Genomic DNA, 72089 nt, shown 5'->3' on the forward strand with positions numbered 1-72089 from the left:
AGTTTTAAAATTGACAAACCGGTCATTAAACGGTAAAAACCCCCTTTTATATATTATTAATATAATATATTTTGTACAAATATAATTGTTTAAAAATATAGTGTGCAATAAGCCCGCTCCCTGTGGAACGAACCAGACTTACTAAAAACTACACTACTGTACGATTAGGTACACTGCCTATAGTGTTGTAGCAAGGTTTAGGTATATCCCATTTGTAAATAAATAATTAAAACTTGTGTAATTTGTAACGTATTTCGTAGTAAAATATAGTACTATTTTGTACACCCCGCTGCATACATCATATATTTACAACATTTCTAATACATTTTGATGTTTTAAGTTTATTAAGTCAGCTGTCCTCGTTAGTAACCTACAACTAGTTGTTCATAGTTAGATGTACAGAAATAAATTGATATATATTATCTTGAATCAATCCACGACCCAGTTTATACACGTCTCAGGCTAGATCATAACTCAAAGTATATATATTTTTGGAATCAACCTCAACCCTGTATAGCTAACTCAAACATTACTGCATATAGAGTGTCTATGGTTGTTCCAAATAATATATATACATGGGTAGATATGATATGTCAAAACATTTGCATACGTGTCTATGGTATCCTAAGATTACATAATATATTAGAATACATGTATAATACAATATAAGTTAGCTAGGATATGATTTGTATAAAATTGTTACAATATTTCCCGTAGCTACAACAATCAAAAAATATCCAATCTTGTTTTACCGATAACTTCTTCGTTTTAAATCCGTTTTGAGTGAATCAAATTGCTATGGTTTTATATTGAACTCTATTTTATGAATCTAAATAGAAAAAGTATAGGTTTATAGTCGGAAATATAAGTTACAAGTCTTTTTTGTAAGAGGTAGTCATTTCAGTCGAAAAAATGACGTCTTGATGACCATTTTGAAAAACATACTTCCACTTTGAGTTTAACCATGTTTTTTGGATATAGTTTCATGTTCATAAGAAAAATCATTTTCCCAGAAGAACAACTTTTAAATCAAAGTTTATCATAGTTTTTAATTATCAAACCCAAAACAGCCCGTGGTGTTACTACGACGACATATGTCCGGTTTTACGGTGTTTTTCGTGTTTCCAGGTTTTAAATCATTAAGTTAGCATATCATATAGATATAGAACATGTGTTTAGTTGATTTTAAAAGTCAATTTAGAAGGATTAACTTTTGTTTTCAAACAAATTTAGAATTAACTAAACTATGTTCTAGTGATTTCAAGTTTAAACCTTCGAATAAGGTAGTTTTATATATATGAATTGAATGATGTTATGAACATCATTACTACCTCAAGTTTTGTGGATAAACCTACTGGAATTGAGAAAAATAGATCTAGCTTCAAAGGATCCTTGAATGGTTTGAAAGTTTTTGAAGCAGAATCATGACACGAAAACAAGTTCAAGTAAGATTTCCATTCGAAATTTGATTGTTATAGTTATAGAAATGGAATAAAAGTTTGAATATGAGTATTATCTTATATTAGAAAGATATCTTACTGTAAATAAGAAAGATTTCTTGAGGTTGGATGATCACTTTACAAGATTGGAAGTAAGCTAGCAAACTTGGAAGTATTCTTGATTTTATGAAACTAGAATTTATAGAATTTATGAAGAACACTTAGAACTTGAAGATAGAACTTGAGAGAGATCAATTAGATGAAGAAAATTGAAGAATGAAAGTGTTTTTAGGTGTTTTTGGTCGTTGGTATATGGATTAGATATAAAGGATGTGTAATTTTGTTTACATGTAAATAAGTCATGAATGATTACTAATATTTTTGTAATTTTATGAGATATTTCATGCTAGTTGCCAAATGATGGTTCCCACATGTGTTAGGTGACTCACATGGGCTGCTAAGAGCTGATCATTAGAGTGTATATACCAATAGTACATACATCTAAAAGCTGTGTATTGTACGAGTACGAATACGGGTGCATACGAGTAGAATTGTTGATGAAACTGAACGAGGATGTAATTGTAAGCATTTTTGTTAAGTAGAAGTATTTTGATAAGTGTCTTGAAGTATTTTAAAAGTGTATGAATACATATTAAAACACTACATGTATATACATTTTAACTGAGTCGTTAAGTCATCGTTAGTCGTTACATGTAAATGTTGTTTTGAAACCTTTAGGTTAACGATCTTGTTAAATGTTGTTAACCCATTGTTTATTATATCTAAAGAGATGTTAAATTATTACATTATCATGATATTATGATATATTAATATATCTTAGTATGATATATATACAGTTAAATGTTGTTACAACGATAATTGTTACATATATGTCTCGTTTCAAAATCATTAAGTTAGTAGTCTTGTTTTTACATATGTAGTTCATTGTTAATACACTTAATAACATGTTTACTTATCATTTATCATTATTAAACATAGTGTATCAATATCTTAATATGATTCATATGTATTTAGTAAGACGTTGTTATAACGATAATCGTTATATATATCGTTTCGAGTTTCTTAATTCAATAAACTCAATTTTATGTATATAACTCATTGTTAAAATACCTAATGAGATACTTACTTATCATAATATCATGTTAACTATATATATAATCATATATATGTCATCATATAGTTTTTACAAGTTTTAACGTTCGTGAATCACCGGTCAACTTGGGTGGTTAATTGTCTATATGAAACCTTTTTAAATTAATCAAGTCTTAACAAGTTTGATTGCTTAGAATGTTGGAAACACTTAATCATGTAAATAACAATTTCATTTAATATATATAAACATGGAAAAGTTCGGGTCACTACAGTACCTACCCGTTAAATAAATTTCGTCCCGAAATTTTAAGCAGTTGGAGGTGTTGACGTATCTTCTGGAAATAAGTGCGGGTATTTCTTCTTCATATGATCTTCTTGTTCTCAGGTGAACTCGGGTCCTCTACGAGTATTCCATCGAACTTTAACAATTGGTATCTTGTTTTCTTAAGTCTTTTAACCTCACGATCCATTATTTCGACGGGTTCTTCGACGAATTGAAGTTTTTCGTTGATTTGGATTTCGTCTAACGGAATAGTGAGATCTTCTTTAGCAAAACATTTCTTCAAATTTGAGACGTGGAAAGTGTTATGTACAGCCGCGAGTTGTTGTGGTAATTCAAGTCGGTAAGCTACTGGTCCGACACGATCAATAATCTTAAATGGTCCTATATACCTTGGATTTAATTTCCCTCTTTTACCAAATCGAACAACGCCTTTCCAAGGTGCAACCTTAAGCATGACCATCTCTCCAATTTCAAATTCTATATATTTTCTTTTAATGTCGGCGTAGCTCTTTTGTTGACTTTGGGCGGTTTTCAACCGTTGTTGAATTTGGATGATCTTCTCGGTAGTTTCTTGTATTATCTCCGGACCCGTAATCTGTCTATCCCCCACTTCACTCCAACAAATCGGAGACCTGCACTTTCTATCATAAAGTGCTTCAAACGGCGCCATCTCAATGCTTGAATGGTAGCTGTTGTTGTAGGAAAATTCTGCTAACGGTAGATGTCGATCCCAACTGTTTCCGAAATCAATAACACATGCTCGTAGCATGTCTTCAAGCGTTTGTATCGTCCTTTCACTCTGCCCATCAGTTTGTGGATGATAGGTAGTACTCATGTCTAGACGAGTTACTAATGCTTGCTGTAATGTCTGCCAGAATCTTGAAATAAATCTGCCATCCCTATCAGAGATAATAGAGATTGGCATTCCATGTCTGGAGACGACTTCCTTCAAATACATTCATGCTAACTTCTCCATCTTGTCATCTTCTCTTCTTGGCAGGAAGTGTGCTGATTTGGTGAGACGATCAACTATTACCCAAATAGTATCAAAACCACTTGCAGTCCTTGGCAATTTAGTGATGAAATCCATGGTAATGTTTTCTCATTTCCATTTCGGGATTTCAAGTTGTTGAAGTAGACCTGATGGTTTCTGATGCTCAGCTTTGACCTTAGAACACGTCAAACATTCTCCTACGTATTTAGCAACATCGGCTTTCATACCCGGCCACCAAAAATGTTTCTTGAGATCCTTGTACATCTTCCCCGTTTCAGGATGTATTGAGTACCTGGTTTTATGAGCTTCTCTAAGTACCATTTCTCTCATATCTTCAAATTTTGGTACCCAAATCCTTTCAGCCCTATACCGGGTTCCGTCTTCCCGAATATTAAGATGCTTCTCCGATCCTTTGGGTATTTCATCCTTTAAATTTCCCTCTTTTAAAACTCCTGGTTGCGCCTCCTTTATTTGAGTAGTAAGGTTAGTGTGAATCATTATATTCATAGCTTTTACTCGAATGGGTTCTCTGTCCTTTCTGCTCAAGGCTTCGGCTACCACATTTGCCTTCCTTAGGTGACAACGAATCTCAAAGTCATAATCATTCAACAATTCAATCCATCTGCGCTGCCTCATGTTCAGTTGTTTCTGATAAAATATGTGTTGAAGACTTTTATGGTCGGTATATATAATACTTTTGACCCCATATAAGTAGTGCCTCCAAGTCTTTAATTCAAAAACAACCGCGCCTAATTCCAAATCATGCATCGTATAATTCTGCTCATGAATCTTCCATTGTCTAGACGCATAAGCAATTACTTTCGTTCGTTGCATTAATACACAATCGAGACCTTGCTTTGAGGCGTCACAATATATCACAAAATCATCATTCCCTTCAGGTAATGACAATATAGGTGCCGTAGTTAACTTTTTCTTCAACAATTGAAACGCTTTTTCTTGTTCATCCTTCCATTCAAATTTCCTTCCTTTATGCCGTAATGCAGTCAAGGGTTTTGCTATTCTGGAAAAGTCTTGGATGAACCTTCTGTAGTAACCAGCTAGTCCTAAAAACTGGCGTATGTGTTTCGGAGTTTTTGGGGTTTCCCACTTTTTAACGGTTTCAATCTTTGCTGGATCCACCTAAATACCTTCTTTGTTCACTATGTAACCGAGGAATTGAACTTCTTCCAACCAAAATGCACATTTTGAAAACTTAGCGTACATTTTTTATTTTCTCAGCAACTCTAGCACTTTTCTCAAATGTTCTTCATGCTATTGATCATTCTTCGAGTAAATAAGTATGTCATCGATGAAAACAATGACAAACTTGTCAAGATATGGCCCACACACTCGGTTCATGAGGTCCATGAACATAGCTGGTGCGTTAGTCAATCTAAACGGCATAACCATAAACTCGTAATGACTGTAACGCGTCCTAAAAGCAGTCTTCGGAATGTCATCCTCTTTCACCAGCATTTGGTGATATCCAGAATGTAAATCGATCTTCGAATAAACTGACGAGCCTTGTAGTTGATCAAATAAGTCGTCGATTCTAGGTAATGGGTAACGGTTCTTGATGGTAAGTTTGTTCAACTCTCGGTAGTCGATACACAACCTGAATGTACCATCTTTCTTCTTGACAAACAGAACAGGAGCTCCTCATGGTGATGTACTTGGTCGAATGAAACCACGCTTTAAAAGTTCCTATAACTGACTTTGTAATTCTTTCATTTCGCTGGGTACGAGTCTGTATGGAGCATGAGCTATTGGTGCAGCTCCTGGTACAAGGTCTATTTGAAATTCAACGGATCGATGTGGGGGTAATCCCAGTAATTCTTTCAAAAATACATCGGAAAATTCTTCTGCGACGGGAACATCACTGACGTTCTTTTCTTCAGGTTTAACTTCCTCGATGTGTGCTAGAATGATGTAACAACCTTTTCTTATTAGTTTTTGCGCCTTCAAACTACTAATAAGATTTAACTTCGCGTTGTTCTTTTCTCCGTACACCATTAAAGGTTTTCCTTTTTCACGCATAATGCGAATCGCATTTTTGAAACAAACGACCTCTGCTCTTACCTTCTTCAACCAGTCCATGCCAATTATTACATCAAAACTCCCTAACTCGACTGGTATTAAATCAATCTTAAACGTTTCATCACCCAGTTTAATTTCTCTATCCCGACTTATATTATCTGCTGAAATTAATTTACCATTTGCTAATTCGAGTAAAAATTTATTATCCAAAGGCGTCAATGGGCAACTTAATTTAGCACAAAATTCTCAACTCATATAGCTTCTATCCGCACCCGAATCAAATAAAACATAAGCAGATTTATCGTCAATAAGAAACGTACCCGTAATAAGCTCCGGGTCTTCCTGTGCTTCTGCTGCATTAATATTGAAAACTTTTCCACGGCCCTGCCCATTAGTATTCCCCTGATTCGGGCAATTTCTAATAATGTGGCCTGGTTTTCCACATTTATAACAAACAGCGTTGGTATTACTTGCTCTGACACTATTCGTTCCGGCATTACTTGTTCCGACACTATTTGTTCCTTTAGTTCTGTTAAACTTTGGTCCGTAGACCTCACACTTTGTCACGCTATGACCATTTCTTTTACACCTATTGCAAAATGTCGTGCAAAACCCCTGATGATTTTCTTCACACCTATGACATGGCTGTTTTTGGTTTTTGTTGCCGTTGTTGTTATTGAGGTTGTTGTTGGGATTGTTATTGTTGTTGAAACAGTTGTTGTAGTTGTTGTTGTTGGGATGTTTGTTGTAGTTATTGTTAGGATTGCGGTTATTGTTGCGATTGTTGTTGCGGTTGTTGGGATAGTTGTTGCAATTGTGGTTGTAATTGTTATTATTGTTGTACTGGTGACTCTTGTCACCGTTTTCCTCACACTTCCTCTTGAGTTGTTTCGTGTTGGCTTCTTCGGCCGCCTGCTCTTTAATTCTTCCCTCAATCTGATTTATGAGTTTATGAGCCATTCGACTTGCCTTTTGTATGGAAGCGGGCTCGTGTGAACTCACATCTTCTTGAATCCTTACTGGTAACCCTTTTACAAACGCGTCGATCTTCTTTTCTTCATCTTCGAACGCTCCCGGACACAATAGGCACAACTCTGTGAATCGTCGTTCATACGTGGTAATGTCGAACCCTTGTGTTCGTAACTCTCTAAGCTCTACCTTGAGCTTATTGACTTCGTTTTTAGGACGGTACTGCTCGTTCATCAATTGCTTGAATGCCGACCACGGTAGTGCGTAAGCAGCATTTTGTCCTACCTGTTCAAGATAGGTGTTCCACCACGTTAACGCAGTACCTGTGAAGGTATGCGTAGCGTACTTAACTTTGTCCTCTTCAGTACACTTACTTATGGCAAACACCGATTCTACTTTCTCGGTCCACCGTTTCAATCCAATTGGTCCTTCGGTTCCATCAAATTCCAAAGGTTTGCAAGCAGTGAATTCTTTGTAGGAGCATCCTACACGATTTCTTGCACCGTTAGCTGCATTGCTAGATTCAGAGTTATTGTTGGTATGTAGTGCAGCCTGTACTGCAGATATGTTTGCAGCAAGAAAGGTACGAAATTCCTCTTCGCTCATATTCATGGTGTGTCGAGTAGTCGGTGCCATTTCCTTCAAAATAGCCAACTGAATCGAGTTAATCATACAGAATATTAAGAGTAGTCAATAGTATTTCGTAGCATAATATGAACTCATTTATAAAAGCTTTTTCTTCATATTAGCGTTTTATAAGTTTAAATTCAGGTACTACCTACCCGTTAAGTTCATACTTAGTAGCTAATATACAATTCAACTACTACAATTCCATATGAAAAACTGATTATAATAATATATCACATATAAATATTCTTCAAACTTACAACATCGTTATATTACATATAACATGAAATATAGTACACTTTGATACATGACAGTTTTGAAGATAAATCTAGTTAATACGCAAGTTGTTCAGCAAAGGAAATAAAGACACGTAATTCATAAGTCCAGAAACAAGTCATGCATTCTGGTTTTACTAAGACGACTTCCCATCCTTGGTCTTGTGGAAAATAACCTTTATGACCATTAGCTAGGCAGCATGTTGTAATGTTGTCAAAAGGACGAGGGTTTCGTAATGTCCAACAGTACCGTAATAATCTAAAAACCTTGTTTCTCACCCCAACTACTGAATTCGTCACTTATGGGAAGGTTTTATTTAAAAGCTGCAATCCGATGTTCTTTTTCTCACTTTGGTAAGAAGCGAACATCACTAACCCGTAAGCATGCTTCTTTATGTTGCATGTTAGAAGCTTTTTCTAATTCACGAAATCCTATGTTGGGATATGTTGAGTCAAAATAGGTTCTTAACCCGTAGCGTAAAATTGCATTTGGGTTCCCTGCATTTAACGCTTTAAAAAAAATACGCCGTAACTTACGGTCTCCCCAATGTGATATACCTCACCTATCAAAGGAAAGCCTTTTATAAACTAAGACATTTCTGGAAAGTCTTTCAAATATTTGAAAAGTTAATTTTGCCATAATTAATTGTGCTGATGAATTTTGACCGACTCTAGACAAGATTTCCTCAATCATATCCTCTGGTAGATCTTCTAAAATATTCGGTTGTCTACCCTTAACGTCCATTTTGTTTTTATACTGTAAAATAGAGAAGGATTAGATTCGTAAAAGATAATTAACAAACAATACAAGCAATTTTTACATAGAACATAAAAGTACACACACACTACAATACATATAATACACAACATGATTACAACACTCTAATCTGAATCACTGGTTTCTTCTTCTTCGGACTTGGTTCGTTTTCCTAATTTTCTAGGAATATATGGTGTTCCTCTAATACGAGCTGTCATTTTCCACAATGGTTTAGAAAAACCTGGTGGTTTAGAGGTTCCCGGGTCATTGTTACATTTTAAGAAATACGGATGTTGCAAATACATATAAAGTTCATCGGGGTTGGAATCGGGTTTCTCTATTTTTATACCTTTTCCCTTATTATTTTCTTTCGCTTTATTAAATTGAGTCGAGGTAATTTCAATAACATCATCCGAATCCTCATCGGGATCCGATTCATCGGAAAATTGATAATCTTCCCAATATTTTGCTTCCTTGGCGGAAACACCATTGACCATTATTAACTTTGGTCCGTTGGTTGAGGATTTTCTTTTATTTAATCGATTTACTATAGGTATCAATATTTCTTCCTCCGGAACCTCTTCTTCTTCTGGTTTCTCCTCTTCCGGTTCCTCCTCTTCCGGTTCCTCTTCTTCCGGCTCCTCTTCGGGAATTTGTGAATCTTCTCAAAATATATTCGACTCTTCATTATTATTAGGTGAATCGATGGGATTTGTACTAGTGGTAGACATCTATCACACAATATCAAACACATTAAGAGGTTAATATATCACATAATATTTACATGTTAATAATATATAGTTTCCAACAAAAGTGTTAAGCAATCGTTTTTAAAGAAAACACGGTCGAAGTCCAGACTCACTAATGTATCCTAACAAACTCGATAAGACACACTAATGCAAATTTATGGTTCTCTAAGACCGACGCTCGGATACCAACTGAAATGTTCCGTTCATATTGATTATAAACGTTCCATATTAATTGATTTCGTTGCGAGGTTTTGACCTATATATGAGACATTTTTCAAAGACTGCATTCGTTTTTAAAACAACCATAACCTTTATTTTATCTATAAAGGTTTAAAAAGCATTACGTAGATTATCAAATAATGATAATCTAAAATATACCGTTTACACACGACCATTACATAATGGTTTACAATAAGAATGTATTACATCAAAAATAAGTTTCTTGAATGCAGTTTTTACATAATATCATACAAGCATGGGCTCCAAATCTTGTCCTTATTTTAGTATGCAACAGCGGAAGCTCTTAATAATCACCTGAGAATAAACATGCTTGAAACGTCAACAAAAATGTTGGTGAGTTATAGGTTTAACCTATATATTATCAAATCATAATAATAGACCACAAGATTTCATATTTCAATATACATCCCATACATAGAGATAAAAATAATTCATATGGTGAACACCTGGTAACTGACATTAACAAGATGCATATAAGAATATCCCCTATCATTCCGGGAAATCCTTCGGACATGATAAAACAACATCGAAGTACTAAAGCATCCGGTACTTTGGATGGGATTCGTTAGGCCTAATAGATCTATCTTTAGGATTCGCGTCAATTAGTAGATCGGTTTACTAATTCTTAAGCTACCAAGCAAAAGGGGCATATTCGGCTTCGATCATTCACCCATATAATGTAGTTTCATTTACTTGTGTCTATTTCGTAAAACATTTATAAAACTGCATGTATTCTCATCCCAAAATATTAGATTTTAAAAGTGGGACTATAACTCACTTTCACAGATTTTTACTTCGTCGGGAGTAATACTTGGCCACTGGTCAATTCACGAACCTATAACAAATATATACATATATATATATATCAAAGTATGTTCAAAATATATTTACAACATTTTTAATACATTTTGATGTTTTAAGTTTATTAAGTCAGCTGTCCTCGTTAGTAACCTACAACTAATTGTCCATAGTTAGATGTACAGAAATAAATTGATATATATTATCTTGAATCAATCCACGACCCAGTGTATACACGTCTCAGGATAGATCACAACTCAAAGTATATATATTTTTGGAATCAACCTCAACCCTGTATAGCTAACTCAAACATTACTGCATATAGAGTGTCTATGGTTGTTCCAAATAATATATATACATGGGTCGATATGATATGTCAAAACATTTGCATACGTGTCTATGGTATCCCAAGATTACATAATATATTAGAATACATGTATAATACAATATAAGTTAGCTAGGATATGATTTGTATAGAATTGTTACAATATTTCCCGTAGCTACAACAATCAAAAAATATCCAATATTGTTTTACCCATAACTTCTTCGTTTTAAATCTGTTTAGAATAAATCAAATTGCTATGGTTTCATATTGAACTATATTTTATGAATCTAAACAGAAAAATTATATGTTTATAGTCAGAAATATAAGTTACAAGTCATTTTTATATGAGGTAGTCATTTCAGTCGAAAGAACGACGTCTTGATGACCATTTTGAAAAACATACTTCCACTTTGAGTTTAACCATGATTTTTGGATATAGTTTCATGTTCATAAGAAAAATAATTTTCCCAGAAGAACAACTTTTAAATCAAAGTTTATCATAGTTTTTAATTATCAAACCCAAAACAGCCCGCGGTGTTACTACGACGGCGTATGTCCGGTTTTAGGGTGTTTTTCGTGTTTTCAGGTTTTAAATCATTAAGTTAGCATATCATATAGATATAGAACATGTGTTTAGTTGATTTTAAAAGTCAATTTAGAAGGATTAACTTTTGTTTGCAAACAAGTTTAGAATTAACTAAACTATGTTCTAGTGATTTCAAGTTTAAACCTTCGAATAAGGTAGTTTTATATATATGAATCGAATGATGTTATGAACATCATTACTACCTCAGGTTTTGTGGATAAACCTACTGGAATTGATAAAAATAGATCTAGCTTCAAAGGATCCTTGGATGGCTTGAAAGTTCTTGAAGCAGAATCATGACACGAAAACAAGTTCAAGTAAGATTTCCACTCGAAATAAGATTGTTATAGTTATAGAAATTGAATCAAAGTTTGAATATGAGTATTACCTTGTATTAGAAAGATATATTACTGTAAACAAGAAAGATTTCTTGAGGTTGAATGATCACTTTACAAGATTGAAAGTAAGCTAGCAAACTTGGAAGTATTCTTGATTTTATGAAACTAGAACTTATAGAATTTATGAAGAACACATAGAACTGGAAGATAGAACTTGAGAGAGATCAATTAGATGAAGAAAATTGAAGAATTAAAGTGTTTGTAGGTGTTTTTGGTTGTTGGTATACGGATTAGATATAAAGGATGTGTAATTTTGTTTACATGTAAATAAGTCATGAATGATTACTAATATTTTTGTAATTTTATGAGATATTTCATGCTAGTTGCCAAATGTTGGTTCCCGCATGTGTTAGGTGACTCACATAAGCTGCTAAGAGCTGATCATTGGAGTGTATATACCAATAGTACATACATCTAAAAGCTGTGTATTGTACGAGTACGAATACAGGTGCATACGAGTAGAATTGTTGATGAAACTGAACGAGGATGTAATTGTAAGCATTTTTGTTAAGTAGAAGTATTTTTATAAGTGTCTTAAAGTCTTTCATAAGTGTATGAATACATATTAAAACACTACATATACATACATTTTAACTGAGTCGTTAAGTCATCGTTAGTCGTTACATGTAAATGTTGTTTTGAAACCTTTAGGTTAACGATCTTGTTAAATGTTGTTAACCCATTGTTTATTATATCTAAAGAGATGTTAAATTATTACATTATCATGATATTATGATATATTAATATATCTTAGTATGATATATATACAGTTAAATGTTGTTACAACGATAATCGTTACATATATGTCTCGTTTCGAAATCATTAAGTTAGTAGTCTTGTTTTTACATATGTAGTTCATTGTTAATATACTTAATGACATGTTTACTTATCATTTATCATGATTAAACATAGTGTATCAATATCTTAATATGCTTCATATGTATTTAGTAAGACGTTGTTATAACGATAATCGTTATATATATCGTTTCGAGTTTCTTAATTCAATAAACTCAATTTTATGTATATAACTCATTGTTAAAATACCTAATGAGATACTTACTTATCATAATATCATGTTAACTATATATATAATCATATATATGTCATCATATAGTTTTTACAAGTTTTAACGTTCGTGAATCACCAGTCAACTTGGGTGGTCAATTGTCTATATGAAACCTATTTAAATTAATCAAGTCTTAACAAGTTTGATTGCTTAACATGTTAGAAACACTTAATCATGTAAATAACAATTTCATTTAATATATATATAAACATGGAAAAGTTCGGGTCACTACAGGTGCACCCCACGGTGAAGAACTCGGACGAATGAACCTGCGGTCCAACAGTTCTTGAATTTGGGACATCATTTCTCTAATTTCTGAAGGAGCTAATCTATACGGAGCTTTGGCAACTGGAATAGCCCCTGGCACTAACTCGATCTTATATTCAACTTCCCTGATCAGCGGTAAGCCTGGTAATTCATCTGGGAACACTTCTCGATATTCAGACACCACAGGAATATTGGACACTACTTTCTTTTCCTTTTTTACATCGATCACATAAGCTAAGAAAAAATCACATCCTTTGGACAAAGATTTCCGAGCTTTCATCATCGACAATAATGGACAACGAAACCCACCACGATCACCACGAGCCACTACCCGTTTTCCACCATCTACCGGAAAAGAAATAACTTTCCTATCGCACTTAATACTGGCCTTATGGTCACTAAGCCAATTCATGCCTGAAACTACATCAAAGCTTGGTATAGGCATCACTAAACAAGTCACAGGGAAAAGACTACCCTCTATGTCAATAGTAATTCCAGACACAAACTTTGTAACTGGAACTATCCTACCGTCACCCACTTCGACACTTAAGGGTTCATTTATTAAACTAACAGGCACATTTAACTTAGCACAAAATGTAGTTGACACAAACGAGCAATTTGATCCACAGTCAAATAGTACACGAGCCGGCAAAGAATTTACTAAGAACATACCGGTGATTGCATCGTCAGTAGCAGTGGCAGCGTCTACTGACATCTGAAAGGCTCTAGCTTCAGGTTGTGGAGGATTCTTGCGCTTCTGCCCCACAAAGGAAGCAGATGATCCCCCAGCTGACACAGCACGTACCCCTGACCTGGACCCCTCCCCGGAATAACTCTTTCTCGCAGCTGGACACTCTGCAGATCTGTGACCCTCTTTATTAAAGTTCCAACACACATTATTATTAAACGAACAATCTTGAGGCTCATATCCCACTATACCACAACGCAAACACCGTTTCGTTAATGTTGAACACTGCCCGCTATGTGAATGCTTACACATTCTACACCATGTCTTCTGACCACTTGACACTGATCCACCCTGGATAGATTGCCCTTTTGGCTTAAATCGAATTGATTTTTTTGACTGCTAGCTAGACTGACTTGCCGCTAGTTTCACTTACGACACACTTTCAGTTTTCACACTTCTGGCCACCTTAATGTCACTTTCAATTATCTTTGCCAACATATGCGCCTGTGACAAAGTCGTAGCAAGTCTTGCAATCGTACGATACTCACTTCTACAAACCGGTGCACTCTGGATTGTTCGTCAGGTGTCCACTGATGCACAAACCTTAACTTGTCCATAAATTGCTCAAACGCTTCATGGATTATCATTTCTTCAGTCATCGTCATTTGCATGAACTCTTGCTTCAATCGATTGATATCAAATGCAATGCAGTACTGTTCTTGGACCTTTGCAGCAAATTGTTTCCATGTGACCTGATTGAGTTGCTCTTCAGACAACGGAGCAGTAATTGTATCCCACCAAACCATAGCTCGATTCTTTAACAGTCGGCTAGCATAACAACAACAACAACAACAATACCCAATCCCACCAATGTGGGGTATGGGGGAGGTTGATCGTAGACAATCCTTCCTCTATCCTAGAATAAAGAGCGATCATTTCTCCACCCCGAGTGTAACACTCCCAAGAGTAGAGAAATTCCTTTCTCTCTATATTCGTCAGATAGAGAGATTGCTTCCAGGGACCTCCGGCCAGAAAGTAAAAAAAAAAAAAAAAAAAAAAAAAAAAAAAAAAAAAAAAACGATACAAACGAGACGCCATGAAAATGGTGAGATCAAATCTTCATGGGTTTTACATCATGCCTGGGGTTTAATTTAGGCTCTAAGTGGCGGTAAAGTCGCCAATAAATCGATGCTTGCCGTTGACTCACTTAGTAGAGCCATAAAATATAAATATATATATATATATATATATATATATATATATATATATATATATATATATATATATATATATATATATATATATATATATATATGGGAACGTACCTTAGACTGCCGTGCGAAGCTCAAGGGATGACGGGAAATGCTACACTACATACCAACATACCTGCATACGCATACATACATACGAGAACATACGAGCATACAACCATAGACATGACGGCCAACAAAAAAGCACGCATACCAACAAACATAAACATGCATACCCAAAAACATACCTACATCACATGCTAGCAACCATAACCCAAACCCTAAACATAAACATGCAAACAAACCAACACAAGCAAACATACATACCCTACAACCAAACAAACTCATACGAACCAGCACATACATACATACACAAAACCAAGAAGAGGTCCAGGTAAACACACAAACACACAGACCCACAAACGCAAAACAAACAACAACCTACTCGTCTATTCTAATTCTAGTCCTCCACGTAAGCCTATCAGAAGTCATGTCCTCGGTCAATAAAAGTTCCTTCAAGTCGAGCTTAATTCTATCATCCCACCTACGAGTAGGTCTACCCCCTCTCCTTACTCCGTCAACCGTCAGTGCCTCGATTCTCCTAACAGGTGCAGTAGGGGGTCGCCTCTTCACATGTCCAAACCATCGAAGTCGTTCTTCTCTTAGCTTGTCGATGATGCTTCTGACTTTCAGGTTCTCCCTAAAAACGCTATTTGGGATCATATCTAGCATTGTTTTACCGCATATCCACCTCAGCATCCTCATCTCTGCCACCTCCATCCTTCTCTCTTGTGCCTTCGTCATTGGCCAACATTCTGATCCATATAGCATAGCAGGTCTAATTGCCACCTTGTAAAATTTCCCTTTCAGCTTTAGAGGGATCTTCTTGTCGCATAAGACCCCAGTCGCTGCCCTCCATTTCATCCACCCTACTTTAATACGGTGTGTCACGTCTTCATCGATCCTCCCCGATTTGTGGAGCATCGAGCCTAGGTATCTAAACGAGGTTTGCGGATGCAAGATCTGGTCTCCAATGCAGATGTTCACTCCATCCTCTTGTTCAATGATCCTATCAAAATCACATCTAAGATATTCCGTCTTTTGTCTACTAATTAGTAAACCATTACTTTCTAAGGCCACTCTCCATTGCTCCAGTCTTCTATTAAGCTCCTCCTTAGATTCGGCCACAAGCACAATATCATCGGCAAAGATCAAGCACCAAGGGATACACTCTTGTATCCCTCGAGAAAGCTCATCAAGGATCAAAGCAAAAAGAAAAGGGCTGAGGGCCGAACCTTGATGCAAGCCTACTTCTATTGGGAAGACTTCGGTACTTCCAACCAGCGTTCGAACGCAAGACTTCGCCCCATCGTACATATCCCTAATAACACTAATATATGTACTCGGGATACTTCTACCATTAAGGGTCTTCCAAATCAAGTTTCGTGGAACGCAATCATATGCCTTTTCCAAGTCTAAGAAAACCATCTCCAAGTTCTTTTGTTTTTCTCTATACTTCTCCATTAGGTTCCTAATAATATGGATTGCCTCCATCGACGAGCGCCCTGGCATGAAACCAAATTGGTTTTCCGAAACATTTGTTTCGCTTCGCATTCTAGTCTCAATCACTCTCTCCCAAAGCTTCATAGTATGGCTAAGTAGTTTTATGCCTCTATAGTTGCTGCAGCTTTGAGCGTCCCCCTTGTTCTTATAGATGGGGATAGTCTCGCTCACCCTCCACTCCATAGGCATTTTAGAGCTTCGAAGCGTCTTGTTGAAAAGGCAAGTCAACCACCTAACACCATCATCTCCAAGGCACCGCCACGCCTCAATAGGGATCTGGTCTGGCCCCACAGCTTTATTTCTCCCCATCTTTCGTAGTGCCAATCTTACTTCCTCTTCGTTGATCCTCTCACACTCTATGTTGTTCCGGAACTGATCTCTATCAGAGCCTAGCAACTCTTCGTAACGCTGAGATCTTCCCCCAGTGAAAAGAGATGAGAAATACTCTTCCCATCTTTTCCTAATTTCGTCTTCCTTTACTAGGGTTTGACCACCTTCATTTTTGATAAACTTGATGTTATCTAGATCCCTGCGCCTTCGCTCCCTAGCTTTGGCAATTCTATATATATCATTTGCTCCCTCTTTGGAGTTTAGTTTCATGTACAAATCTTGGTATGCCTTTTCTTTTGCACGAGCTACAGCCTTCTTAGCTTCTCTTTTGGCTTCTTTATATCTCTCTAAAACCCTAAGTCTATTAACCGGAGTCCCCTCTTGACAAGAGATGAGCTCCCTAAACCTTAGTTGTTTGATCTCGACTTTGCTTTGAACCTCGTCGTTAAGCCAAGCATAAGTTACCCGTAATTCTGGTTCACATTGACAAGCTTTCAGTGCCCTTTCAACTTCCCTTAACCAATTCATTGTCACAATCAGATCGCGATGACCCAAATACTCCGAGGGCTTACAATCCATAAACTGCTTGAACGTACACTTTTTCTTCTCCTTCACCACTTGCTGAAACATAGGAGTTTGAAATGGATTCGTTGTCGTGTACTGATATTGAAGAGGGTACTGGTATTGTTGGGAAAATTGAGATGGCACTTGAGGTAGAACTTGAGGTTGCGACTGGGGTGGTTGAGAAGCACTACCCGATGGGCCAGATGTATAATGAGTACCAGTAAACCTTGGTGGTATCGGTGGATCATTAGCTTCAGACACCAAGCTGAATGCCTGATGTGGGCCTCCAATTCCTTTACCTTTTCTCGAGTTTCCTGTAATTGACTTTCTAACTGATGAACATATTCATCTGGATCACTTTCGGGACTATGTTCCACTGATGGCGCTCTAAATATACCGGGTCCGGGAGTCACAGGGGCATTATTATTTCTGGTCTGGTCAGCCATACCTGTCTGCAAACACATCATCTCACAAAAGCTTAGTTGATAACCTGTTAACACCTATCACTAAGCACAATCACCTAGGCACATATCTCTACATTCACTTATTCCCCACTCGGATGTTCGACACGACACATTCATAAGTTTGAGAGTAAGTCACGTACACAGTGCACATACTGCCAAACCTATGCTCTGATATCAACTTGTAACACCGTACTTTTTACATACACATTTTTTGTAAACACTCACAACGGAAGACTTTAAAGTTTACACATCATATATTACTACATAGTAATATGATTGCACGAAATCACAGGTGTTACGTTATTAATACAAACCAGTTGACCATATAGATTATTACAAAACATCAGAGTTATACACTGTGTCAAACATCTTCACTTGCCTTGCAAAACCCACCAAAAGTTGCTAACCTATATCTGCAGAGCAAAACACTGTGGGGGAATTAGCATAACGCTAAGTGAATGACAATATCTAGGTGGACATCACTATAAGCATCAAGCACAGCTTAAAGGCACTAGTCACTAATCACTTAAAGTCATACACAAGAGGACCGGCAACCCATAGCTGATCAAGCTGGAATATACCGATAGTCCACACTACTGAATCACTAGTATAGTCTTCCAGACGTGACGCACTCGTCATTCACACTATACCACTAATCAGTAACACTTGGACCCAATACTATCACCCTAAATACACAAGGTAAATATCATTGACCTCTTACGTCACACAAAACACCTCGACGTTCACTGGTGCGCACATAATCACATATAGTCACAATATTGGTCGCAGACTCATTACACAGTCTAATTATAAGCATGGCACTGATCACTTTACTTGTCGCTATATAATCACATCCATAAAGATAATCCCACTCACCTTGAAGCACAAGCACTCAGTTGTCTTATATCACTGAGTCTTCACCTTTTCGTCTATCACCTGAGAATCATCACAAAATATCTCAAGTTAGTATAGCGTTCAAGTGTTGAATCGCGCTTCACATTTAACAGAAAATATTCACAAAACATATATACACATATTCCTTACTCAAAATCACTAAGCTCTAATAATTATACACAAGATTTAGGATCAAAGTACCAAAATCCCCAATTTATACAAACATAAACCCTCAAACTTAAATCACAATTTATACAAATTTAACACAAATAAAGTATACCCGAATTATACTTATATCATAACCAAGCTATAATCATAATCAATTTAAGCATATACATCAAACCACAAAATTTGGTCACTACCCTATTTATAACAAAAGTTATGAAAACTAAATATTAACAAAGTTAAATTAACACAAAGACATATCATACATCTTGTTTGGAGTTCGTTAAATCACATCAACAAAACAACATCAATTTCCTTAATTTGAAGTCAAGCATATGATATATGCTTGTTTCACGAACATAGAAAGGCTAATAAAAAAAATCATATAATTTATGCACAATTAAATTTAGTTAACATCATGTTAATACCTTACCTTTCTTTGTCCAGCTCGTCAATCATCACTTTAGATAGGATTAGAGAATTAAATATCAAATTATAATTTATGATAAGGGTTTATAATAAGGGTGTGTTCTTATGTATATGTGTGTGGTTACAAAAGTAGGAATGAGGTAGTTGGGATAAGATAGAAATAAAACGAATAATACAAAAGATCACAGGGACCACCGAATAAATTAATTCATCACATGGTAATCTCCTTATTATTAAATACGTAGTAGTTTTCTTATATGTTCTCTGAAACACAACGCACCTTGATAAGCAGCCCTTTCGAGATCCAATCACACAAACAAATATTTTATAGTGACCATCGTCACGAGCACATTAATTTAGTCACATAATAAATTATCAACTCATAATCTATTATTTCACTTATATTTAAATCATATAAATTACTCATAATTTAAATATGGTATTTAAATTATAATAATAAAAATAACACAATATACCTATTTCATCTAGGCCCATAACTAGGTTGTCACAATTATGGTGAGCACAAAGGCGACGATGACAGAAGAATAAGAAATCATATTACAATACATGCCTTTTGCAACCTGCAGTGACCAACAGAAAAATTTAAGAATTGTTAGTGACAAGGACCTTCGGCATAACCTTTACAACCTGCAGTAACCAACCGCGTCAAAAATTAGTACACAGTCATCCGCATAATTTAGGGTAAACCACATAGATCATTAGCGTTAATTTTTATTATTAATATATATTGTTGAAAAAGCAATTCGAATATCAAAAATCGATTTATTATTATTATTATTATTATTACATAAATTATGATTTTTTTTAGTGTTTGATTTTAACCGTATCCAAACTTAACACTTTGTTCCAGATTTTTACCAAAGAATAGAAATGAAGTGAATAGAAATGAAAGGAAATAAAGTAAGATCCTTCTGATTCGAATGGAACCGCTGGAGAAAAAATTAGAGACAATATTTTTTCCACTTCATTCCCTTTATGAGCTTAAAAACCTCAAGAACAAAACTCTTTCTATATTTTCTTTTTTCTAAATTCATGTCTTTTATTTCTAAACTATAGCTCTGGAACAGAGGCGAACCGTATGCAACTAAAGATGTTTTAATTTTAAACACATAAAAATAAAAGTTAATTGAAAGATACCAATCTTAATAAGAATTTACTTTTATTACTAGTCTTTAATTTTAGAGTATATTTTCATTGAGGTAATTTTAAAGATAATTCACAATATTAAAATCAACCCGATATGTTTTCAATAATGCCGGAATTTTTTATTGTATATATATACAAAATATAGCGAAATAGTTCATATCACATCATTTATTTATCATTTATTTATTTGATAGAAGAAAGAAATATAATCTATTACAAGTCTTATTAGACCATTTATTAGGCAACAACGACGACATTACTGTTTTCTATGTGGCAACCACAACACCCTCGTTTGGGTTTATGTTAGTGTGATGTTGTTAAGTTATTCGGGGCGCTGAAAGGCACACCACGATGAGATACAGGGAAGGAATGTTATTTAATTGGATAATTTTTAATTTGATTTTTTATATATTTATTCATCAAACTATCAATTACATTATATTCTATCCCATCACTCGCAATACCACAAGTCCACAACACAACATTTACCACAAAGATCCATAATTTCATAACATTGTCACGTCAACATAATTTTCCATAAAATTTCACAACACTATAACAGTTCATTTTACCGCAACGACTCTTACGTGATCTCAAGAACTTTAAAAGCGTAAAACAATATAACATAAAAATAAATAAATAAATAAATAAGATAAGGTTAATAACAAATAAAGATAAAATTTAAATTCCACAAAAAATGTACGTAATAATTTTCATGAAATTATTTGGCATATGTGATTAGCTAGCCAAATTCATTTTTAATCTCTCTCAAATTCTCCCTCTTATATCTATAGATACTGGTTCACAACATTTTATAACTTTTTTTTTTTAGCTTTAATATAAAATTTATCAATTCTATATTATATGTTAATGTTAGTATGTTAAATGTAATAAATGTACCGACTACCGAATATCATAGTAATATAATACAATATTTATAAATTGGAAGTAAGTTATGAAATAAAAGCAAACTTAAAGGGTGTTTTGTGCAACAATACGTCGATACCTACCTTAATAGTCATCCAAACAGGAATCGAGTATATCCCACTTCCCGTATTCCTTACGGTTCGGTCGCCGGCAAATTTTTAAACGCTTACGGCTTACTTCAAATCAAAACAATATACAGCAACATTTATATTTTGTTAATAAAAAATATATAAATAAATAAATTAACTAGCATCAGAATGTTGCTAACATTAATAATTAGTAAGTAAACTGTATAATGTGATTAATATTGATTTTTAGTGATGATTATTCAAATATATACAATTATAATCAAAAGAGTATTGATCTCACGGCCGAGGTGCCACTCTAACCTTAATACCCTTAATAATATTTGACATTAAATTACATAAATCATTAAACTTTTAAACAATTATTATATTTGGCGATAATACCACATCAATACCACTAGGCCAATAGCTCGTTTCACAATGTAACGTTCTTTTACGTGGATGAATGAGCTGATGACCATGAAAACGTTGCATGTTTTGTGGGTAAGGCTCATTAATTTATTACTATGATTTTATAATTTTCTTTTGACGGATTGTCTACTAACTTGTGGACATGTAAGCTCCATAAATAGAAAAGTTGTTACGATAAATGAATTGTATATCTTGTAGATTATAGATATACATCATACCCAAGTCAATTTGTTACTGGAGGGAAAAAAGAAAACTTTAGTCTAATACAAAGCAAAAACTACAAAAAAATACATAACTACTTTTAGATACTACAACAACAACAACAACAACAACAATACCCAATCCCGCGTCTGCGAGGTATGGGAAGGTAAGATGTAGACAATCCTTCCTCTACCCTAGAATAGAAGAGAAGACAACAATACATAACTACTTTTAGATAGGATAGTTTACGATATTAAGATTAAGATTATATATCATAATTTAACATAAACTTTATAAATTCTAATTTAATTGAGTAGTTAAATTACATGAAATCCCAAATAAATGTTAGCGTTTAGTTAAACTATTTTATTTAAATAAATGTTAGCGTTTAGTTAAACTATTTTATTTAAATAAATGTTAGCGTTTAGTTAAACTATTTTATTTTGGCTACTTCGGTATTAATTTGTACCAAGGAAGTTTAAGGGTGGAAATTGAATTCGTGTTATCAATCCGCCTTTCATAAAGAACATTGTTGATACAGAAGTTAGTAAGAGTCAAGATTATGTGTTTAGGCGTTCGTTAGATTGTGAATCTTGTGGGTTATTTAAGGAGGCATATATTTTCATCAAATTGTCACAAGCTTCACGTCATCAACTACATGTCAGGGCTTACATCAACTGTCACGAGCTTCACATCATCAAGTACATGTTGGTGGTTCACTTTCTGATGGATCTATCAGTTCAGGCCACATGAAGATGCAAGTTTTGGTTGCTTCAATTGCTTTGGTGTCAACTGCATGGTGTAGTTTTAAGTTTGTGCAGTGTTAGTTATGATCATAATCAAAATATATGTACCTATAGATCGATCGAGGGCGAATATAGGCTGATGGTAGTGGGGTCCAGTGACACTATTAATTTGGAAATATTTTTTTACAAAATATGATTCAAATTGCATATGATACCACTAAATTTAAGTACAAGTCCCTGCATATTTGTGGGATTTCTAGCTTTTTGAGATAAACAATCACTTTATTACCCTTCAAATATAATTTGTTTTGGAAATTTTTTTTGGATCCCATCGAACTTTGATCCTAGATTTGCCACTGAGATCGATGGATCTAGTATCAATTTGTAATGCAATCAGATCATTAAATGATCTGTTTTTTCAATAAAAAGAAGTAATTTTGATGGATGAACTGAATATGGTCATAATCAATATGGCAAGAAGCCATACTTCAACGAAACAAAATATGCTTTACTGAATCCACGCCGTTACGCCAAACCGTACACGAGATAAACCAACACTAAATAGATTCAGGAAACAAATTGTCATTCAATTTATTAATGGATCAATACATTTGGCCTAACAGTAATGAGCATGATATATGATGGAAGATATTTCAATACTATGGAAAGGAAACATGATACTCCTAAACACAGAAATAGGTTTCAGTTAGGTTAGATGGAAGATGTGATTGACAGTAACAGATAACTTATACCACAAAATGACTAAAACGACCCTGCGATGTCATTTTGTTTTATGATTTTGTCTCTACAAAAAGACTGGCTTGAGGATGTAGTCCAACTTCTTTAAGTGTAGAAGAGAGTTTGTCTTGACCATAAAGAACACGAGGGAAATTTGTGACAAGAGTGTAACTTTCCAATTCTAAGCAACATCCTGAAGAATCGACAAAGTCATATAAAGATTGAATTGTTGAAGTACAATGGAACCTTCTTCCCTTTCGCTCTCCATTTGGTAGTCTCACCAATACCTACACAATTTAACAAAAAAAAAAGGAATCATGTGTAGGAAATAAAAATCATATTCCACGTTTTTAGCCAAAGAGGAATGTTTCAAACAGGTTGGATGTCACAAATCATTTTTAATGAACATTGGTCAACGATCACAAATCTAATATGTTTTGAGCTATAAACCAACTTGCCCATCTTACCAACTCTACATTTCTGTTATGATGTTAACATGTACATCACTAAATTTATGCATGCACTATTAAAACAATTTTGAACATAAACAAATGTCATTTTATCACTAGAATATATACAAACATTTTTTTTATATAATTAGGGTGAAACTGTGCGACAGTTTTGATTGTGTAAAAGTCATTTGCTGTTTTGTTCTTAAGGAACAGCTTTTCTTGCTTATTTTACCAAATTAAATAAAATACAGAAGTTTTAAGACAATATGGGTCATGGTTTGACTGGTTTATAATAAACTAGACCCATGATATGCAATTATGCATATGTTCATATGTATTTATTTGGTTGCATCCTTACATGAGCGGTGACAAATTAAGCAATTAGTGAGCTATACAAGCTAGACCCAATATTCTAATCCATATTATAAAAAAACTTATGCTAAGCGGTTGTCAGAAATTTTAAAGCAACGTATGATAATTGTAATTAGTGGTTACAAAGTACATGTGAATAACATCTTAGAAGTAAGATATACCTAACTTAGAATAAAAACTAAAAACTACCCTGAATTCTACCTACAACTAAAATTCACTTGCATCATCAATAATAGTGACTACTAGTTAATTTTATGTATCAGCAAAATAAAAGACATGTAAGATCAATTGATCATTAGCATAACATTAATGAATATTCAATTAAAAAAGATATGACTTGTTGGGTATTTACAAACTTCGACATTTTAATTTTTTTTCTTAATGTAGTTTTCCATTGGAGATAAGGGTACTAGTCTTTTCTAATACTCCATATATATATTTCTTAAACAGCTTACATGCATATTTATCAGCATGGGAGAGGGAGAAGGAGAAGGACAAGGAGTTTAAAATACCTGAGTGACATCGGGCCCCTTCTCGGGTTCTGGGCCCAAAGACAAAGACTTTTCCTCTCGCAGTTTGATTGCTCTCTCACGTGCTTCTTCTTCTTCCTTTTGCTTCCTCTCAGCTTCATCAGCTTCTTTTTCTAGTCTTTCTTCTTCTTCCTTTCTCTGGCGCTCCTTAACCTGATTCGGGACAAACAAGTTAGAAAATTAAAAAAAACAGAGCATATAGCATTAACTCACCATAAACAAACGAGCCTTTAAACCCAAGCTAGTTTGAGCAGCTAAGAATTAGAGGTGGTATGAATCATGATGGGTGAGTTGGTTAGCCGATCAAAACAGATTCATGGTCATGGATGGTAATTCTTTGGTAAGGGTCAAAACGATCCGAGTTGGATTGAAAAGAGACACTCATTGTCTGAGTTGGATTGACTTGTTGAAAGTAGTTCATAGCATAAAACAACCCATTCATAATTAAATGAGTCAATACAGTAACCTCTAATCTTCATGGTTATTATTCGGGTCGTAATCAACAACTGACTATTCAAATAACAATGTAAATCAGTACATACTTGATCAGCTTCAAGTGCAGCTTGATATGCTGCATCTTGTTCCTCCCTCAATCGCATACTGTTTCTACGTTCCTCAGCATCAAGTCTGGCTGTCACAAGAACCGGGGCACTTTCTTCAAGAACCCTCTGCAACATTGTTAGCATTTCTTCTGGTGATTTCGGTCCCTCCACCTAAAATAAATCAAATATATATGATATACCTAGTTACACTTGAACTTCATTTATAGTTTACACATAACCAAATGTAACAGCCTAATAGGCCATAAAGTGCATATATATAACAAACACTAGGTTATGATATATGTAGTCAGATGTCTAGAGATAGATTGTTATATACCTGCTGAAGCAAAGCAATTCTCTGATTAGTAGCTGCCATAACAACAGCACAAAATGGAAACCTAGAAGCTTTCAAACTATTACTCATCTTAAACCCTTCACTGGACCTAATACTCGCACCCCAAGCAACAAAATTCTCATTCACAAACTCAGACAAAACCTCAGAACACAAACTCTCTTCACAAAACCGCGGTGTATCTTGATGATCCGGCGAATGCAGGTACACAAACAGCAACTTAAACTCGCGTCTAGACCGCTGTAACGCATCCATAAAACCTTCCAATACAAATCTCGGATGCCTATCTCCATACTCCCTCTCAAATTCCGACACGAAATCCATAGCTTCAGTCATTGCATTCGACACCGAAACTAATGGCGCAGATGATGATCTGTTGGAATTAGTTAAACCGATCATACTAAACGAATACGATAACACACCGCCAACGAGCCATAAACCGAGTCCTGCAGCACCGGCAACTAATCCTAGGCTAGCGGAGGCGATTGAAAATGGTAACGTGATGAGCTTCCATGCTAAACCTGGTGGAACGGCACCGTCGGTAGCTATTAAGCCTGATGGCGTTTCGAATTGTTCGGCGCTTGTGCCGGTGACTGTGTCGGAGTGATCGGAATGTGAAGTTGATGTGATAGTGGATATAGCTTGTTGAAGGTCCCAATTATGAGCAGAGAGGATTTCGGTGCATAAATCGGCGTCTTGAAGGCCTGTAATTGCTTGAAATTGAGCTATTTTATCACTAGTGGTGCTACTCATATCTGTATGTATGTTGGATATTTTAACTCAATTTAGCAAAGACTGATTGATTGATTCATTGATTGATTGAGAAATGGTGGAATTAGGGTTTGAGAAGTGAAGTTAAAGAAAGGGGATTTTACTACAGAAACTTCTGAACCTAAACTACAACCGAATCTATCAATCTTTTAACAAAATTATCAATTTGACACGTGCTACTTTATTAGAGGTCCTCACTCTTTACTACAGAAACTTCTGAACCTAAACTACAACCGAATCTATCAATCTTTTAACAAAATTACCAATTTGACACGTGCTACTTTATTAGAGGTCCTCACTCAAATCTATAGATTATATTTTTTTTTTTTTTTTTTGGGAAAGGCAATGCTTTTATTGAAAATAAAATATCTGTACAAGAAATGCTCAAGAAGGAGCATTCATAACACACTACAAGTAAAACAACAAGCTACTGCTTGACACACCTATGTACATCACTTGAACAGAATGTCACACAAACACATAGCAACAATTCACACTAAATAAAGATTCGAGGGTTATAAATCCAATTGTGCCAATCGATTACTTGAGATTTGCACCTCTTCGCGATCCACTCGAAGCTCTTCACTTGAATTTCGTTAAGAGCTACCGGCACGTTCCAACTCTTATTTGTAAAGACCTTTTGATTTCGATTTTTCCAAATTAAATAGTAACACACCCACACAACCGCTTGCCATATAATTTCCCCCCCATAAGAATTCGCCCGACCCGTATCAAGAAAGAGGTCCCCAACATTAATAAATGGTATACCTCCCCGCCCCCACCAATCAAAAACTTTACTCCCAACCGTAAAAGCATGCTTACACAAAATTAGTAAGTGATTGACCGTTTCAATATCCTCATCGCAAAGCGGACAACGAACCGAGTGTAGATCAATCCCTCTTTTGTCAAGTTCAAACAAAACCGGGAGACGTAATTTCCTAGCTCTCCAAACAAATACATCCACCTTTTTTGGAACTAGTTTGTTACGTAAGGTCTCACAGTTTGAATCACTTGAAGTTAAAAGTCTCGAGTTAATCATATCCGTAAGTGCTTTTATGGTGAACAACCCATTAGTACCCGGTACCCACCTCCATGCGTCTTTCTTTTCCGGATTTAAAACTGCACCCGAGATTAATTCGGTTAGATCTTTTAGTTCATCCTTTGCTCTCCCGAATGGTTCTCTTGCCCAAGACCAATTAACCGCACCTTTTGCACCATCCCAAATGACCCGATCTTTAACTGATGCATTAATGTCATTATCAAATCTCGAAAGCCTTTTGAACTTGTGTTTTAACACTTCATTGCTAATCCAAACATCTTTCCAAAAGGAAGTAGCCTCGCCATCACCTAAATCTTTTACAAAAAAACTCCGAAAGGGAAGATCAAGTGCATTAAAGTTATTACCAGTTTTTAGGATCTCATTCCATACCGATTTGTAGGAATCAATACGAAATGAGTCATCGAACAAAAGACCGCCCGATGATCCGTAAATACTCGAAATGACCTTGACCCACAAAGAAGTGGTTTCGGTTTTAAACCTCCACCACCACTTGCAAATCAAGGCCATGTTTTTTCCATTAAGTGTCCCCAAATTTAACCCGCCCTCCCCATAAGGTAATTGTGTATCAACCCATTTGACCCACGAAATTTTGGATTTTTTACCTCCTGACCTGCCAAAAAAAAAAGAACGTCTTACACTCTCAAGTTTTTTGATCACACATGGCGGTGCACGGAAGAGCGAGAAGTAGTACAACGGAAGACTATTAAACACCGATTTAACAAGAGTCAAACGCCCACCAAATGACACCGTTTTAGCTCTCCAATCCAAAAGACGCTTCTCAAATTTACTAATAACCGGCTTCCAATTAACTTCTTTTTTCATATTACCACCAACGGGGAGACCTAAGTAAATAAATGGAAGTGTACCGACATTGCAACGAAATGCTCTAGCCATGTTTTCTACTTCAATTTTGTCAACACCAACCCCGATTAGACTACTCTTATGGTAGTTAACCTTGAGACCAGAAGTAAGTTCAAAACACTTTAGGAGTTTCATAAGGTTGCGAATATTTCCTTCACTCCACGACCCAAAAAAATGGTGTCATCCGCATATTGAAGGTGAGAAATTGGAACTTTTTCATGGCCAATTTCCACGCCTAAGAAATTTTTGTTTTTCACCGCATTCTTCATAAGAACATTTAAACCTTCCGCCGCCAAAATAAAGAGAAACGGAGATAGTGGGTCACCTTGTCGAATCCCACGTTCCAAGTTAAATTCCTTTGTAGGTGACTGATAATGCTAAAAACGAACATATATTTCATAGCATTATTCCCCAAGAAAGACAAGCTTTTAGTTGCAATTGTTCTATTTACAAGTGATATTCGTTTAAATATTAAAAGGTGAAGACAAAAGACAGATTCGACGATTTGAAGACGCAAACGACCAAAAAGCTCAAAAGTACAAAATACAATCAAAGAGGTTCCAATTATTGATAAGAAACGTCTTGAAATTACAAGAGTACAAGATTCAAAACGCAAAGTACAAGATATTAAATTGTACACAAGGACGTTCGAAAATCCGGAACCGGGACCAGAGTCAACTCTCAACGCTCGACGCAACGGACTAAAAATTACAAGTCAACTATGCACATGAATATAATATAATATATAAATAATTCTTAAAAATTATATATATATTATATTATTATTTAAAATCGTCGGCAAACAAAGAGCCAAGGCTGAATGAGCTGTAAAAACGAACTCCGCGACTCGCGGAGTTTGAAGAAGAAAAGGGCCGCGAGTCGCGGAGCCCCAAATGTTGAAACTGCCTATAAAGCTCGCGCATTCTGATCGTAAAAAAAAATATCAATATATCCATCCATCTATCTATACGTAATATTTATATTTATAATTTATATTTTAATTTTAATTTTAATTTTAATCCTAATAATAAGGGTATGTTAGCGAATGTTGTAAGGGTGTAAGTCGAAATTCTGTCCGTGTAACGCTACGCTATTTTTAATCATTGTAAGTTATGTTCAACCTTTTTAATTTAATGTCTCGTAGCTAAGTTATTATTATGCTTAATTAAAACGAAGTAATCATGATGTTGGGCTAATTACAAAAATTGGGTAATTGGGCTTTGTACCATAATTGAGGTTTGGACAAAAGAACGGCACTTGTGGAAATTAGACTATGGGCTATTAATGGGCTTTATATTTGTTTAACTAAATGATAGTTTGTTAATTTTAATATAAAGATTTACAATTGAACGTCCCTATAAATAACCATATACACTCAATCGGACACGATGGGCGGAATATTTATATGTACGAATAATCGTTCATTTAACCGGACACGGGAATGGATTAATAGTCACTAGAATTATTAAAACAGGGGTGAAATTATGTACAAGGACACTTGGCATAATTGATAACAAAGTATTAAAACCTTGGGTTACACTCAGTCGACATCCTGGTGTAATTATTAAACAAAGTATTAAAATCTTGTTACAGTTTAAGTCCCCAATTAGTTGGAATATTTGACTTCGGGTATAAGGATAATTTGACGAGGATACTCGCACTTTATATTTATGACTGATGGACTGTTATGGACAAAAACCAGACGGACATATTAAATAATCCAGGACAAAGGACAATTAACCCATGGGCATAAAACTAAAATCAACACGTCAAACATCATGATTACGGAAGTTTAAATAAGCATAATTCTTTTATTTCATATTTAATTTCCTTTATTTTATATTTAATTGCACTTCTAATTATCGCATTTTATTTTATTGTTATTATATTTAATTGCACTTTTAATTATCGTACTTTTTATTATCGCAAGTTTATTTTATCGCACTTTCATTTATCGCAATTTCATTATCGTTATTTACTTTACACTTTAAATTAAGTCTTGTATTTATTTATTATTTTACATTTGGTTTTAACTGCGACTAAAGTTTTAAAATCGACAAACCGGTCATTAAACGGTAAAAATTCCCCTTTATAATAATAATATTACTTATATATATATATATTTGTATTTTTAAAAGTAAACTAATATAGCGTTAAGCTTTGTTTAAAGATTTTCCCTGTGGAACGAACCGGACTTACTAAAAACTACACTACTGAACGATTAGGTACACTGCCTATAAGTATTGTAGCAAGGTTTAAGTATATCCATTCTATAAATAAATAAATATCTTGTGTAAAATTGTATCGTATTTAATAGTATTTCCTTGTAAAATATAAAGCTATTTTATATACACCTCACATAACATCAAGTTATTTTTGGAGCCGCTGCCGGGGACAATCAAACTTAAAAGCCGGAAGCGCAACGCTAAATAAAAAAAAAAGATTTTTATTTTTAGTTTACTTTTATTAAAATTCACTTTTGTAAAAATACGTTTTTAATTATTCGAAAACATAAAAAGAAAACAAAAATATAAATATTTTTAAGAATTTGTTAAATATTTAAGTTTTGTAAAGTTTCTTTATTTTTATTTTATAAAAATATAAGTTTTATTTAAATATTTTGTTTTTATTAAAACATAAAAAAAAACGTCGAATTAAATCCTGTACCTGAGTTGAATTTTGGAACCCCGCGACTCGCGGAGTTTGCAGCTTCGAATACCGCAACTCGCGGAGCCTCCCTGACACACGTGACAGGAACCCTAATCAGCATTAATTACGGAGTAATTATTATTTATTTATTATTATTAACCCTAATTACTTATTTATTATTATAATTAGTTTTAAGTTTTTAAATTAAATTGTATTTTAATTAAATTAGTTTAATTAAAATATAAAATTAATAGTTTAATAAAATAAATAATATAAAAATAATATTTTTATAAAAATTGTACTTTTTACAACTTTTTGTATATTTTTATATTTTGTCCCTTTTTAATTATTTTAGCGTAATATTTATATTTTTCGCTCGTATTTAGTTTTAAGATATAGTTTTTGCCATAGTTATTTTTTTTACTTCTAGATTTTTAGGCTTTGCCGTAAAATCCCTTAAGTGCTTTTTCTTTAGACTAAGATTAGGTGCTTTAGAATTTTGCGACGCCTTTTTAAGTTTTAGTTACTTTTTAAGTTATTGCCATTTGTGATATAGTTTTTCTTGCAAGCTTTAATATTTTTAGACGCCTTTTACCTATGTATCAATTATCATTCCAATTAGTAATCTCAATTTGCGATTATAATTTTAAGTTAGTGATAGTAATAAGGTTGGGTTAGTCGAGTATTTTTAAGTTCTATAAGTCACTCTTTTTCTTTCTTATTTTTATTTTTCGACCTTTTTCCGACACGCTCTTTTTCTTTCTTATTTCTCGCTATTCTAGTTTTAGGACATAGATTTTTATTCTACTTCTTATCTAAATTTCTTAAAATTACGAAAATTTATTTTAAGTGGTTAAATTGATAGACATCAAAATTTTCTGGTTCGTAGTAATAGTTGGATTTGTACGTGGACCGGGTTATTGGAGCCAAACAGTCCTCAATTATATTGAGACCAAACGAATCCTGCCCCTCTGCTGCATCTTTTGGCTATTCGAAACGTGGGCAAAATCAGAAAAGTCTATTAATTGGATAACTTATATAATTTTTCTTTCCTTTTTAAAAACTAATAGGATATTCAGTGAATGCACCGAGCAAGACGTTCACCACCTTTTGTACGTTCACCACCTGTAACTAGATCAAGACATTTAGCAAATATTACCGCCGTTGATTTTTCTTTAGAATCTTCATCCAGTCGACCAAGTACTCCAGTTCAAATTTCCGATAATCCATTTTTTGAACCCGACCTCACAATTGAGAATCCGGAGAATATTCAGGGACGATTCATAGATCCTGAACCACTAAACTTTCCTCCGGAACCACCAATCATTCAAACAGAGATTGTTGAGGAACGAACCATTAAATCAGAATCCTCTAGTGATTTCGATTCAACAAATTCAATTATGGAGAATCTGGAACCTTTAAGTATGGAAGACCGAATGAGAGCCAAACGCACTGGCCAAGGTCACGCAATTACTCATCCTGACATTAATGCGCCAGATTATGAAATCAAAGGACAAATTCTACACATGGTGACTAATCAATGCCAATTTAGTGGTGCGCCGAAGGAAGATCCAAATGAACATCTTCGTACCTTTAATAGGATCTGCACACTATTTAAAATAAGAGAAGTGGAGGATGAACAGATATATCTCATGTTATTTCCCTGGACTTTAAAGGGAGAAGCCAAAGATTGGTTGGAATCGTTACCTGAAGGGGCGATTGATACATGGGACGTTTTAGTTGAAAAATTTCTTAAACAATTCTTTCTGGCATCTAAAGCCGTAAGACTTCAAGGAGAAATTGTTACGTTCACACAGAAACCGAATGAAACTCTATATGAGGCGTGGACAAGATTTGAAAAGTTATTAAGAGGATGTCCGCAACATGGTTTAGACACCTGTCAAATAGTACAAATATTCTACCAAGGATGCGACATCACTACAAGGAAAGACATAGATATAGCAGCTGGTGGTTCCATTATGAAGAAAACCGAAACTGATGCTTATAAAATTATTGATAACACTGCTTCCCACTCACATGAGTGGCACCAAGAAAAAGATATCGTTAGATCATCTAAAGTAACTAGAGCCGATTCTAGCCATGACTTAGATTCCATTTCTGCAAAGATAGATACTGTCGAGAGACGAATGGAAAAGATGACTAAGGATATTCACTCAATACGAATTAGTTGTGAGCAGTGTGGAGGACCACATTTGACAAAAGATTGTCTCAGTATTGAATTAACAATGGAACAAAGAGAGAATATTTCATACATAAACCAAAGGCCTGGAAATAATTATCAGAATAATTATCAACCGCCAAGACCGATCTACAATCAAAACTAGAATTATAACTGAAATGTTCCATACAACAACCAACAAGGTCCTAGCAATCAACAAGTGTCCAACAATACTTACAACCAGCAAAGAACTAATTTTCAAAACAAACCACAACAAACCGATGATAAAAAGCCGAATTTAGAAGATATGATGACGAAGCTAGTTGAAACTCAAATGCAGTTTTTCACATCTCAGAAACAAACTAATGAACAAAATGCTCAAGCATTTAGAAATCAACAAGCTTCTATTCAAAATCTGGAACAAGAAGTAAGTAACCTAGCAAGGTTAATAGGTGAAAGAAAACCGGAAAGTTTACCTAGTGATACAAATGCTAACCTCCGGAATGAAACAGCTAAAGCCATTACCACAAGAAGTGGTACAACACTTAAACCACCTGAAATACCTGTAACTTCTGATGAAGCTATTCCTACTCCACAAGAACCACAACCTGAACAAGATAAGGAAAAAGAACCGGTAGTTGAAAAGGTTAATGAAGATAACATAGTTAAGGATAAACCTTATGTTAAACCATACCAACCACCACTTCCTTACCCGAGTAAAATGAAGAAAGAGAAACTTGAAGCCGAGCAATCCAAATTCTTGGATATGTTTAAACAGATAAATGTAAATCTTCCTTTCATTGATGTGATTTCAGGAATGCCTAGATATGCTAAATTCTTGAAAGATCTAATCTCAAATAGAAAGAAAATGGAAGAACTCTCGGCTGTTACTATGAATGCTAATTGTTCAGCAGTGCTGTTGAATAAGATACCAGAAAAAGTATCTGATCCAGGAAGTTTCACAATTCCATGTTTTCTGGGTAGTCTTAGTTCAATAGAAGCATTGGCAGACTTAGGTGCTAGTATAAATTTAATGCCGTATTCACTATACGCTAAACTAGACCTTGGAGAATTGAAACCAACAAGAATAAGCATACAACTAGCCGATCGATCAATAAAATATTCTAGAGGGATAATGGAGAACATGCTAGTTAAAGTTGGTACTTTAGTATTTCTAGTAGATTTTGTTTGTTCTGGACATGGAAGAAGATTCTCAAGTTCCTCTCATATTAGGAAGACCATTCTTAAACACGGCTAAAGCAATGATAGACGTGTTCGGTAAGAAATTGACCCTAAGTATAGAGGACGAGAGTGTTACCTTTTCAGTTGATAGAGCAATGCAACAACCACAATCTGCAGATGATACATGTTATTATATTCAAACTATAGATGCACATGCAGAATTATTAGAAGAATTTCCAGAATTACAAGGAACAGGAGAATGTTCTTTAGAAGAAGGAACTGAACAAATTGATGAAACTGAAATGTTAGCTACACTTATGGCTAATGGATATGAACCAACAACAGAAGAAATTCAAATGCTAAAAGAAGAAGACAGATATCGATATAAATCATCAATAGAAGAACCTCCGAAATTAGAGTTAAAGCCACTTCCAAACCATTTAGAATACGCTTATTTACATGGTGAATCTGAATTACCTGTAATAATATCGTCTTCTCTTACTGAAAATGAGAAATCACAACTCATTTCTGTGTTGAAAGCTCATAAACCAGCCATTGCATGGAAGATTCATGATATTAAAGGAATAAGTCCTTCGTATTGCACACATAAAATCCTTATGGAAGAAGGTCATAAAACGTATGTGCAACGCCAACGAAGACTAAATCCTAATATGCAAGATGTAGTTAAGAAAGAGATTATTAAACTGCTAGATGCAGGTTTGATATATCCAATTTCTGATAGTCCATGGGTAAGCCCAGTTCAATGCGTGCCTAAGAAGGGTGGCATGACTGTCATTACAAATGAGAAAAATGAGCTTATTCCTACTAGGACTGTAACAGGATGGCGTGTGTGTATTGATTATAGAAAATTAAATGACGCCACCAGAAAAGATCACTTTCCCTTACCTTTCATTGATCAAATGTTGGAAAGATTAGCCGGAAATAGTTACTATTGTTTTCTAGATGGATTTTCCGGATATTTTCAAATTCCAATAGCACCCGAGGACCAAGAGAAAACCATGTTCACATGCCCTTATGGTACTTTTGCTTACAAACGCATGCCATTTGGACTTTGCAACGCCCCTGCAACCTTTCAAAGATGTATGATGGTGATTTTTCATGACATGATAGAAGAATGCATGGAAGTTTTCATGGATGACTTTTCAGTCTTCGGTGATACATTTGAATCATGTCTAGTTAATCTGGAACGAATGCTTATTAGATGCGAACAATCAAATCTAGTTCTTAATTGGGAGAAATGCCATTTTATAGTTAATGAAGGCATCGTTCTTGGTCATAAAATTTCAAAAGAAGGAATTGAAGTGGATAGAGCTAAAGTAGATGTAATTGCTAAACTTCCACATCCCACCAATGTTAGAGGAGTTAGGAGTTTTCTAGGGCATGACAGTTTTTACCGACGTTTCATAAAAGATTTTTCTAAAATTGCCACTCCTGTGAATAAACTCCTAGAAAAGGATGCTCCATTCATCTTTTCAGATGAATGTATCAAATCTTTTAATATTCTTAAAGAGAAACTCACTAATGCGCCGATCATGATAACACCAAATTGGAATCTACCATTTGAACTAATGTGCGATGCAAGTGATTTTGCAATGGGAGCCGTTTTAGGACAAAGGATTGAAAAACGATTTCAACCTATATATTATGCTAGTAAGACGTTACAAGGAGCACAAACAAATTATACAACTACTGAAAAAGAACTCCTTGCTATTGTCTTTGCTTTTGACAAATTTCGATCATATCTCGTTCTAGCTAAAACGGTGGTCTATACCGACCATTCTGCTCTTAGATACCTATTTTCGAAACAAGATGCTAAACCAAGATTAATCCATTGGATCTTACTCTTACAAGAGTTTGATATTGAAATCCGAGATAAAAGAGGAGCAGAAAATCTCGCCGCTGATCATCTTTCTCGTCTTGAAAATCCCGAATTAGAAGTTTTAAATGAATCGGCCATACAAGACAACTTTTCTGATGAATATCCATTGAAGATAGATTATAATGAAATCCCATGGTTTGCAGACTATGCAAACTACTTAGTATGTAGATTCCTTGAAAAAGGATTATCGTACCAAAAACGAAAGAAATTCTTCAGTGATATAAAACACTATTTTTGGGAAGATCCACATTTGTTTAAAAGTTGTCCCGATGGAATAATACGCCGATGTGTATTTGGAAATGAAGCTAGTAAAATCTTAAACCATTGTCACACAGGACCAACCAGAGGGCATTATGGGCCTCAATTAACAGCAAGAAAAGTTTATGAAGCTGGATTCTATTGGCCTACAATTTACAAAGACGCACACCTTCTTTGCAAATCCTGTGATGCTTGTCAAAGGGCCGGAAAAATAAGTCAACGTGATGAAATGCCACAAAATGTCATCCAAGTATGTGAAGTATTTGACATTTGGGGTATTGACTTTATGGGTCCATTTTCAAAATCTCATAATAATCTCTACATTCTCGTTGCCATTGATTATGTATCTAAATGGGCGGAAGCACAAGCTCTCCCAACTAATGATGCACGAGTTGTAGTCAACTTTTTAAAACGTCTTTTTGCAAGGTTTGGAACACCAAAAGCTTTAATAAGTGATCGGGGAACTCATTTCTGTAATAATAAACTTGAGAAAGTTCTTAAAAGATATGGAGTAACTCATAAAATCTCCACCGCATATCATTCACAAACAAGTGGACAAGTTGAAAATACCAACCGAGCTTTAAAACTTATTCTAGAGAAAACCGTAGGATCAAATCCGAAGGAATGGTCCATTAAATTGGAGGATGCACTCTGGGCTTTTAGAACAGCCTACAAAACTCCAATTGGAACCACACCTTTTAGACTCGTTTACGGAAAAGCATGTCATCTTCCAGTAGAAATTGAACACAAAGCATTTTGGGCTTTGAAGACATGTAATCTTGATATACATGAAGCTGGACGTCTACGATTAAGTCAACTAAACGAATTAGAAGAATTAAGACATGAAGCATACGAAAATTCGTTAATCTATAAGGAAAGAACGAAGAAATGGCATGATAAAAGAATCAGAAGTTTAAAAGAATTTAAAGAAGGAGACAGAGTTCTTCTTTTCAATTCACGATTCAAGCTATTTCCTGGAAAATTGAAATCAAGATGGTCTGGACCATTCATAGTCAAAAGAGTTTTCCCATACGGAACAATAGAAATAATAAATTCAAATGGGATTGAATTTAAAGTTAATGGTCACAGAGTTAAACACTACATAGATAGTCCGATGGAAGTTGACAACGAAGTTAATCACAATTTCGATACCACAGCTAACTAAGTGTGGGGAGAATCAAATCTTTAAGGATTTTATGTATTTCTGTTAGAGTTAGATTGTCTGTTTTCCTGTAGTTCTCGAAAATGGAACCCGAATGGTCTTTCCCTAGCAGACCCTAAAGAACTAGTCTTCTCCCCCCATTCTGAATTTTTATTTTTTTAGGAAATGAAGACTGCCTGTGAACTAAACCATGGTCTAATGCTACACGCTTTGATCACTAAACGTAATAATGACACACTACCGAGTGAACTAGTATCAGTAATCAGAGAAAGATTGGACGGAGTAAGAAAAGAATCCAGATGCGAAGATAATAAGTTACAATTTGGTAAAGGAAAATCAAAATCCGCAGCGAAAAGAAGAGCACGGCACCTTGAAAGATGTCACAAATGCAGAAAATGGTCACATGGAGGTAAATGTTCAAATAATCAAACCTATTCAAATACCGAATTTGTTACTTTATGCAGAGACGGACCGTTCATATGTTTAGAAGAAAAAACACTGAATGCTCGAGGTTACGCCTATGTAGCCATGGAAAACTAATTAAACCGACTATCTTATGAATGGGATAGATCGTATAACTAAGAATACTATCTCACAGATAAGTCTGTACAGTTTTTTTGTTTTTATTTTTATTTTTAACCTTTTGATAATAAACGCTAATTTGTTCGCTATAAAGTATTAAATTGGTATTGAATAAAATTAGGTTTGGCGACCGAAATTATTGATATCATTCAAAAATTTATTACATCACTGTGAAATTTAACATTTATTCTTAAGGTATAAATATCTTTAATCAATCAACCCAAAATATTTCAAAAATTCGTCATGAGTTAAATTAGGTCTTGGAACCGAAATTACTTTACCGAAAAGAGGGGCGCATATTTTTGATAATATTTGATTGATTAAAGTGGGATAAAAGCCAAAAAGATTTTTAATTTTATTTTTACCATGTTTTTAAAATTAATATATAAATCTTAAATTAATATTGTAAACTTTGTAAAATCAATATATTTAAAATTATAAATAGTTGAAAAATTAATATAAGTTTGGTGTGAATTTACAATATGAATTTTTAAATTAAGTTTGGTGTGAATTTTTAATTTTTAAAATATGAATTTTATTTTTATGCATTTTAAATTGTAAGTTTGGTGTGAATTTTTAATATTAATTTTGAATTTTATATTTAAGTTGTGTGAATTTAAAAACAAAAATTTACTTTATTTCGTTAAGTTAAAAATATGATTTTTAAAATTCGTCGTAAGTTGAAGACTAGGTCATTGAACCGAAATTGCTTTACCCAAGGGAGGGACGAGAACTTTTATTATCATTATTTTTAATCTTATTGAATTAAAGTATGCCAAAAACATTAAAAAAACCAAAAATCTTAGCTTTTAAAACAATCGCTTGAAAAAGACAAATTTTAAAATTTTGTCGAAGGACGGACTAGGACATCGATCCGAAACGACCTCGTCCTAAATAACAAGGGAAACAAAATTTTAAAATTAATTACTTAATTGTTTTAATTAGTATAAGATGTTTAAAAAAAAAAAAAATACAAACTCCGCGACTCGCGGAGTTTGAAGGGTCAAACACCGCGACTCGCGGAGGGACCAAAACCCAGAAAAAAATAAAAACGTAATCAGCTCAGTCCACATACCACAACACAAAAATAAACTGCGAAATAAACCCGAAAAAACACTCCCAAATTCACAATTTTTGACCGTTAATCATCAAATCTTTTACTAAAATCATGTTAAGAAGGATGCTATCAAGGAATTACTCAAGAAAAATGGTAAATTTCTACACCTAAACACCATTTAATCCGAAAATTGGTGTTCTTGAGCAATTTTATACCCAATTTGATTTTGATGCTTTTTAGTGTAATTATGCTTAAATTGTTTATGTATTATGCTTGTATAACCTAGATTGATGCTATTTAACATGATTAGAAGCCTTAAACTTCAAATTTTGAGTAATCTAGGGTTTGTGTTCTTGAGCAATTTGGGGATTTTTGATATAAACAGGTTATGGCCGATTTTTGTCATGAATTGTTGCTAAATTAAGTAGTGTAACATGTTTAGGTAGTTAAATGATCCAAACTTTGAGCGTAAACATGATTTTGAGAATTAAAGTGGACTTTTTCAAGTCTAAAATTCATGAACTTGATTTTTGAGAGATAATGCAATTTGAAACTTGTTTAATTGCTAGTGATGATTATTTTGACATGTTATTTGAGTTGAATGCTTATGAACTTGGCGAACATTTTCGTATATGCTTATTTGAAAAAGTGTTCATTGTAATTATTTTGATTGATGATTTTGCTGACACTAATGCATATTTGGATGCACAAAAATTGTGTTTGATGTGTTTTGCAGACTGGAAGGGGTGAATCTTCATCCCAAGCTCGCAATGCTCCTGCTGAGAATACGGAATAACAGGAGGTGGATAACTACTACAAACAAGATATACCTCATCCAGTCATGACATTTTCTGATATGCACTTGGAAGATTTGCACCCGAACCTGAAATTTGACAGACTTTGGATAGATTATCCAAAATACCAAAGGGGTTTGCATACTCTTCATTCTAAAGCTGTTGAAGTACCTAGGGTCATAGAATGGGGACCATTAGAAGCTGTAGAATTGGCCGGGCCAATTAGGGAATTACTTGCACAGAGGTATGGTAATTCTACTTTTAACGATTGGGTACGGTTATTCAACATGCGTAGACCTGTATATAAAGTATGGTGTGAAGAATTGTTGTGTAGTATAGAATTAAATGATCGGGTAGCTAGTTTAACCGATCGATCTTTTATTAGATTTTTGTTAGGAGGTTCGATGCGCCACATGTCTTTACTAGACATGGCTCAGGCTTTACATATATATACGCCTGAGGAGTTAGCATCTGCCGATTATAGAGGGTTGATACTAAATGGTAGAAAGATAGACGAAAATTTTGATACGCATGGTGTATGGAGTCAAATGACTAGCCATCACCGATTTAAAGGGGGAAATTACTCTTATTTGGATATAGATAGAGCTGAATTAAGAGTAATTCATAGGTTTTTAGCCAATTCGATTACACAACGAGGTAAGAACAAGGAAAAGGTAAATGAACAGGATTTGTTTTACCACATGTGTATTCGAGACCCACAAAGTGCTGTAAGTATACCCTATTGTGTGGGTTATTATTTATCAGCTATGGTTAGGGGGATGAGACCGCATAGCATAATAGGAGGTGGTATATTTATTACTTTGATTGCTGAATATCTTGGTGTGGATATAAGTCGGGGGGGGGGGGGATTACTAATCGAAGAACCAGAACCCCGAGATACAATAGGTTTAAATGTATACCATGGTGCGAAAGTTTTGAAGAGGCGAAATAACGCCGCAACACAATATAATGGTAGACATCCACAGGTTGAGAGAAACCAACAGCAAGGTAATGTAGGAGGGGGAAATGAAATGGCAGAAATGCAAAGGTTTATAGCTTCACAAGAGTATGAAAATGCTAGACATAGAGCATTTGAAGATTGGCAAGTTCATCAAAACCAAATCATAGCTTATTGCCAACATATAGGTAGAAACTATATTCTTACTCCATCGCCCATATTCCCTCCCTGGTCTATAGAGATCCAACCATCGTATCCTACGTATAACCCAGCCGAAGCATTTTATAGCACATATGGTTATGCATGGAACCCCTTCTGGTATCAGTATCATCCCTAGTCTACTTAGTTTTTTATTTTATTTTATTATTTGTAATGTTGATACATTTAATACTTATGTTGGATTTGTAATAGTTTTATAATTTTCTAAATTTTATTATTAGATTTTAATAATTTTTGAATGTGGGGTAATATACCAAACTTCAAAAATATGTATATATGTTTGCAGTTTATCTTATGTACACAACAGGGTAAAACAACGCATTTTCAAAGACTGGCATTAAGTTCAGCAAAAGCAACTAATTTTGACGACAAGATGCAAAATATATGTGAAATAACAACAAGACGGAATGAACAAATGATATGCACCATTTATCATTCAGCAAGCAAACACAAATATGTTTGGAAACTTTGGTAAAATTTAATCATTTTCACACTAATCACCCTCAATAATTTAAATTGTTACCGATTTCTTGCAAATGAGGGCATTGCAAGATCTTAAGTGTGGGAAGGGGTTAAATTCTTTCGGATTTTAAAATTTTTACTTTATACACTTGGTTACCATTAGAAATACTAGTAAAGTAGTAGTTGTATTAGAATCTAGTGCTCTCTGATAATAAAGAACAGCCCTAGTCTTATATACTGACTACCCAATTCTAGTAAAATTTTTAAAAATTTTCAACTAAATGAACTCAAAATCATGTTTATACATATTTATGAACGATAAAACTAGGTGTTAACACCGAAATTATTGTTACCTCGGAAAGGACATAAATTGAGAAACAAACCAAAATGTTAAAATTCATTTAAAATGGAATAGAGGACAATAAAAAGGAAAATAAAAGCCAAGTGTGGGAAAATTCTCCAAGTTATTCAAAACATATGTCACATATTTTTGTACAAATAACTGAAAATACTTTTGCTTTGGACTAAACTAAAAAGTTTTACCTGATTTACTGTAAGAAAGATGGATCTACACGATGAATCAATTCCATCATTAAAAGGAAGTAAAGTCTTCCGAAAAAGAAACGCGCTTCTTGATTTAGGTCAAGAAGTTGTCATCCAGACCAGCTGTAGGTTGATGAAAAATCTAGAAAAGTCATCACTAAAATCAGCAGGAAATCCACGAACCTCAGCATTAAACAGGGTCACCAAGTGGTCAGATTTATCCTAACCATGAGAAGGATTTATCTCGTACAATGGGGGGGCACCGTGCAAATTAGCTGGATAAGACTAATGAATCAGATCCCCAGAAAGGATAATCTCCTTAAAAAAAAAAATCAAAAAATCAGCTTTTAAGCCTGATATTACTCAATCCTTGAGATTGACCTTAAAGATTGAGAATTACAAACTCATGCAATTCAATGATATCTAAACTCGAGCCTGAACGAGAAAATATTTTGATCAAAATTACAAACCGATTTGTTTTCTAAAAACCCATTTTCAATGCGTTCATTACCATTGAACGTAAAATCCTAGGAATTCACCTGGAATTCATTAGGTCACCTGAACCAAATCGGGTGTCAACCGTAAGAACGGTGGTTGCATAGCATGGTCAAAGACAGGACCTTGTGCCAGACCGAAAAATCATAAGGGTGAGCTTTACTATTGCTCCTACCAAGGATAGTAATTGCGTCCGACACGTTATAGACCATAATTAAAAGCATGTCAGGGGACATTGCCTTAACAGTTGCTTGTTCAACGCTTTCCTTTACAACCGGACGGTAGTTTACCGAAAGGTAATATACGGGACAAGTAAACTGGACGTGTTGCTTTCCTAATACAAGGTTAGCAAGTGGGTGACACAAAACCGCAAGTTTTGAGCTAAAATTTTCAAATCTGAAACCCACCAAACCCACAAAAATAATTTGCAAACACCGGTGAAGGGTTATTCCGAAAAACTTATCTAGGGTAAAAACTAGATTTAATTTTCAAAAGATCAAATGTTTTCATAAAGATCCAATTTCCTTAATGGATCTAAATTTTTATAGTCATGTGGGACTGTAAACCATATCGTTACTACCATTGTTTATACCGCCGTATAGAAATCACTGATGTACAAAGTGTGAAGAATAAAGAAGTGATTCTAGTATTTCAAGACTATATTGCTTGAGGACAAACAACGCTCAAGTGTGGAAATATTTGATAATGCTAAAAACGAACATATATTTCATAGCATTATTCCCCAAGAAAGACAAGCTTTTAGTTGCAATTGTTCTATTTACAAGTGATAAAGACAAAAGACAGATTCGACGATTTGAAGACGCAAACGACCAAAAAGCTCAAAAGTACAAAATACAATCAAAGAGGTTCCAATTATTGATAAGAAACGTCTTGAAATTACCAGAGTACAAGATTCAAAACGCAAAGTACAAGATATTAAATTGTACGCAAGGACGTTCGAAAATCCGGAACCGGGACCAGAGTCAACTCTCAACGCTCGACGCAACGGACTAAAAATTACAAGTCAACTATGCACATGAATATAATATAATATATAAATAATTCTTAAAAATTATATATATATTATATTATTATTTAAAATCGTCGGCAAACAAAGAGCCAAGGCTGAATGAGCTGTAAAAACGAACTCCGCGACTCGCGGAGTTTGAAGAAGAAAAGGGCCGCGAGTCGCGGAGCCCCAAATGTTGAAACTGCCTATAAAGCTCGCGCATTCTGATCGTAAAAAAAATATCAATATATCCATCCATCTATCTATACGTAATATTTATATTTATAATTTATATTTTAATCCTAATAATAAGGGTATGTTAGCGAATGTTGTAAGGGTGTAAGTCGAAATTCTGTCCGTGTAACGCTACACTATTTTTAATCATTGTAAGTTATGTTCAACCTTTTTAATTTAATGTCTCGTAGCTAAGTTATTATTATGCTTATTTAAAACGAAGTAATCATGATGTTGGGCTAATTACTAAAATTGGGTAATTGGGCTTTGTACCATAATTGGGGTTTGGACAAAAGAACGACACTTGTGGAAATTAGACTATGGGCTATTAATAGGCTTTATATTTGTTTAACTAAATGATAGTTTGTTAATTTTAATATAAAGATTTACAATTGAACGTCCCTATAAATAACCATATACACTCAATCGGACACGATGGGCGGGATATTTATATGTATGAATAATCGTTCATTTAACCGGACACGGGAATGGATTAATAGTCACTAGAATTATTAAAACAGGGGTGAAATTATGTACAAGGACACTTGGCATAATTTATAACAAAGTATTAAAACCTTGAGTTACACTCAGTCGACATCCTGGTGTAATTATTAAACAAAGTATTAAAATCTTGTTACAGTTTAAGTCCCCAATTAGTTGGAATATTTGACTTCGGGTATAAGGATAATTTGACGAGGATACTCGCACTTTATATTTATGACTGATGGACTGTTATGGACAAAAACCAGACGGACATATTAAATAATCTAGGACAAAGGACAATTAACCCATGGGCATAAAACTAAAAGCAACACGTCAAACATCATGATTACGGAAGTTTAAATAAGCATAATTCTTTTATTTCACATTTAATTTCCTTTATTTTATATTTAATTGCACTTCTAATTATCGCATTTTATTTTATTGTTATTGTATTTAATTGCACTTTTAATTATCGTACTTTTTATTATCGCAAGTTTATTTTATCGCACTTTCATTTATCGCAATTTCATTATCGTTATTTACTTTACGCTTTAAATTAAGTCTTGTATTTATTTATTATTTTACATTTGGTTTTAACTGCGACTAAAGTTTTAAAATCGACAAACCGGTCATTAAACGGTAAAAATCCCCCTTTATAATAATAATATTACTTATATATATATTTGTATTTTTAAAAGTAAACTAATATAGCGTTAAGCTTTGTTTAAAGATTTTCCCTGTGGAACGAACCGAACTTACTAAAAACTACACTACTGAACGATTAGGTACACTGCCTATAAGTGTTGTAGCAAGGTTTAAGTATATCCATTCTATAAATAAATAAATAAATATCTTGTGTAAAATTGTATCATATTTAATAGTATTTCCTTGTAAAATATAAAGCTATTTTATATACACCTCGCATAACATCAGCGACCCATTTACTAGAACCGAGATTGTAGCCGACTTGAGACACGCAAGTATCCACTTTCTCCATCTAACACCAAATCCCATGATCTCCATTATTTCATCCAAAAACTCCCAATTTAGGCAATCAAATGCCTTCTCGAAATTAACCTTGAAGATTAGACTTTTAAGACGTTTGTGTTTTAGAAAAGAAAGTGTTTCATTCTCAATAAGCGCACCATCTAAAATATTTCTCCCTTTTATAAATGCACTTTGTTCGAACCCGATTAAGTTAGGGATCACTTTTTTAAGACGATTGGCAAGAAGCTTAGCAATCACCTTGTAATAGCTCCCTATTAAGCTAACTGGGCGAAAGTCATTTAATCCTACCGGGTCCACCTTTTTTGGAACAAGAGTAATGAAAGATGCATTGCATCCTTTTGAGATTTCACCTTTTTCCCAAAACACATTTATTGCTTCAATAAGATCAATTTTGATAGTGCTCCAATATTTCTTATAAAAGCCCATGTTAAACCCATCCGGCCCCGGGGCCTTAGAGCTACCACAATCTTTAATTGCCTCCCAAATTTCCTCCTCCTTAAATCTATCCTCTAAATCCAATGCCTCCCTTTCAATTAATTTTGCCAAACCAATATAATCAGAACCATTAATTGAACTAGATGTGGTAGGCCTAATAATGTTAAACGATCGACTGAAAAAGACGGTCTTGTGGTATTCAGGTTCAACCCAAATCTTGCACAAAAATGCTTAAAAACCGCCTCTTTAACAACATTAGGTTCCTCGATCCATACTCCGTTTATATTTAAACCCCTTAGATTACATTTGTTATACCTTTGTATTGATGAATGAAAATACTTAGAGTTTTCGTCTCCCTCAAGAATCCAACGAATGCGAGCTTTTTTTTCAACATGTTTGTCCTCATTTTTTCTTTTTCAATCCACCTTTTTCGGACCTCTAACCATCGAACACGATCACCATCACTGATTGTTCCGGATTCGGCAAGTAATTCTAGACCATTAGCTTCATCTTTTAACACAATAATTTCCTCATCTAAGCCCCCAAACTCACTTTTACTCCAACTTTTCAAATCATTTTTCACATTTTTAAGACGATCTCTAAATACACAATCTTTCCTTGAATTTACTACTACTTTTCCCCATGAAACATGAACCACTTTATCAACACCATCTTTTTTGAGCCATTCATCGAAGACCTTAAAAGGCTTAATGCTAAAATCAACTGTATTATCTCTAAGCAATAACGGACAATGGTCCAATTCTGTCTGTTCTAATGCGACAACCGAGAGGTCTTTCCACAATCCAATGAACCCATCATTTACAAGAAAGCGGTCAAGTTTACTAAATTTAGTTCCATCATCACTAATTCGTGTGAAATCATTGAATTGATTCGCCCTAGACGGGTGAAATACACAATTTAGCCTATCCGATTGGTTTCTTACCTCATTAAAATCACCGCAAACCACCCAAGCCGAATCAATACTCTTAATAAGGTTTTCCAACGACCACCACATATCTTTTTTCTTTGCATCCTTATGCGGTCCATAGACATTTATAATGATTGATTCATGTCCGGAACCACACCAGTTACCCCGAATGGCTAAGAAATACTCACTTTTGGTCTCACTTTCTACTACAAAACTATTAGTATCCCAAATCAATAGCATACCTCTCGAGTTACCATTAGCTTCTTTTTGAATGTATCCTCAATTATCATTACCCCACAAAAAATGCACCCAATTATCCCCTAGAGTTCTACACTTAGTTTCTTGAAGCGCAATAATATCCGGTCTCTCTTTACCACAAATACCCTTAACCCACCCGAATTTTCCTTTTACCCCAAACCCACGAACATTCAACGAGATTATCTTCATAAATAAGATAATTAAAACGGAAAGCAAAGGGAGAACACTTACTGGGGATTGGGGCTGGGCCACCTCAATCCAATTTGTTCCCCAAACTCCTTTAGATCCATATTATTGAATGATTGTCCCGTAGACCCGCCCTCCGAAATTTCCTTTGAAAGAGTCCTTGGTTTCGATCTTTTGCTACATGTTCGACATATGTGACGGTTATCCTTCTTGATATCAACACCACTTTCAGCCAAACGTTTCACCCGCATCAACCTAGACGAAGCTTTCCAATTGCCCATCTTGCTCAAATAGCAACCATTGCACAAAGAAATGGATTTGCTATATCTTGAGGAGTTACAGGATAAATGAGAATTGTATGATTTATTATTTATCCTTACCTTCCCACTTACAACAGAAGCTTTAAGACCCTTACATGAGTTGTTGATCCTTTGAACGTTTAAAGGTGCAGGAATGGGCCCATTTGAATTCATAAAATCCACATCAGCCTTATTAGACAATTCACTTTGATAGCCATCAACAGTTTCAAAACTAATAATATTAGGCCCAACCTTGCAGCCCAAAATATCTTGGCCCAATCTTAAACCTTTTAATTTTGAATTCACATCTTGTTCACTGGATAAAGGGCGATGCCCTAGGGTTAACTTACATACGCCTACTGATTCAACTTTCTCGGATGATACAGTAGCAACATCTTTTTCCCTTTCTATTTTGGAGCACCCGTTCGACCTACTTTCTCCCACTGATTCTGCCATTGCCTCAACCTTTTCATCAAAAAGTTTATCAATACCAAAGCATCTCGATTCAAGATCCTCCTCGTCCGGTGTACTTTTCCGGCAGCCTACTTCAACCGATTCGCCACCAAGACCATGATCTGAGCTTATACTTGTATTCTCTATCTCATCTTCTTCATCATTCCGAATAGAATCATTACATCTTTCACCTTCATCTTCAATGAATTCATGGTAATCATCACTATCAGATAAGTCATCTGAGTCCACAAAATTTGAACTAAAATTAGAGCTGCAATAATTACTAACACTTCATTCATTCTCATCATCCCAGTTAGGAATTGAGGCTTCTTCTTCCTTGATGTTAATGAAATAATTTTTGCTTTTGTGTTTGAGTATTAAAGTATCATCCACAATTTCAGGATTAAGTAATTTAACAAACACCCGGCCATAAGTTAAATTCTGATTACCACTGAGTTTGCAGTTCTCGAGCTCGTAAGGAGTACCCTACCATTCCGTAATAGAGGATAAGGTGCCTTCCGTCCAACAATGGCCAAGGACACCGGTAATCTTTAACCAATTCATGCGTACGTCCGGCCAGTTAGTTTCATCCCATTTTGCCACTTTATGAATCCAATCTCTAAGTGGGTGTTGTTCTTGTTCAATGACCAAATTTGCAGCATCACTGTTCTTGAAAACTAACAACATGCTCAGACCACCAAGGTGTAGTGACCCGAACTTTTCCATGTTTATATATATTAATTGAGATTGATATTTACATGATTAAATGTTTCCAACATGTTAAGCAATCAAACTTGTTAAGACTTGATTAATTGAAATATGTTTCATATAGACAATTGACCACCCAAGTTGACCGGTGATTCACGAACGTTAAAACTTGTAAAAACTATACGATGACATATATATGGTTATATATATAGTTAACATGTTTTTATTATAAGTATGTATCTCATTAGGTATTTTAACAATGAGTTATATACATAAAAATGAGACTATTAATTTAAGAAACTCGAAAACGATATATATAACGATTATCGTTATAACAACGTCTTACTAGATACATATGAATCATATTAAGATATTGATACACTTGGTTAATTATGTTAAATGATAAGTAAATATATTATTAAGTGTATTAACAATGAAATACATATGTAAAAATAAGACTACTAACTTAATGATTTCGAAACGAGACATATATGTAACGATTATCGTTGTAACGACATTTAACTGTATATACATCATACTGAGATATATTATATATCATAATATCATGATAATATAACAATTTAATATCTCATTTGTTATAATAAACAATGGGTTAACAACATTCAACAAGATCGTTAACCTAAAGGTTTCAAAACAACATTTACATGTAACGACTAACGATGACTTAACGACTCAGTTAAAATGTATATACATGTAGTGTTTTAATATGTATTCATACACTTTTGAAAGACTTCAAGACACTTATCAAAATACTTCTACTTAACAAAAATGCTTACAATTACATCCTCGTTCAGTTTCATCAACAATTCTACTCGTATGCACCCGTATTCGTACTCGTACAATACACAGCTTTTAGATGTATGTACTATTGGTATATACACTCCAATGATCAGCTCTTAGCAGCCCATGTGAGTCACCTAACACATGTGGGAACCATCATTTGGCAACTAGCATGAAATATCTCATAAAATTACAAAAATATGAGTAATCATTCATGACTTATTTACATGAAAACAAAATTACATATCCTTTATATCTAATCCATACACCAACGACCAAAAACACCTACAAACACTTTCATTCTTCAATTTTCTTCATCTAATTGATCTCTCTCAAGTTCTATCTTCAAGTTCTAAGTGTTCTTCATAAATTCCAAAAGTTCTAGTTTCATAAAATCAAGAATACTTTCAAGTTTGCTAGCTCACTTCCAATCTTGTAAGGTGATCATCCAACCTCAAGAAATCTTTGTTTCTTACAGTAGGTTATCATTCTAATACAAGGTAATAATCATATTCAAACTTTGGTTCAATTTCTATAACTATAACAATCTTATTTCAAGTGATGATCTTACTTGAACTTGTTTTCGTGTCATGATTCTGCTTCAAGAACTTCGAGCCATCCAAGGATCCATTGAAGCTAGATCCACTTTTATCTTTTCCAGTAGGTTTATCCAAGGAACTTAAGGTAGTAATGATGTTCATAACATCATTCGATTCATACATATAAAGCTATCTTATTCGAAGGTTTAAACTTGTAATCACTAGAACATAGTTTAGTTAATTCTAAACTTGTTCGCAAATAAAAGTTAATCCTTCTAACTTGACTTTTAAAATCAACTAAACACATGTTCTATATCTATATGATATGCTAACTTAATGATTTAAAACCTGGAAACACGAAAAACACCGTAAAACCGGATTTACGCCGTCGTAGTAACACCGCGGGCTGTTTTGGGTTAGTTAATTAAAAACTATGATAAACTTTGATTTAAAAGTTGTTATTCTGGGAAAATGATTTTTATTATGAACATGAAACTATATCCAAAAATTATGGTTAAACTCAAAGTGGAAGTATGTTTTCTAAAATGGTCATCTAGACGTCGTTCTTTCGACTGAAATGACTACCTTTACAAAAATGACTTGTAACTTATTTTTCCGACTATAAACCTATACTTTTCTATTTAGATTCATAAAATAGAGTTCAATATGAAACCATAGCAATTTGATTCACTCAAAACGGATTTAAAATGAAGAAGTTATGGGTAAAACAAGATTGGATAATTTTTCTCATTTTAGCTACGTGAAAATTGGTAACAAATCTATTCCAACCATAACTTAATCAACTTGTATTGTATATTATGTAATCTTGAGATACCATAGACACGTATACAATGTTTCGACCTATCATGTCGACACATCTATATATATTTCGGAACAACCATAGACACTCTATATGTGAATGTTGGAGTTAGCTATACAGGGTTGAGGTTGATTCCAAAATATATATAGTTTGAGTTGTGATCAATACTGAGATACGTATACACTGGGTCGTGGATTGATTCAAGATAATATTTATCGATTTATTTCTGTACATCTAACTGTGGACAACTAGTTGTAGGTTACTAACGAGGACAGCTGACTTAATAAACTTAAAACATCAAAATATATTAAAAGTGTTGTAAATATATTTTGAACATACTTTGATATTTATGTATATATTGTTATAGGTTCGTGAATCAACCAGTGGCCAAGTCTTACTTCCCGACGAAGTAAAAATCTGTGAAAGTGAGTTATAGTCCCACTTTTAAAATCTAATATTTTTGGGATGAGAATACATGCAGGTTTTATAAATGATTTACAAAATAGACACAAGTACGTGAAACTACATTCTATGGTTGAATTATCAAAATCGAATATGCCCCTTTTTATTAAGTCTGGTAATCTAAGAATTAGGGAACAGACACCCTAATTGACGCGAATCCTAAAGATAGATCTATTGGGCTTAACAAACCCCATCCAAAGTACCGGATGCTTTAGTACTTCGAAATTTATATCATATCCGAAGGGTGTCCCGGAATGATGGGGATATTCTTATATATGCATCTTGTTAATGTCGGTTACCTATATATGCATCTTGTTAATGTCGGTTACCAGGTGTTCACCATATGAATGATTTTTATCTCTATGTATGGGATGTGTATTGAAATATGAAATCTTGTGGTCTATTACTATGATTTGATATATATAGGTTAAACCTATAACTCACCAACATTTTTTGTTGACGTTTTAAGCATGTTTATTCTCAGGTGATTATTAAGAGCTTCTGCTGTCGCATACTTAAATAAGGACGAGATTTGGAGTCCATGCTTGTATGATATTGTGTAAAAACTGCATTCAAGAAACTTATTTTGTTGTAACATATTTGTATTGTAAACCATTATGTAATGGTCGTGTGTAAACAGGATATTTTAGATTATCATTATTTGATAATCTACGTAAAGCTTTTTAAACCTTTATTTATGAAATAAAGGTTATGGTTTGTTTTAAAAATGAATGCAGTCTTTGAAAAATGTCTCATATAGAGGTCAAAACCTCGCAACGAAATCAATTAATATGGAACGTTTTTAATCAATAAGAACGGGACATTTCAGTTGGTATCAGAGCGTTGGTCTTAGAGAATCAGAATTTTGCATTAGTGTGTCTTATCGAGTTTGTTAGGATGCATTAGTGAGTCTGGACTTCGACCGTGTTTAGTTGAAAAATGATTGCTTAACAAATTTTGTTGGAAACTATATATTTTTAACATGTGAATATTATGTGATATATTAATCTCTTAACATGTTTGATATTATGTGATAGATGTCTACCTCTAAAACAAGTCCCATTGACTCACCTAATAATAATGAAGAGTCAAATGTAAATTGGAATGATTCGTGGACTGATTCACAAGTTCCCGAAGAGGAACCGGAAGAAGAGTCGGAACCGGAAGAAGAATCGGAACCGGAAGAAGAATCGGAACCGGATGAAGAAATAGAACCGGTGGGGGAAATAATAAAACGGTTAAGTAAAAGAAAATCCTCAACCAACCGACCAAGGTTAATTATGACCAATGGTGTTTCCGCCAAGGAAGCAAAATATTGGGAGGATTACCAATTCTCCGATGAATCGGATTCCGACGAGAATTCCGATGATGTTATAGAAATTACCCCAACTGAATTTAAAAAGGCAAAAGAAAATAATAAGGGAAAGGGCATAAAAATAGAGAAATCTAATTCCAACCCCGATGAACTTTATATGTATCGTCAACCCCCGAAGTCCTTAAGTTGTAACAATGACCCGGGAACCTCTAAACCACCAGGTTTTTCTAAACCAATGTGGAAAATTACGGCTCGTATTAGGGGAACATCATATATCCCTAGAAACTTGGCAAAACGAACCAAAACCGAAGAAGAAGAAACAAGCGAGTCGGAATAAGATAGTTGTATTCGTGTGGTGTAATATATGTAATATAGTGTGCTTATGCTTTATGATATATGTAAAAATTGCTTGTATTAATAAGTATTTTTTTTATGAATCTAACTCTTGTCTATTTTTCAGTTTAAAAATACAAAATGGATAGACAACCCAATATTTTAAGAGACCTACCCGGAGACATGATTGATGAAATCTTGTCTAGAGTCGGCCAGAATTCCTCGGCACAACTATTTAAGGCGAGATCAGTTTGTAAGACATTCGAAGAACGTTCCAAGAATGTCTTGGTTTATAAGAGACTTTCGTTTGAAAGATGGGGGATATCACATTGGGAAACCCATAAGTTACGATGTGTTTACTTTGACGCATATATTGCGGGGAACCCAAATGCTATTTTACGAAACGGGTTAAGAAATTATTTTGACTCAATATATCCGAATATTGGACTTCGTGATTTAGAAAAAGCGGCTAACATGCAACATAAAGAAGCATGTTATGCTTACGGATTAGTAATGTTCGCTTCTCACCAAAGTGAGAACAAGAACATCGGGCTACAACTATTAAACAAAACGTTTCCACAAGTGACGGAGTCGGTAATTGGGGTAAGAAATGAGGTTTTTAGATTATTACGGGACTGTTGGACATTACGTAACCCTCGTCCCTTTGACGACGCTACAACACGCTGTCTTATCAACGGCCATAACGGTTATGTTGCACAAGACCAAGGATGGGAAGTAGTCCTAGTAAAACCAGAATGCATGACTTGTTTCTGGACGTATGAATTACGTGTCTTTATTGCCTTTGCTGAACGACTTGTGTACTAGCTAGAATTATCTTCACAACTATCTTGTATCAAAGTTATTGTGTGCTATATTTCATGCTTTATGTAAAATAAGCGGTATTGTAAGTTTGTAAAATATTGTATAAAAGTTTGAACGCGAAATATTATTATAATCAGTTTTTCATATAGAATTGTAGTAGTTGAATTGTATATTAGCTACTAAGTATGAACTTAACGGGTAGGTACTACCCGAATTTAAACTTATAAAACGCTAATATGAAGAAAAAGCTTTTATAAATGAGTTCATATTATGCTACGAAATACTATTAACTACTCTTAATATTCTGTATGATTAACTTGTTCCATTTAACTATTTTGAAGGAAATGGCACCGACTACTCGACACACCATGAATATGAATGAAGAGGAATTCCGTACTTTTCTAGCTTCAAACATAGCCGCAGTACAGGCTGCGCTACATACCAACAATAACCTTGGATCTAGCAGTACAGGAAATCGTGTAGGATGCACCTACAAAGAATTCACTGCCTGCAAACCTTTGGAATTTGATGGAACCGAAGGACCGATCGGATTGAAACGGTGGACCGAGAAGGTCGAATCGGTGTTTGCCATAAGTAAGTGTACTGAAGAGGACAAAGTAAAGTACGCTACGCATACCTTCACAGGTTCTGCGTTAACATGGTGGAATACCTATCTAGAGCAAGTGGGACAAGACGATGCGTACGCACTACCGTGGTCAGCATTCAAGCACTTGATGAACGAGAAGTACCGTCCCAGAACCGAGGTCAATAAGCTCAAGACAGAACTTAGAGGGTTACGAACCCAAGGATTTGATATTACCACGTACGAAAGACGATTCACAGAATTGTGCCTATTGTGTCCGGGAGCATTCGAAGATGAGGAAGAGAAGATCGACGCGTTTGTGAAAGGATTACCGGAAAGAATCCAAGAAGATATAAGTTCACACGAGCCCGCCTCCATACAACAGGCATGTAGAATGGCTCACAAACTCGTGAACCAAATTGAAGAAAGAATTAAAGAACAGACTGCTGAAGAGGCCAATGTGAAGCAAGTCAAAAGAAAGTGGGAGGAAAACGGTGATAAGAATCACCAATACAACAACAGCAATTACAACAATAATCGCAACAATCATCCCAACAATCGCAACATCAATCGCAACTACAACAAACGGCCCAACAACAACAACAACAACAACAGCAACTACAACAATCATCCCAACAACAATAATAACCGCAACAACAACAACAATCAGAAGCAGCTATGCCAAAGGTGTGAAAAGAATCACTCGGGGTTCTGCACCAAATTTTGCAACAAGTGTAAAAGAAATGGTCATAGCGCGGCGAAGTGTGAGGTCTACGGACCAGGGGTTAATAGAACAAAAGGAACAAATAGTGTCGGAATGAGTAATGGCGGAGCAAGTAGTGTCGGAGCAAGTTATGCCAATGTAGTTTGTTATAAATGTGGAAAACCGGGCCACATTATTAGAAATTGCCCGAACCAGGAGAACACAAATGGACAAGGCCGTGGAAGAGTTTTCAATATTAATGCGGCAGAGGCACAGGAAGACCCGGAGCTTGTTACGGGTACGTTTCTTATTGACAATAAATCTGCTTACGTTTTATTTGATTCGGGTGCGGATAGAAGCTATATGAGTAGAGATTTTTGTGCTAAATTAAGTTGTCCATTGACGCCTTTGGATAGTAAATTTTTACTCGAATTAGCAAATGGTAAATTAATTTCAGCAGATAATATATGTCGGAATCGAGAAATTAAACTGGTTAGCGAAACATTTAAGATTGATTTGATACCAGTAGAGTTAGGGAGTTTTGATGTGATAATCGGTATGGACTGGTTGAAAGAAGTGAAAGCGGAGATCGTTTGTTACAAAAATGCAATTCGCATTATACGAGAAAAAGGAAAACCCTTAATGGTGTACGGAGAAAAGGGCAACACGAAGCTACATCTTATTAGTAATTTGAAAGCACAAAAACTAATAAGAAAAGGTTGCTATGCTGTTTTAGCACACGTCGAGAAAGTACAAACTGAAGAAAAGAGCATCAATGATGTTCCCGTCGCAAAAGAATTTCCTGATGTATTTCCGAAAGAATTACCGGGATTACCCCCACATCGATCCGTTGAATTTCAAATAGATCTTGTACCAGGAGCTGCACCAATAGCTCGTGCTCCTTACAGACTCGCACCCAGCGAGATGAAAGAACTACAAAGCCAATTACAAGAACTTTTAGAGCGTTGTTTCATTCGACCAAGCACATCACCGTGGGGAGCTCCTGTTTTGTTTGTCAAGAAGAAAGATGGTACATTCAGGTTGTGTATCGACTACCGAGAGTTGAACAAACTTACCATCAAGAACCGCTACCCACTACCGAGAATCGATGACTTATTTGATCAACTATAAGGCTCGTCTGTTTATTCAAAGATTGACTTACGTTCCGGGTATCATCAAATGCGGGTGAAAGAAGATGATATTCCAAAGACTGCTTTCAGAACACGTTACGGTCATTACGAGTTTATGGTCATGCCGTTTGGTTTAACTAATGCACCAGCTGTGTTCATGGACCTTATGAACCTAGTGTGTGGACCATACCTTGACAAGTTTGTCATTGTTTTCATTGATGACATACTTATTTACTCAAAGAATGACCAAGAACACGGTGAACATTTGAGAAAGGTGTTAGAAGTATTGAGGAAGGAAGAATTGTACGCTAAGTTTTCAAAGTGTGCATTTTGGTTGGAAGAAGTTCAATTCCTCGGTCACATAGTGAACAAAGAAGGTATTAAGGTGGATCCGGCAAAGATAGAAACTGTTGAAAAGTGGGAAACCCCGAAAACTCCGAAACACATACGCCAATTTTTAGGACTAGCTGGTTACTACAGAAGGTTCATCCAAGACTTTTCCAGAATAGCAAAACCCTTGACTGCATTAACGCATAAAGGGAAGAAATTTGAATGGAATGATGAACAAGAGAAAGCGTTTCAGTTATTGAAGAAAAAGCTAACTACGGAACCTATATTGTCATTGCCTGAAGGGAATGATGATTTTGTGATTTATTGTGATACATCAAAGCAAGGTCTCGGTTGTGTATTAATGCAACGAACGAAGGTGATTGCTTATGCGTCTAGACAATTGAAGATTCACGAACAAAATTATACGACGCATGATTTGGAATTAGGCGCGGTTGTTTTTGCATTAAAGACTTGGAGGCACTACTTATATGGGGTCAAAAGTATTATATATACCGACCACAAAAGTCTTCAACACATATTTAATCAGAAACAACTGAATATGAGGCAGCGTAGGTGGATTGAATTATTGAATGATTACGACTTTGAGATTCGTTACCACCCGGGGAAGGCAAATGTGGTAGCCGATGCCTTGAGCAGGAAGGACAGAGAACCCATTCGAGTAAAATCTATGAATATAATGATTCATAATAACCTTACTACTCAAATAAAGGAGGCGCAACAAGGAGTTTTAAAAGAGGGAAATTTAAAGGATGAAATACCCAAAGGATCGGAGAAGCATCTTAATATTCGGGAAGACGGAACCCGGTATAGGGCTGAAAGGATTTGGGTACCAAAATTTGGAGATATGAGAGAAATGGTACTTAGAGAAGCTCATAAAACCAGATACTCAATACATCCTGGAACGGGGAAGATGTACAAGGATCTCAAGAAACATTTTTGGTGGCCGGGTATGAAAGCCGATGTTGCTAAATACGTAGGAGAATGTTTGACGTGTTCTAAGGTCAAAGCTGAGCATCAGAAACCATCAGGTCTACTTCAACAACCCGAAATCCCGGAATGGAAATGGGAAAACATTACCATGGATTTCATCACTAAATTGCCAAGGACTGCAAGTGGTTTTGATACTATTTGGGTAATAGTTGATCGTCTCACCAAATCAGCACACTTCCTGCCAATAAGAGAAGATGACAAGATGGAGAAGTTAGCACGACTGTATTTGAAGGAAGTCGTCTCCAGACATGGAATACCAATCTCTATTATCTCTGATAGGGATGGCAGATTTATTTCAAGATTCTGGCAGACATTACAGCAAGCATTAGGAACTCGTCTAGACATGAGTACTGCCTATCATCCACAAACTGATGGGCAGAGCGAAAGGACGATACAAACGCTTGAAGACATGCTACGAGCATGTGTTATTGATTTCGGAAACATTTGGGATCGACATCTACCGTTAGCAGAATTTTCCTACAACAACAGCTACCATTCAAGCATTGAGATGGCGCCGTTTGAAGCACTTTATGGTAGAAAGTGCAGGTCTCCGATTTGTTGGAGTGAAGTGGGGGATAGACAGATTACGGGTCCAGAGATTATACAAGAAACTACCGAGAAGATCATCCAAATTCAACAACGGTTGAAAACCGCCCAAAGTCGACAAAAGAGCTACGCTGACATTAAAAGAAAAGATATAGAATTTGAAATTGGAGAGATGGTCATGCTTAAAGTTGCACCTTGGAAAGGCGTTGTTCGATTTGGTAAACGAGGGAAATTAAATCCAAGGTATATTGGACCATTCAAGATTATTGATCGTGTCGGACCAGTAGCTTACAGACTTGAGTTACCTCAACAACTCGCGGCTGTACATAACACTTTCCACGTCTCGAATTTGAAGAAATGTTTTGCTAAAGAAGATCTCACTATTCCGTTAGATGAAATCCAAATCAACGAAAAACTTCAATTCATCGAAGAACCCGTCGAAATAATGGATCGTGAGGTTAAAAGACTTAAGCAAAACAAGATACCAATTGTTAAGGTTCGATGGAATGCTCGTAGAGGACCCGAGTTCACCTGGGAGCGTGAAGATCAGATGAAGAATAAATACCCGCATCTATTTCCAGAAGACTCGTCAACACCTTCAACAGCTTAAAATTTCGGGACGAAATTTATTTAACGGGTAGGTACTGTAGTGACCCGAACTTTTCCATGTTTATATATATTAATTGAGATTGATATTTACATGATTAAATGTTTCCAACATGTTAAGCAATCAAACTTGTTAAGACTTGATTAATTGAAATATGTTTCATATAGACAATTGACCACCCAAGTTGACCGGTGATTCACGAACGTTAAAACTTGTAAAAACTATACGATGACATATATATGGTTATATATATAGTTAACATGTTTTTATTATAAGTATGTATCTTATTAGGTATTTTAACAATGAGTTATATACATAAAAATGAGACTATTAATTTAAGAAACTCGAAAACGATATATATAACGATTATCGTTATAACAACGTCTTACTAGATACATATGAATCTTATTAAGATATTGATACACTTGGTTAATTATGTTAAATGATAAGTAAATATATTATTAAGTGTATTAACAATGAAATACATATGTAAAAATAAGACTACTAACTTAATGATTTCGAAACGAGACATATATGTAACGATTATCGTTGTAACGACATTTAACTGTATATACATCATACTGAGATATATTATATATCATAATATCATGATAATATAACAATTTAATATCTCATTTGTTATAATAAACAATGGGTTAACAACATTCAACAAGATCGTTAACCTAAAGGTTTCAAAACAACATTTACATGTAACGACTAACGATGACTTAACGACTCAGTTAAAATGTATATACATGTAGTGTTTTAATATGTATTCATACACTTTTGAAAGACTTCAAGACACTTATCAAAATACTTCTACTTAACAAAAATGCTTACAATTACATCCTCGTTCAGTTTCATCAACAATTCTACTCGTATGCACCCGTATTCGTACTCGTACAATACACAGCTTTTAGATGTATGTACTATTGGTATATACACTCCAATGATCAGCTCTTAGCAGCCCATGTGAGTCACCTAACACATGTGGGAACCATCATTTGGCAACTAGCATGAAATATCTCATAAAATTACAAAAATATGAGTAATCATTCATGACTTATTTACATGAAAACAAAATTACATATCCTTTATATCTAATCCATACACCAACGACCAAAAACACCTACAAACACTTTCATTCTTCAATTTTCTTCATCTAATTGATCTCTCTCAAGTTCTATCTTCAAGTTCTAAGTGTTCTTCATAAATTCCAAAAGTTCTAGTTTCATAAAATCAAGAATACTTTCAAGTTTGCTAGCTCACTTCCAATCTTGTAAGGTGATCATCCAACCTCAAGAAATCTTTGTTTCTTACAGTAGGTTATCATTCTAATACAAGGTAATAATCATATTCAAACTTTGGTTCAATTTCTATAACTATAACAATCTTATTTCAAGTGATGATCTTACTTGAACTTGTTTTCGTGTCATGATTCTGCTTCAAGAACTTCGAGCCATCCAAGGATCCATTGAAGCTAGATCCACTTTTATCTTTTCCAGTAGGTTTATCCAAGGAACTTAAGGTAGTAATGATGTTCATAACATCATTCGATTCATACATATAAAGCTATCTTATTCGAAGGTTTAAACTTGTAATCACTAGAACATAGTTTAGTTAATTCTAAACTTGTTCGCAAATAAAAGTTAATCCTTCTAACTTGACTTTTAAAATCAACTAAACACATGTTCTATATCTATATGATATGCTAACTTAATGATTTAAAACCTGGAAACACGAAAAACACCGTAAAACCGGATTTACGCCGTCGTAGTAACACCGCGGGCTGTTTTGGGTTAGTTAATTAAAAACTATGATAAACTTTGATTTAAAAGTTGTTATTCTGGGAAAATGATTTTTATTATGAACATGAAACTATATCCAAAAATTATGGTTAAACTCAAAGTGGAAGTATGTTTTCTAAAATGGTCATCTAGACGTCGTTCTTTCGACTGAAATGACTACCTTTACAAAAATGACTTGTAACTTATTTTTCCGACTATAAACCTATACTTTTCTGTTTAGATTCATAAAATAGAGTTCAATATGAAACCATAGCAATTTGATTCACTCAAAACGGATTTAAAATGAAGAAGTTATGGGTAAAACAAGATTGGATAATTTTTCTCATTTTAGCTACGTGAAAATTGGTAACAAATCTATTCCAACCATAACTTAATCAACTTATATTGTATATTATGTAATCTTGAGATACCATAGACACGTATACAATGTTTCGACCTATCATGTCGACACATCTATATATATTTCGGAACAACCATAGACACTCTATATGTGAATGTTGGAGTTAGCTATACAGGGTTGAGGTTGATTCCAAAATATATATAGTTTGAGTTGTGATCAATACTGAGATACGTATACACTGGGTCGTGGATTGATTCAAGATAATATTTATCGATTTATTTCTGTACATCTAACTGTAGACAACTAGTTGTAGGTTACTAACGAGGACAGCTGACTTAATAAACTTAAAACATCAAAATATATTAAAAGTGTTGTAAATATATTTTGAACATACTTTGATATTTATGTATATATTGTTATAGGTTCGTGAATCAACCAGTGGCCAAGTCTTACTTCCCGACGAAGTAAAAATCTGTGAAAGTGAGTTATAGTCCCACTTTTAAAATCTAATATTTTTGGGATGAGAATACATGCAGGTTTTATAAATGATTTACAAAATAGACACAAGTACGTGAAACTACATTCTATGGTTGAATTATCAAAATCGAATATGCCCCTTTTTATTAAGTCTGGTAATCTAAGAATTAGGGAACAGACACCCTAATTGACGCGAATCCTAAAGATAGATCTATTGGGCTTAACAAACCCCATCCAAAGTACCGGATGCTTTAGTACTTCGAAATTTATATCATATCCGAAGGGTGTCCCGGAATGATGGGGATATTCTTATATATGCATCTTGTTAATGTCGGTTACCAGGTGTTCACCATATGAATGATTTTTATCTCTATGTATGGGATGTGTATTGAAATATGAAATCTTGTGGTCTATTACTATGATTTGATATATATAGGTTAAACCTATAACTCACCAACATTTTTTGTTGACGTTTTAAGCATGTTTATTCTCAGGTGATTATTAAGAGCTTCCGCTGTCGCATACTTAAATAAGGACGAGATTTGGAGTCCATGCTTGTATGATATTGTGTAAAAACTGCATTCAAGAAACTTATTTTGTTGTAACATATTTGTATTGTAAACCATTATGTAATGGTCGTGTGTAAACAGGATATTTTAGATTATCATTATTTGATAATCTACGTAAAGCTTTTTAAACCTTTATTTATGAAATAAAGGTTATGGTTTGTTTTAAAAATGAATGCAGTCTTTGAAAAACGTCTCATATAGAGGTCAAAACCTCGCAACGAAATCAATTAATATGGAACGTTTTTAATCAATAAGAACGGGACATTTCACAAGGAGTTTGATCTCAATGTCATGGAAGCCTTCTTCTTTTGCAAGTACCTCAAAATTCTTCAATATATCCAAGCTTGTTGTTTCACACATGATGGCATTTTTTAGGAATTCATTATTACTGTTTATATCATCCACTACCATACATTTGTTCCTAAGCGATTCACTAGCATCCCCCCCACCCCCCCAATTATTACCTTTCGATTTATTAAGGTTAAGTATGTCTCTTAGGTCAACATTTTGGTTCCTAACCACATCACTAAACCTTCTACCATCATGAAACTTATTGTTGTTTGGTGATTCATCAGCCTTCTTCATCCCATTAACCTTCTTGTGTGCTTCAGTTTCCGCTGGCTTTCTTTGGGTTGCAGTAAAGATTCTGATTTGATTACCATTGAAGGAGACACTTTCAAGTTCCTTGAGTAACCTGGTAGTATGTTGAACATCCGTGAAGCGAACGAATGTAAACCGTGCACCGTTTCGAAGTCTCTTACTCGCAATGTAAATATCTCTAACCGCACCATGAGGTTTGAACTTTTTCCATAAATCCACCACCTTCCATTCCTCCGAAAAATTGAAGAACATGAACGAAGTCAAGTTGTTTCGGTTTGTCCAAGTATTGTCGTGCTTGTAGTCACCGTTGTACTTCCCCCGTTGTCCTTCTGTGTCAGCCCTCTCATGCCTCTCAATCCTCACGTTTTCACTCTTTCTCACTCTAGTTTCTCTCTCACATATTTTCACCAGTTATAAATTATAATACATAAATCTATAGTTAATATTATAACATCTATAGTTAATATTAAAATGTTATAATAATGATGTCATTATTAGACTAATTCCTTTGTTAAGAAAAAATAAAAAAGAAAAAGAAAAAAATCTAAACATGGTGGGTGATGTCATTAATCTAAATAATTTTGAATTAAAAATAAATCTTATTAATTAATTAATTAATTATTATTATTAAATCTTAGGAAAAATTGATTCAAAATGCATCGAACTTTCACAGGTTCTATTGTATGCATTCAACTTTGCATTTTCTCCTATTGTATGCATTCAACCTGCTATACATCAGGTAACAGGTCACCAACATTAACTTTTTGACGCAATTAGCCCCTCAACATAACGACCGTTAGTTATCATCCATGCTTTAGAACTTTAAATTTAGTTAACGGCCCATATTCTTATCCAATGTACCCTAGTGACCCAAAATCATCCTAGAACTCTAAAATGAGTTTATAAACATGTTGGAAACTTCAATTTTCCAAAATAGTGTAAACGGATCGAAATGGACAATTATGACCCAAATGGATCATAATTTCTCACTTTAATCAAATTATGTTCAAGACTCGTTTTCAAAATACCAAAACATGATTTGTTTAAAATATTTTGTTGTTGAATAATTTGTGTAATTAACAAACGAAGTTCAATTATGAACTTTGTATTTGCGTCTAAGTATATATTGATTAGGACCAAGAAAATATATAGATGTTGTATACGGAGTATTGCTTATTGCCATAGTTGAGGTTTAAATGAGTCTTGTTTCCTACTTACATGTGCATGTATTGTTTATATGTATATATTCAAATATTATGACACAATAAAATGCAATTGACTAATCGAAGCAGGATGAGTACTTTATTTTTTGAGGATGGCTTGAAAGTTTCCGATCATACATTAACGAGGTAAATGATTTAAAAGTTAACAGTGTTGTATGGGTTTGGTTACAAAACATGAAATTCACTCTTGAAACAATTATTGTGCTAAGTGCTAACTGAAAGCGAATGTTACATACTATTGTACTCTTGATATAGGTTAATGAAGGGATGAAAGTGACAAGGAATCAATGAAGTTGGTTACACAACCCATAGGACATAGGTGGTGCGTGTTCAAAAACAAAATGTAAAGAATGCAAGAACCATGAGTAAATGATTTTAACTAAGGAAGTTTAAAATTAAAACTTGAAACATAGAGAATTAGATGAGCATTCTATCCAGCAGCTCCATGCCTCATCTATAAACATGATGGTTGTGGTTTGTATTTCCAAAACATAATTTTGAACCAACTTCGATGTAAAAGGGTTTTGGATTTGATAACTCACTTTCACTCCCTTGACAGCTTGGTAACAGGTTTATTAGGAGATATGCAGTGCACAAGTTCTACGACAAAGCCTTGGTAACTCGTCGTTATTATTAGCAAACATTACAATTTTGACCCATTTACTATGAATGAGTCAATTTGTATATGTTTATTTTAAACGGAGATCAAGTTCCTTATTAATTCATTTGAAGTCCTTTTGTAAATGCATGTGTGTCCCCAATCATGTAATCGTGCGTTAAGTTGTCGGGTATAGAGTATGGTTAAGTTGAAGGACTAATGAAATTAGAGTTTACAAATATGAGGGACTAACGATGTAAATATCTAGAAGGTGACCTAGAAGGTAACCTTTTATAGCAGTTTGAATGCACACAATAGGAGAAAATACAAAGTTGAATACATACAATAGAACTCGTGAAAGTAGCATGCATACAAAAGGATTTTGATGAAAGTTTGATGCATTTTGAATCAATTTTCCCTAAATCTTATTAATAATTATTTTAATTATTAAAATTAAATAATTTTAAATTATTTTAATTAATTATTTTAAATTGAGTACAAGAAGGTTTAAAAGCTAGACAGAAGGAAACCAATTTAAATTTATATTTTAATTTATGATTTTAAAATAAAATGATAACCAATATTGTCTCTTATGATTGGATGTGGATTGTTTAATATGCATTTTAGGTGTTTGATGAAATGTTCAGCTGGCGAGTTTCTTAGTCGGACTATGTGGTTCAACGGGTCATTAAACTAAATAACTTTAGCATTTACGTTCACTTAATACCTAAAACGTATCATTAAACTGTTTCGTTTAAACAAACCCGTGGTTCCACGGGTCATTTCACTAGTTTATTTACTGTATTTATTTTACAAAGTTTTAATTAGCAAAATGAAGGGGATTGCAATTTCTTTATCTCCCTTAAATGAATGACACTGGATTTACAATCTAAAAACATATAGGTGTATCGAATCAGACGATAGCTGAGAGTAGCCACGTATTTTATACACCGCACTTATAGTCGAGTGATATGCTCATTTCTTGTGTTTGAGGCTGGGGTTGAGGTCATGAGTTGGTGTCTCGCTCAACTCACTCTCTTAATTAATCAGCCTGAAATATAGAGCTACAAATTGACCCTCAAGTTCTCCCGAATCCATTCAGATTCAAACTCGATCCGTTTATCCATCGGGATGATTTAAGGATCGGGTCTTTGCAATTTGATTCGGATTTTCTCCCGAAAGTGTGTGCGTGAAAGATGATCGCGAAGGTGGTGTCCCCTCTGGATGATGCCGACAACTTGCATTTTGTAAAAAAATATACGCAAATTAATCGAGTATACCATAACATTACAGAAATAAAATATATGGGCCAAGAAATTAGGTTGAGTAGATCAACAAATATGTTTCACCAACTCAATTCACAATATGATGTTTTTTTTAAAGGCCGGAAAACTTTATTAAAACACGCTCTCAAGCAAGACGCTAAGAGATAAATAGTTACAAGGGCTTTTGGAGCCATAAGTTCCAATTACAAACTAGATGATCCCTGTTTTTAAGCCAACGAAAAAAATACATTTGAATTAAATCAAAAATACAACTTCTACTACAAAAAGATTCATTAAAAACAATGCCGTTACGAAGCCGCCAATTAATCCAAAGCAAAGTAAGCAAGGTCACAACTAGACGAACTCCAACATCGCTGCGAAAATTGCAGGCTTCGATCCAACTATTCATTTGATCCCAAGTGTCAAAATAGACTAAACCACAATCTAACCAAGACCGACACTTACTCCACACATCGCGAGCCAACGAATAACCAAAAAACACATGATGTGATGTCTCGTCCAAAACCTCTATGGTACGGATCATTAACAACAGGTCCATTACACGGTATAACACTATATGCTATTTTAAAACAGGTTTTGCATTCATAAAAAGATAACATTTTCCAACGACAAATGTTTTACAAAAAGTAATGTTCTTCTACAGATAGAAAGCATTAACAAAAGTACGTGACACTTAGGTCATTACAAAACCATAGTTCGAATATAACATAAGTAGTGAATGCAAAGTAAAAGTCCATGACTAGGAGATATCTCTAACAATGCAGCGGAAGTCTAACACATCAAGTCTATTACAGCGGAAGCAATTTCGTCTAAGCACCTGAGAAATAACATGCTTTAAAAAGTCAACACGGATGTTGGTGAGCTATAGTTTTATTATAAACCATAATGTAATGTAGACCACGAGATTTCATATTCAAAACAGTATGAAAAGTATATGCTTAACCATGGGCACTTGGTAACTAACTTAACAAAAAAGCGTGAGTATGTAAAACATAAAAAGCGCATGTATTCTCAGTTTCAAAAATAGTAAAGTAAAAAGGGAGCTATAACTCACAGTGGATGTACGGTAAAGTTGATACGAAGATGTAAGCAAGTAGTAAGTCGGTCCAAAAGATCCTCAACCTAAGTCAAAGGTTACTAAGTTAGTAAATCGTACCAAAAATTTTAAAAGTAAGTAAGTTAAGTCTTAAGTGTCATCATTATCATCATACTTAAAAGATAAAGTAAGTTTTCAACAAGAATAGAGGTCGAAACGAAAATCTGAATTCGAACAGCCGCTACGACCTCTACACAAACTGAAATGATGTGCGGCCAGTGGACAAGGCTCCGTTTATGAGTCCTCTTACCTCTCTCCGAAATTCAGATCCTAACTCGATGTCGTTTGACCGTGGCGACGGTCAAAGCGCGAGTAGGTCAGAAATTTCAGCACGTCATTACAAAGGCGTAGTGAACTTTGGAAGACTATAAATCCTAAACCGTATATTGGATTTAGGCGAGTCTTAAACGAAAAGTCATCTACACATCCCGAAATTTCTGGAAATTAATTTTTCAGAAGCTCCAGGAGTCAGATCAGAACCTAAAAAACATATTCAAGTGCTCCGGTGGGTTTCTTGGTGTTTGATGCTTATCACGGCTATCATCCTTGATGCGTATAAGCCTTAAGTGTACAACTCTTGATGTTTTATGAAAGGACCCGTTCATATACATTATAAACGATTCACAATAGTTGATTACATCGCGAGGTATTTGACCTCTATATGATACATTTTACAAACATTGCATTCGTTTTTAAAAGATAAACTTTCTTTACATCGAAAATTGACATGCATGCATACCATTTTGTAATATCCACTATCCAAATATAAATGACTTAATAATAATCTTGATGAACTCAATGAATCGAATGCAACGTCTTTCGAAATATATGCCATGAATGACTCCAAGCAATATCTTTAAAATGAGCAAATGCACAGCGGAAGATTTCTTTCATACCTGAGAATAAACATGCTTTCAAGTGTCAACCAAAAGGTTGGTGAGTTCATTAGTTTATCATAATCATTCATTTTCATCATTTTAATAGACCACAAGAATTTCATTTCCAGTGCTCATAAATATACGTCCCATGCATAGAGACAAAAATCATTCATATGGATTGAACACCTGGTAACCGACGTTAACAAGATGCATATAAGAATATCCCCTATCATTTCGGGACATCCATCGGACATGATAAAAATGAATTCGAAGTACTAAAGCATCCGGTACTTTGGATGGGGTTCGTTAGGCCCAATAGATCTATCTTTAGGATTCGCGTCAATTAGTAGACTGGTTTACTAATTCTTAGGTTACCAAGTAAAAGGCGCATATTCGGCTTCGATCATTCAACCATATAATGTAGTTTTGATTATTTGTGTCTATTTCGTAAAACATTTATAAAAGCAGCGCATGTATTCTCAGTCCCAAAAATATATATTGCAAAAAGAATTTAAAAAGGGAGCAAATGAAACTCACAATACTGTATTTTGTAGTAAAAATACATATGACGACATTGAACAACTGAACGATGCAGAGTTGGCCTCGGATTCACGAACCTATATTATTCATATATATATTAAAACATATAGTCGTAATCGAACAAATTTATATAGTATTATTAGTGATATAATTCTTATATTAATAACTTATATTCATTTTATATAAAATATTAAATTTTGTTATGTCACATGTAATAAATTCATTTGTATATATATCTATATATATTATTGATTTGTTAAAACAGTATTTTAATAATACTAAGATAATATTAGTAGTGATAAATTTGATAATAATGATAATACTAATATTAGTAATATTAATAATAACATTAGTTTTTAATGAAATGCATAATCTAAAATAATAGTGATGAAAATATTAATTTTTGATAATAATACTTAATTCTTAAAAATAATAATAATCATAAAAATATCTATTTTACTACTAATGTTAATAATGATAATAAATTTAATTATAACCATACTAATAATCATATTAACAATAATAATGATATTATTACTAATACTTTTGTTGATAATAATGATAATAATACTAACAACTATAAAATGATACTAATAATGATATTTTTAATAATAAATTGTATTATATCTATAATAATGATAATGATAATAATAATAATCATAATTATAATAATATTAATACATATATTAATATTAGTAATAATATTACAATAATACTAAGTAATGGTAATAATAACAATTATAACAATAATAGTTAATACTTGCAATAACAATAACAATAACAATAACAATAATAATAATAATAATAATAATAATAATAATAATAATAATAATAATAATAATAATAATAATAATAATAATAATAATGATGATGATGATGATGATGATGATAATAATAATAATAATAATAATAATAATAATAATAATAATAATAATAATAATAATAATAATAATAATAATAATAATAAAAAAAATGAACTACCTTTCATAAAAAGGCTGTTAGAAAAAAATGCTCCACTAGGGACTCGAACCCATGACCACCCGTTAACCAACACACCCCTTAACCATCTCGTCCAATCTGTTTTTATGATATTAAATACATCCTATATCTATATAACCATTATCTGTCTCTGTCTCTTATTTTCTTCTTCTTCAACATTTAATTAATTGATCAGAGCTTCAAGTTTAACAAGCAGCGATTTAATTTGATTGTCTTAGAATATGAAATTAATTCATAAACGTTTTTATAAGTGAGGTATCAAATTAACAAACGCAAAATAAATAAATAAAAAATAAAAAAAATAATAGCAGCGACTGCTGCTTCGTGACTTTGTAAAAAAAATATTGATTTTAAGAATGAGAACGTTTTGACCAAAAATTCCTACATGAAATATATTCTAAATCAACCATAGAAACTTTTTGAACTGTTAATTGACTCGCAAACATCAATACGAATTCGAATTTTAAGATGAACAATTTCTTTGACTTTTGAAAAACTAAACTTTGACTCAACGATTTGAACTCGTTTTGAAGAATTGGAAGCTCAAATTTGGCAGAAAGATTGAGTGGATAATTCCTAATAAAACTGCATTTTTAGTTTTTGGAATTGGATTAGAAATCAGGCTTTGGTAATTTCATAGTTGAAACAGAGGTATCATTATATTTATTTATTTATTTTTTTAAAAATGCTAACATTAATAAACATTAACAATCAATAGATGTTATAATTGATGTAGAGGATGGAGAATTTAAATGAACTTCTTAATATCACACAACAACCGTTTGACTTATAAAGTGATTTATGGATCGACAGAATTTTTAGCCAGGGAGAAAACAAACAAAAGAAAATTAAAGTAGATAAAGGCTTGTAACAAAATTGACAATTACAAAATTCAACAACAGTTAGGATGTGGATAGAAAACAGAACTGTACCAATTTACTGTAAATGATTTAATCCAGTAGACAAATTAAAAGAACATATATTGATTTGTAACGTAATTTGTTTTACTCTGTAATATTATATTTAGTATTATTAAATATAAATATAAATATGTTAATAAAAATACTAATAATAATAATAATAATAGTATTAATACTAATGACAAAAGTAATAATAATATTAATTTGAAATAAAGATAAAGATAAAAAAATATAATACAAATAATGATATTACTAATAGTAACTTTTAATCATAATAAATAAAATAATGATATTAATAATAATTATAATATAATTATTAATCGTGATAATTAATAAAAATAATGATACAATAATAATAATAAATCAGATTCCATATTTATATATATTAAGAATAATAATATCAATAATGCTAATGTTAATATTAATATTAAGGTTAATAATACTAATGAGAGTATCAATAATAACAACCTATATTATCACTTGTAATTAAGTTTAATATGTTAATATTTACATATTATTTATTTATGTTTCAAATAATAACATATAATATTTATACCTTATAGATATATCCTAATAATTATTTATAGAATTTATACACATTTATATTTAACTTTATTTTAATAATCAATTCATTATTTTGTATTATTATTTTACATACTTAATATTAATGATCTATTATATTTTATTATTTTAATTTATTATATATATATATATATATATATATATATATATATATATATATATATATATATATATATATATATATATATATATATATATATATATATATATATATATATATATATCTACACACCATTGTTCGTGAATCGTCGGGAATAGTCGAGGGTATTTGCTTACATAATAATAGTTCAAAAGTTAACTGAATACATGTACACAGTTCAAAAATTTTGAGACTCAACATTATAGACTTTGCTTATCGTGTCAATATCATATGATAGTAAGTTTAAATTTGGTCAAAAATTTCCGGGTTGTCACATTTTAGCATCACTTTGACAAAGTTTTAACCATAAACACACAATTTCAAGACTAAGAAAAGAAATACAACTCATTTAAGAGTTTTAGAATGATGATGAACCAAAGATACATCAAGTTCTTAGTTTCGACACAAGTACAAGTTCTATTTTGAATTTTAAGCTATAAACTTGGATTCAAACCAAACAAGCAAGACCTTAAGTTATAGAACTTAGATCTTAGCTAAATATTGAAGACCTTAGACTAGAAAGTCTAGATCTTGTGTTCTAGGTGAAACCCTAAGTTATAGAACTTAGACTTTCAACTTTTACAAAACCTTAAGTTATAAAACTTAGATTTTTACAAAGTAGAATGAATATAAGCTAATGAGCTTTTGTTTTAACAAGTTGGATGACCATAAGTTACATAACTTAGATCAAACAAAATGATGAAACCCTAAGCTAGAAAGCTTGGATCTCTTAACAATACTTATGAGACTTCAAGCTATGAAGCTTATATCTTTGTTTAATGAAAACTCAAGTTACAAAATTGAAGTAAAAAAACTTAAAGAAGATGATAAGTTAATAAACTTGATCTTTTAACAAATTTTTTGTAGAAATCTAAAGCTACAAAGCTTGGATTCCTTGTTCTTGCATCTTCTTCAAATCAAGGCTTGAAGTTACAAGATGTATGAAGATTCAAGCTACAAAACTTGAATCTAGTAACATGATGATGATGATTTCGATTTTGAAAGGAAAAAGAGAAGAAGGATTTCAAGAAAACTTACAAGTTTTCTTAAGCTTTTAGATTGAGAAATTAGAGTGAGAAACTAGAGAGAGTTGTGTGTGTTTTTG

The 72089-nt window shown here is 33.8% G+C and overlaps 1 protein-coding gene and 1 long non-coding RNA gene across 2 annotated transcripts; both read right to left on the reverse strand.

Annotated features, from left to right (window-relative positions):
• Positions 1 to 18062: 18062 nt before the first annotated feature.
• Positions 18063 to 19377, reverse strand: LOC139862319 (uncharacterized). The gene is made up of 3 exons (XR_011764132.1): positions 19275 to 19377; positions 18659 to 18718; positions 18063 to 18210 (listed from the first exon to the last, which is right to left on the reverse strand). It is a non-coding gene; the product is annotated as an uncharacterized lncRNA (long non-coding RNA).
• Positions 19378 to 23351: 3974 nt separating this feature from the next.
• LOC139862326 (plant UBX domain-containing protein 10-like) lies at positions 23352 to 26700 on the reverse strand. Its single transcript, XM_071850923.1, has 4 exons — positions 25780 to 26700; positions 25443 to 25613; positions 24883 to 25053; positions 23352 to 23833 (listed from the first exon to the last, which is right to left on the reverse strand). The coding sequence occupies exons 1-4, from the start codon at positions 26545 to 26547 to the stop codon at positions 23600 to 23602; spliced, it is 1344 nt and encodes a 447-aa protein (XP_071707024.1). The 5' UTR covers positions 26548 to 26700; the 3' UTR covers positions 23352 to 23599.
• Positions 26701 to 72089: the final 45389 nt, after the last annotated feature.

Source organism: Rutidosis leptorrhynchoides, chromosome 1, assembly GCF_046630445.1.
Source record: "Rutidosis leptorrhynchoides isolate AG116_Rl617_1_P2 chromosome 1, CSIRO_AGI_Rlap_v1, whole genome shotgun sequence".
Classification (NCBI taxonomy): Eukaryota; Viridiplantae; Streptophyta; class Magnoliopsida; order Asterales; family Asteraceae; genus Rutidosis; species Rutidosis leptorrhynchoides.

Excerpts from the sequence above, each read along its gene's own strand:
- LOC139862326 (XM_071850923.1), bottom strand. The coding sequence starts at position 26,547 with ATGAGTAGCACCACTAGTGATAAAATAGCTCAATTTCAAGCAATTACA. Across the intron at positions 25,614-25,779 it reads GAATTGCTTTGCTTCAGCAG|GTGGAGGGACCGAAATCACC; the intron begins GTATATAACAAT and ends GATTTATTTTAG. Across the intron at positions 25,054-25,442 it reads CTGCACTTGAAGCTGATCAA|GTTAAGGAGCGCCAGAGAAA; the intron begins GTATGTACTGAT and ends GTCCCGAATCAG.